We start from the raw sequence: 70,734 nt of genomic DNA, 5'->3' as shown, positions 1-70,734 counted from the left end.
TCAGCAGACTCGATAAAATTTAGCATCACACAGAACTCTTGCTTCTTCTCTGGGCAAGGCGTCTATAATGACAGCAAAGCATAAATACTTTGTGAAAGCTAATTTTGCTAAATTTTAGAGTATAGAACCGCTGTGCCTTATGCTTCCCCCAGGCGTTCAATCTAGTAACCACCTTACTTCCTCAGTGCACTGGTACGCCAAGCATTAACCTTGGCAATAAGAAGCCTGGCTCTGCTAGCATTTACTGTAGATATTAGTGTTTGTCGTTTAGGTAGTGTGCCTGTACCCGTCATTCCTGTTGTTTTTGTCTAATAGTATGATCAAGTCAGACTTTGTGCAGTAGGCTGGTGCAGTCGACGTTGCTAATTGTCCTGTCCTTAGCAAAGTGGGCACTCTCAGCCAGCACAAACACGATGCCATGGTTCAGGCTAGATGTGCTTACATGTGCAAGATGTTTCTGAATGGCAAAAGCTAATGGTTCCTGAAAATCGAGGCCGTTGTTGCGAGCGATGTTCGTGTCTCACGTCTGAAACCAGGCAAAGATTCGCCATTTGTTTCTTAAAGTCAACGGTAAGATGATTGTGTGCTTCTGCTAAAAAAGGTCGTCCCCTGTGGCATGCCAGGTCGATTCTAAGGACGAGAACGGCGTCCTGGTCGGCTCATGGGACAACAACTACGGCGACGGTGTGTCCCCCACTGCCTGGACTTCGAGCGTGACCATCCTCGAACAGTACATGCACACCGGCGGTGCACCCGTCAAGTACGGCCAGTGCTGGGTCTACTCAGGATTGGTGACCACACGTACGTATGAGCGCTCAGGAACACGTAGAAACGTATACTCAAATCTGGAAGGGTTCATGGCTTCAGGCAAGAACTACTGACAGGCTTACGTTGACTTTCAGCTGCTTGCAGGCAACGCCGCTGAATTTATCTCTGATTACTACTACTTCTACAACTATTACTGCTGCTATCCCACAAAAACAAACAGCCTGAATGATACAGCACATACATAATCATAGACGGATGTAGTTTTGCCAGCTTCAGTAAGCGTATTAATTAGGCTGTTCTCTCCCTGCTTGAAAGAAGAGACCAGTGAACAGAGTCCCCTGTCAAAACCTGCGCGGCGAAGCCAGCGCAGTACAGTGACATCATTGTTAAGGCTGCTTAGACCTTCCAGCTACATGGTACTAAGTCGCAGATGTCGTTCTGCATGGCGAAGGAAAAGCCTAAGAAATCGAGGATCTGGGTATTTTTGCACTCGAAGGCTTAATTACGGTTCCAATAAGCTATCACTTTGTTTCATGCGTTCTGCTGGGACGACAACGGGAAGCATAAAACCGCCTCTTCCGCGCAGAGGAAGACTGACGAACGTTTCTGTGTTATGTGTCATAGCTAGCTGTAAGCGGGTACGAACAGCTTACACTCTTTGTTTACCGGATGGTCTATCGTGCGACAGTGTGCAGAGCCCTTGGCATCCCCTGCCGGTCCATCACGAATTTCTCCTCGGCCCACGACACCGACGGCAACCTGCTCATCGAGCGTTTCTTCGACGAAAATAACAACATCATAGCCGGGAAAAGCGAGGATTCTATCTGGTATGACTGCGAGCATCATATTTACGTACAACATAACTGTCTGACTTAGCTCTGATATGAGTAGCATTTGTAAAAGTATAAGCAGTTTTCTATTCCAAATTAACGAGATCAGACGAGGCTGCAGATGTCGCTGAGCAAAGGCTGCATTTTAGGTTGACTATGGCAATTTGCTTTATAGAGACTTACAGACTTTATAGCTAATAGTGCAATATGTCTTATGAACTTAACGCAACAGGGGTGCATGCATCATTCGCGCACTCTCTGCTCTGGATAACTAGGTTATGCTCTACGGAGTTCGGCGAAAACAACGTGACCACGCTTAGCAAAGCACTATTTGCCATTTCTGGTGTAACAATGGTCCAAGCAGCTGTTTGGAGACTTGAGTTACATTTGTTGAGTCTTTTTTCATAATGGTAATCAAAGCTAGTAGGCTTAACATAGTTTTTTTTTTCTAAGGCTGTTTTCTAGCATATGCCTGAATCGTTTATCGTTACAAATTCTTCCTTCGAAGGAACTTCCACTTGTGGAACGAACTCTGGATGATGCGCCCTGACCTTCCCGGAGACTACGGTGGCTGGCAAGTCATCGACGCTACGCCACAGACTATCAGCGATGGTAAGCTGATGTCAGCGTGGTCCCACTTCAGAGGTAGTTTTAACATAGTGTAGCCGCTCGTTGTATACAGCTGCCGCTAATCATGCATGCGCAGACGGTCGCTGATGGTAACAGCAGACAGCAGTGGTCTGCGGTAACACTACGCTGAAATTCTCTATTATCTTGAATTGTCTGTAGAGTGATTGCGAGCAGATACGTTACTGGATACCTGTTCTTTTCCAGAGTTGAACTTCGTAAGCCTGAATCTAAAATTACCATAAAACTAACAGAAATTGACTTCACCTTAAGAGAACAACATCAGTGCCCTGAGATTCCTGCGAGCTCGCGCTTATTCAAAGATTGGAACGAATACGTAATGTCGTAGAAAAAAAAAAGATCACGTGCTTCTGCCTTCGCCCAGGACTATTTCGGGTGGGGCCGTGTCCGGTCTCTGCAATCTACAACGGGCACCTGGAGCTGGACTACGACACCCGCTTTGTCTACGCCGAGGTTAACGCCGACTTGGTGAGCTGGAAGCGCGACCCGGCTACCGGACAGTTCAAGCAGTCGAATGTCAGGGGCTACAACGAGGCAGAAGCGTAAGTGAGAGCAAATGAGCCACTCCTCGGCACTGCCTACATTGTTTCCGTACTGCAATGGCACAGCAGGCGGCACTAAACTTTGTGGAAAGAGAGAGGTTATGGCATTGAAAATCATTACGTAAAAGCACACAAAAACTTTTAGTCTGTAGTCTTTTGGCTCAAATATTTTCCACTTTAGAATATCTATGTACGTCACGAGTGAGGCGCATAACAAGGGAAGCCTCCTCGGTAATTTTACAAACTGAAAGTGACCCAAAAGTCTATTTATAAATTCTTTTCCCATTCTAAGAATGCACTGCATGATGGGCTGCACAATTTTTTTATGGCTTTTCGGAGTTTGTAACCAAAGAAAGTAAGCCTAAAAAAGGCTGCTTGATTACAGTCTAACATATTCTGAAATCAGCAATGACTTCCACTGCTTCTTCGTACCGTATACGTCAGCGTGTAAGAACAACATTATTTTATTAGCTCGGATTCAGAGCGCAGCGAAATGTTGGGAGTTTGCGGGAGTTTGCAGAGGTTATGGCACTTTCGCACCATAAGAGTGCTTTAGAAAGGTTGTAATTTTCAAACTTGGCTACCAAAAATCTTGGTGCAGGGCGGGAATGCTAATTTACACCAAGAAGATCGGAGAGATGACCGAGCACACGGCTGAGGATGCGGAAGACTTGACCAAGCTTTACAAGGGCGTTAAAGGTAAGACGGTAGATCGCCCAGTACCTGCCATTCCGCTTTTCCCTGAAGTCACGCGGAAGAATTATTAATGCGAAAGCATTGCTAGTCCCATTACGAGAAAAGCCGGTTGCGTTTGTATTAGTGTGCGTATTCGTAGATGGCACAGAAAATCTTAGCAACGGCAAGAAAAATAGGGTGACGCTATCAAGAGGCCGTATGACACGCACAGCTATCCCAGCTCCTACACTTAAGACAATCCTATATATGTCATTCGTCAATATACACTCGTTCGTCATACAATACGGCTACACGTTCCTCGTTCGCATCCTCCCCTTGTCTCAGACCTTTCGGGTCTATGGGGGGTTTTCGAGGACCACTGGCCTTTTCTCCCAGTCGTCTTCTACAGGGCGAAATCACCAACAACAGATGCTTCCGCTTTTATTTTTTCTCGAAACCATGCAGGCTATTCAGTGGAGGAGAACGACACTTCCTTATTAGATGGCTTTTAAGAACCAGAAAGTTAAAATCAGCGTGGAAATATCCAGGTGCCGAAAGAGTAACACGCCTTCTCACTACTTTACTCCGCTTCGAGCAAAACTTTTGTCGAGTTTGTCATGCGTGAAAACACCGCCGACGGCCGATCATCGTTCCGTTTGCCCGCCATCCTACTCATCTGTGTGAGCACCGAGGAACTGTGTTTCCCTCGTTATGAAACAAAATTTCTTCCTCTCGGTCTGCTCCAGTGAGGCCTAACAAGTCTGTGATGGGCCTGTCTGGTGCTCCGCCTCCGGAAGACGTGGAACTGAAGATGGAGGAGATTTCTTCGGTGCTGGCGGGTCAGCCGGTGCGCCTGGCCGTCACCTGCTCCAACCAGTCCAAGGTGCCACGCAAGGTCTCGCTCACCCTGTCCGCCCACTCCGTCTTCTACACCGGCGGAGAGTACAAGCTGCTCAAGAAGCAGGCCTTCAACGTCGAAGTGCCGCCCGGAAAGTGTAAGGCCGCCGGCACACAGCACTGCTAACTTTATGCACCTCACTTTGCGCTACATTATCAAAAAAGGGAGAAAACGCGTGATCATTCAATAACGAACATCTAACGGGAACGAATATATTCCGATATATTCGTGAACTGAAGTTTTGAGGCATAACTCCCACATTTAAATACGCACACGTACATAGGTGCATGCTTAAAAAAAATGACACTGACGACCTCACCTACGACGGTGCTATAAAGAAAAAGCAGATGTGTGGGTAGGGACAATCACTCCCGGTTTTTGAAATCAAGAAACGCCAAACTCACAAGTTTATTTACTTTTTCTGTAAAAGAATTGCCGAACAGGTCAGCCGAGGTTTAGAGGGGAAGCCAGAGAACAAAACATATCCTTCTCTCATCGAAAGGCGGCATCACGCTTTCAGTAAGAGAAGTTCTCGGCCCGAGTAATTTCCCATGCACGCTAAACTGTGGCAGAGTAGCAGTAACCGACTGTAAATGACTCGAGACACGCGCTCTGCGCAGCCGAGACGGTGTGCCTGACGGTGACGGCCGACGAGTACCAACTCAAGTTGGCCCCTCAGAACGTCGTCAAACTGTTCGCCCACGGCACCTACGAGGGCAGCGGCCAGGGCACCTGGTACCGCCAAACCAGGATCACCATCGCCAACCCCACCATCAACATTGAGGTGAGCGCTTCCGGCACGCTGCGATCCTGTAGCCAATGCCGACAGTGGTGTGCTCAGAATCAGCAGAAAATGGACAAATCGTAGTGCGGTACAGGAGTAGTTCAACGTTGCATCAGCATGCTGGTCTCCTGTGCGCCCTGCTAGGCACGCAGACCAAATGCGCAGATAATAAGCTGAGTTGATATTAGGACCACTTTGCGAACGACAAGCCCGCATAGCTAGCGAAAATGGGCCTTTTTTGTGGCCTCTTTGAATGGAGTACACTCGATAGGCAGAACACTATTTATTCCTTTTATCCTCCTTGCATGTGTATTATTCACACTGCGAGCGAAACTTTCAAGCAATTAAAAGAAACCTCTGCAACGTTGGCAGTAGTATAAAACCAGAGGAGACCTTGCTTTCATCAGCTAAGATAGTACGTTCTTTGCTCCTAAATCGTTGTAGTTGACGCTTGCGTAGTTACATGACCAGAACCGGTGCTAAATTTCGGCCCTACCGCTCCGTGTTACAGGTGCACGGACCGACCAATGTGTCCAGACCGATGGAGTACTGCCTGTCCTTCGACAATCCGCTCAACGTGCCCCTGACCGGCTGCAGCGTGACATTGGACATCCCCGGAATCATGCAAAAGTCCGAGGTCGTCGCTGTACCGTAAGTTAGCGTTTCCCTCCATAAGCCTTTTATTATTTTTTCTTCCGTTCAGCCCGTTCGACGCATGTCTACATGCCTGCGGGCATGCGAAAGCGAAAAAGGACAGTGAGAGTAGGATGTCAGACGAAACAAATCACATGGTCTGTTTAAGGGCTGGCCACAAGTAACTGCACTTGTGGTCGTTTGAGTGCTGGAAAAAGTAACATACTTTGTAACTTTCCGCTGTCATCAGTGGCGAAGAGGTGACGTGAGTATGGTTTTGGATATATTATGTCATATTCCCATTAGCCAGCCCGTTCACGGGAGGGATGCACACCCGCACCAAATTTATTGGTCAGGGGCAAAGAATAGGGATACTTCGTTTCGACGTGCAAAGCTTACGGACAACTACGCATATTCTGTACAATTCTGTGAATTCACGAGGAATTTCCTTATGCAGCGATTGCTGTAAAAAAAAAATGCGATTTCAGGTGTACCAAACCTCTGCACTCGTCTCCTTCTCGCACCCAGATATGCACAGTATATTGCAATATTATATACTCCTGAACACTCAGGGGCGAGCTTTGTATGCCACTCTAAGGTCCAAGCTTTTTATAAGCGATGGCCTGTATATGCTGCTCTCGGCTCGCTTAAAAAACACTCCCTCTGTGCGTAGCACCGATAGCAGAGGAGAAGACACTGCCATTAGATAATACGAGAACACGACGCGATAACATGACCGGTCAGAAGTGACAGGCGGAGAGTTAGAAGGAGTGACAGAAAGGGCCATCGGTAAATGGAGGAAAACGTTGAGTCAGATTTTTAATGGAAAGAAGCGTTGGTTGCAGCAGGTTTGAGAGGAAATGTCAGACACATCTAAGTTCAGCGGTCACAGGCAGTCGAAGGCATATCCTGCTTCTTATAAAATACACGACAATGCAGTCTTGCGGCCGGGTGTATTGAAAGGCCGGCAACCATCTGTAGCTTGTAACGCAGAGTAGAGTGAAGGACCTGTAGTATTTTTTGCTCCGGAAAAACGAAGGAAATACCTTCCTGTATTGAACCTTTGTCTATCAAACCACGAACGGTTGTTCCTACCACTAAGCCTACAATACATGGGGTTATGTACTCCCCCATGTTGGGTGTGACGTCCCATTTCGGACAACCAGAGGTGGAAAGGATAAACTGGGCCCGAACGGCGAAAGCACAGCACGTCAATAGAAAATATTGTTGCTGTTGTTGTCCATAATTATGCAAGTGACCCCTTCTTGAACTAAAACCTACTCTTCTTTTTTTTCTTCCAGGGATGTGCCTGCGAAGGGCAAGTTCGAGCACAAGTGCAGAATCATTCCGAAACGCCCCGGAGAAAAGTCTATTCTCGCTGTGTTTAACAGTAGGGAACTGACCGACATTCGCGGAAACAAGGTGGTTGAAGTGAAGTAGACTATCGTTAGGCACAAGATCGAATCGACCAAAACAGCAAGTCCTGGTGCAACAATACGTCCTCTTATCGAACCCGTTAAACTTGGTAAACAGCAATAAAAGAACCTGGGAGCATCATCAGGTGTCTGTTATTGTCAACTATTCAATCGAAACGGCGTACTTACCAGTGGGTCTCGAAGGACGTGCACACTTATTAACCGCCTTGTAACACAGGTCGCCTACACGTCCAACTGTTTGCATCCACTGGTAAACCGAAAGATCCAACACTACAGAGATTGCACAGCTTTGCCTTCTAAAATATACCTTTGGTCTTCCACTTTCACCTTTACCATGAATCTCTCACTTTATTTTTCTGTTGGACAAACATTGCCAAAGTCAGTGCGATGACTTGAGGCTTGGGCTCAACTTAAAAAGACACACTGACAATGCCTGCATTTTTGCGATCAAAACAGCCACATATCTGCCAGACGCCACCGCGCCCTGTTAGTGTGTTCAGCGCTAATTAAATCATTTATTTTTCCTACTGGTAGGTAATATTTCCAATATTTTGTACTATTCATGGTATTTGTCCAAACTTGAATGTACTTTATTCTCCAACTCCGTGAAAATTTTCAATGACACTTCTATAAGAAAAGGCTGGTTTGGTTGGTTTATAGGGGTTTAATGTCCCAAAGCGACTCAGGCTATGAGGGACGCCGTAGTGAAGGGCTCCGAATAATTTCGACCACTTCGGGTTCTTTAGTGTGAACTGATATCGCACAGTACACGAGGATCTAGCATTTCGCCTCCATCGAAATGAGACCGGGACAGCAGCTTGGGCATGTTGGTTATTCATTCTTGATGGAACAGCGCAAAACATGAGACCGCCGTGACCGGGATCGAACCTGCGTCTTTCGGGTCAGCAGCCGAGCCCCATAGCTAATAGCTACTAAGCCACCGCGGCGGCTCTTTTCATCTGGTGAGATTTGCGGCCTTCTTCAAGACAGTTAGGTCAAGTAGTACAGAAAAAGAAATCTGAAACTTCCATAATGGCTGTTGGGTGACTGCTTTCCTGCATCAGCAGTGCTGTACCGGACAGAGCGCTATTTTTTTTTCTTGCTTTGCACGTGCCAGCGTGTGCCTGTGGTAGACTAACATCGCAATAACATCGCAACACTGACATCGCACAGTACACGGGCCTCTAGCATTTTATTGAACCCGCGTCTTTTGGGTTATAAGGAAAGGCAGCTGACGCAAGCCACGGGAAATAAAAGAAGAGATCATCGATTATTCTTTGATTCGCGGCAGGCAGTGGCTTTACTCATCCCTCCCGACAACGCTCTTAAACACACAAGTCATTCCTAAGTGCTCGCCGCCTCCTACGCTCATCGTTAGTGCACCATTAACGATTACTGAACGCTAAGTTTCCTTTATTCTCGTGCGAACTGTCTACAGGCAGTGCAAGAATAGAGTAATGAGCTGTCCGTTTATATTACCCACCTTGAATACCTCCTCCTCCCTATCATTTACATCCTTCGCTCACCTTGGCCCTTCAAGCTCCACAATGCCGCCGCATCAGCCTTCGCCGCTTCCTACAGTGGCCCGACCATTATTTCTCTTACCACAATACGGCAATGAAACCGTCGCGGCCTTCGGGAGAAACACGCAGTATCGTGCCCGCAAACCATGCTCTTTAAAGAAGCTCATTACCCGGGACTAAAGCTTCGTGCCTATTGCGCGTTTGCGCAAAAGGCATAAAGCATACGCCCTCCCACAACTCTTCCGAGTCTCCCAAACTATATCAGGCATGGCGTAAGTCTCCGTAAAGTCGCTGTCGGTATAGCTCAACTCACCACTACCGGCTCCAACTCCGCAGATCGCGAAGTTGACGTGCCTTTTCGGAGACACAGCCATATAACTGCGTTGCTAAGGTGTACTACTTGGCGTCCTTCCCATTGCGATTTAGCACATGAATGCATCTCCGCCCTCTTCTATGTCATATCACATCGGGAGAGCCAAAAGTCACAGCCACTAAGCAGCCACGGCGGGACATCATCGCCAGTGAATATTGCCACCCTTTCCAAAACTCGGTAGCTAACACCATATAATTAGCAGTCGGACAGCCTGCCTTCTTCAGTTTTCTGCTGCGTTTTTTTTTCGCACAACGGCAGCTGCTAAAGCCTCGATCGTTGTGCGGAAATTGCGTCTTTCCCACGAAATGGCGTCATCATCACGTGACAAGTGGCGCAGCTGTTCACGTGACTGGCATTGCGAGGCGCAGGCGTCCAGACCGGGTGTGCTGTGCCGAATCGGTGCGCTCGAAAGGCGAAGCAGCAGCCCTACGAGAAAACCGTTGAGTGCGCATTCGTGAACGGATGCGACTGAGGCGCGAAAAACCAACGGTGCGGGCCGAGGAACCAGAGCCCGCAAGACTCATCGAGACGAGACAAGTGCGAAGGCTCAATCCGGTTGCCTGAGCAGCATGATCTTTTCGGTTCTGGATGCTCCGCGTGCGATTGCCTCTGGTACTCCCGGAACACCGCCATCTGCTACTTGCGAAGACCTTCCCGTCGTTGGAATCACTTGCGGCGCTGACCCGCTATTCTCAAAATCACTTCATAAAAAAATAAAAAAATAACTACGCATTTCTCCGAGCCAAAGGCTATAATAGATAAATATACAAGCACACATATGCGGTATTTTGGGGTGATATTCTTAATGACCTGGGTCTTGGTGGAGCTCAGGGTCCAATGACCATCGTACGAGTACTTATGCACTACATCATGTGCAATAGCAAAAGCTGATGCTAAAAATCGTACCACTTTTAGTGAGCGCCTGAAAGTATGTCCATCCAGAACCGCCGAAAGGGCTTCATTTGACTTATTACACTTCCAACACCAAACGTTTACGTGCGCAAAATGTACAGGTCTTTTCGTTTGCCCCGAGCGAGTTTCTAAGGAAACTCGGGCTAATCCCGGCCGTTATCTACCCGAAAATTCGCCTTCAAGGAAATGTAGTTTTCCATAGTACGAAACTGAAGGAACAGCATGAAGATAATCAGATATCTGGTACTTATTCTACCGCAATGTTTTTAGCTAATTCTTCATTTATTTAAACATGTTTTAAAGGGGCACAGGCACACATTTTTTGAGTTTCTGTTTGTTTGTTTGTTTTGCCTTGAAAGAGGTCTACGGACATGGTTATTATGAAAATGAGCTGAAAAAACCAGTGCGCAGCGTTAATATTGTTTCTGCTGTTTTGGCCTCAGTCAGCGACAGCGCTTATGTGCTTCTTGACATCATGGTCGACCGGCCAACCTTTCCGTTGGTGTTGAACCTTGGGGCCATACCTAACCGATATATTTAGAACCACTTTTCAGAATTCAAACAAGATCAGTTAGGTTCACATAATCTGCTAGTTACCATGCTCATACTTTGCTTCCTTTCAAATCTTTAGAGGTACTTCCACTTCATCTAATAATTGAACATAAAACTGCGATAATGGTGCACCACTCGATCACCAGCAACTATCCTTTATCCTCATTACACTTTTTCTCCTCACAATATAGATCACGAAGCGTTGCGATAAATAACTTTCTCATTCCAAGTAACAAAAATGTGTATGGCAAAAGAACTGTTCTGTCTGTAGGGACTAGAATCTGGAATGAAATCTCAATAGAAATAAAGCAAAATACTAAGTTCTCTGCGCGCCTAAAGTCTTACTATTGCAACAGGTTGTGACCTTTTTGCTCCTTTGAAAGTGTGTCCCATGTCTGTGCTGTCGGCTGATTTAGTTTTCTGAACATTATGTGCATGGATCCCAACTAGCCTGCGAGCTAAGGATCCAGATGCTTGTAGCAATGCTGCTTGAGTTGGTTTTGGTTGTGACTGAATAAAAAAAGAAATCAAATGAAGCCTCGACTACCAAATTCCTGATGATGTCGGCGTCACCGGCAAGCACTGGTTGTTCCTGTGAACAGCCTCCCAGTTTGGTGCGTTACAGTAATTGGAGCAAGTGCACCTCGGCGTCACTCGATTTGTGTCGATATTCTGAGCGGCAGCTTGGACAACATTGAAAATCGTATTAAACGGCGTTCCGCTGAACGTCTGCGAATGAAAATTGCTACAAGGCACATCCTCACGCCAATTAAACGAATATTGTTTGTTTCCGTTTGAAATTTTAGGTATGTACGCCTTTGACACTTGTTGCGCATGGCGTGACATAATCCTAGTATAAGTTCGAAAAGTATGTTTTAGAACCGAGAGGGCAGAACACAAGTGCTGATCGGGTGTCTGTATGCGTCGCTTTATCAAGCGCGCTCTGCTCTAGGGCTATCGGGCCTTCAGCATAGCCACAGTGGTGTTGAATTATGTTTTTGCATTGTACGAAGGCACGCCGGTCTAGCAAGGACGCGGGGGTTTTGCTCATGGCGTGGTCTTCCAGTCGACGACATAACTGAATAACTGTATTGCAACGAAAACAGTGTGTATATATATATATATATATATATATATATATATATATGAAAGAAGCCAACAGCCACAGAAACCAAGGGGCACAGGGGATTTTTTTAATTAATTTATTTATTTTGTGGTGTTGATCAATTTAGAATATTACTTAATATGTTATCGCTTAAAGCGAATTGATTAGAAAAGCAGAAGAAAAAACAACCACTGCCGCCGGTGGGATCCGAACCCACGACCTCCGAATTACGCGTCCGGTGCTCTACCTCTGAGCTACGGCGACGGCTGTCAAATCTTCTGCTTTCGGGGGTATTTATGTTTACAAGTAACCTAACTTTGAGAGTGTTCATCAGCGCCACCCACGTTCCTAAGCGGCGGACGTGGAACGTCCTGAGTTACCGCAGGTGTGACGTAGAACGCCATCGAACGGAGAGGGTGGAAGCTGCGTGAGAACCCTCTTATGCTTCCTATGGCGTCAAGGCTGCCAGAACCGAGGCCCTCGCTAAGCAATTAAGCAAACAAGGGAAGGGGAATGAGGGGCTCGTTATAAATATGAAAGAAGCCAACAGCCACAGAAACCAAGGGGCACAGGGGATTTTTTTAATTAATTTATTTATTTTGTGGTGTTGATCAATTTAGAATATTACTTAATATGTTATCGCTTAAAGCGAATTGATTAGAAAAGCAGAAGAAAAAACAACCACTGCCGCCGGTGGGATCCGAACCCACGACCAAAAAATCCCCTGTGCCCCTTGGTTTCTGTGGCTGTTGGCTTCTTTCATATTTATAACGAGCCCCTCATTCCCCTTCCCTTGTTTGCTTAATATATATATATATATATAGATTGCGAAATCATAAAGTACTTGACTGCTTACAAGAGTATATAGCGAAGTATACGCTTCGTTAAAGGAAACATACGAGGTCTGTTAGAAAAGTATCCGACCTTTGGCCGGAGAAAAAAAACTGGCATAACTGGAGCGTTGGAAACCTAATCACCTTCAAAGTAGTCTCCTTGGGACTCCACACATTTCACCATGCGGTGCTGCCGTTGTTGGAAGTATTCCGAAAAGGCCTCTTTCGGAATGGAGTTTAGCTCAGCTGTCGTTGCAGCCATAATGTCCTCTCTTGTATGAAATCGCGCTCCTTTCAATGTCCTCTTGACCTTGGGAAACAGCCAGAAGTCGCAGGGGGCCATATCAGGAGAGTAAGGAGTCTGTTGAACTACAGGGGTCTGGTTTTTCGCCAAAAAAGTTTGAATCAAGTGCGAGGAATGTGCAGGAGCATTATCGTGATGGATGCGGAACTTTCGTGTTGACCTCACCTCCGGTCTTTTGCGCCTCACAGCACCACGTAGGCGACGGAAGACGTCCCTATAGTACTCTTTGATCATTGTTTGACCCTGTAGGGTGCATGCTCGTGTTGTGCCACACAGAGGGAGTCAAAGAAAGCTGTCAGCATCACTTTGACATTGCTGCGCACTTGGCGGGCCTTCTTTGGTCTCGGTGGCATGAAATGCTTCCACTGTGACGACTGGAATTTGGTTTTCGGGTCGTACCCGTACACCCAAGACTCGTCACCAGTGATTATGGTGTTTATGAAGTCGGGGTCACTGTTTGTGGAATCTAGCATTTCCTGTGAGACTTCAACACGAAGCTGCTTTTGCTCCACCAAGCAGCTTCGGCACGAATTTCGCCGCAACTCTCTCCATGGCCAAATATTCGTGAATAATGGAATGTGCTGAAAAATTGCTGATGTCCACCTCTTCCGCAATTTCTCGGATAGTCACATGACGGTCCCGCATAACCACAGCGTTCACTTCGGCAATGACCTGGTCATTTCGGCATGATGATGGCCGACCGGAGCGTGGCTCGGTCTCCGCCGATGTGCGGCCATCTTTAAACCAATTGTACCACTGTTTAATTTGTGTGCTGCTCATAGGATCTTCACCGAAAGCCGCACTAAATATTCCGAACAGTTTCCACTTGGCTGTCATCCCGTTTCTGGCAAAATTTGATGCAGTAGCGCTGCTCCTGTCGCTCCGCCATTTTCCTTGTAATAAAAAACCGACGAGAGCACTGCGCACTGCCTCACTCAAACGCTGCGTCCCAGCGACTGACACTATCGGCAGGCCGGAAAATATTCGTACACGCGCACGAAGGTTCAAGGTCGGCTGGTGCAAGCGCGCTTGTTTCATATCCATCAGGTGTTCGCAAAAAAAAAAAATAAAGTCGGATACTTTTCTAACAGACCTCGTATTTATTCGACTCGACGTTTCGATCGGAAGACCGATCTTCCAATCTTCCGAAGATCGGTCTTCCGATCGAAACGTCGAGTCAAATAAATATGTTTCCTTTAACGAAGCGTATATATATATATATATATATATATATATATATATATATATATATATATATATATATATATATATATATATATATATATATATATATATATATATATATATATATATATATATATATATAAATTATGATGAATGCACATCATTCCCTGAAGTTGATTGCTGCATTTGGATAGAGGCCAGGGCGTTGAAACGCAACAAAACCTGAACCCGAAACCGGAACTGAACCCATATTTCTTTCGCAATCTTCGAACTGAACCCGAACCGGAACGATTGAAAGGAACTGTTCCGAACCGGTTCAGGACTCGGTTCAGACCAACTTTTTCTGCAACGCTGCATACTTTTTTTTTTCGGACAGAATGACATGTGCCAGCGCTAACGGAGGAGGTTAATGTGGGCGAAGAGTCATTTTTACCAGTGAGTGGCCGTGTGTGCGCCCACCATAGTGTGCATCAAGGGTAGTGGCTGCACACGCACAAGCACGCGCATGACACAGGCATAGGCGCACGCGCACGCCCACACACACACTAACGGCGAAACAAGAAACTCTAGCGGCGCTGAGCATAAACAAGCAGCGTCGGAATTTTGAATGTTTGGCCGCCCCATTAATTTCCCTCTGGCCTCGGAACTCTTGGGTGCGACTGCAGGAAGCATTTTGTAAGTCAGGTTCTACAGCGTGTAGTAAGAGTAAGCCATCAGTATCAACGTCTTGGAGGGCTATTTCAAGAGGTGCCTTGATGTTCTTTTAATTGCAAACAAAAATACTACAAATCAATTAAGCGGTGTTCGCGATTGGGTGCCGACAGATGGCGCCAGTTGGGGATGTCCATGAAAGCTGGGCATGCGCTTCGGAAACAGCTAAAATTTATTTTCCTCTCGACTTCACTGAATTGAAGGGAGATGTACGTAGCATAGGAGTAAGTATTGATACAAAGAATTTCTAGGCATTCTGTATGAAAATCATGCTTTTATTTGAACACAAATCTTGCTCCTAAAATTCGTGCAGTACAATAGGGCGGAAATACAGGCACAAGAGAGAACGCGCTGCTGCATACTCGTGCACGCGTCTTCGTGACGTAAAATAAAACAAGGCAATACATTGTGAATGCCGTAATCACTGTCGCCTGTTTTGTTCCCTGTTTTTGTTTGCCTTCAAATCAGAAGTAAAATATATTATTGCGCCACCGCTATCTCATCGTAAAATTTTGCCATCATTCGAGCAGGACTCAAATGGCTGAAACTTGAACAGTGAAATATACTGGAAATGCAGGTGGAAAGGCAAGGGAGTTGTTATACAGAGTCATGGTTAGCACTGGTATCTGGAAGAGAACAAGGCACTTGATAATGACTGCCGTAATCATTGCTTTATTCCCTGTGCCGGAATTTGCTGATATGACAACGAAGGTAATAAAGCCGTTCGCTCCTAAGTGACGCGCGCGCACGAGCTTGAATTGAGCATGACAAACCAGTAGAGACTACCACGAAAGAGCTGTGCATTAATGAGGCCACATTAAAGGCCAAATTACCGACAGCTTGCAAAAAATTATTTATGTAAGACCCCTGCTCGCGGCCTTGTCTTTTTTGTTATCAATTTCTTTTCGCCGCAAACGCAATAGCATCAATAACAAGCTTACAAGGTGCCGTTCTCAGGCAGCCTTTCTATGCCACCGTCAATTGAATCCCACTGATAGCTTTATTGTTTAGGGTACAAAGAAAAAAGAAAAGTAAAAGTAACAACATAGTTGGCATACGTGAGGCGAGTGAAGTGACAAAATAAATTATGCGACTACCCAGAGGCGAAAATAGAGCTCGAGTAACAGTTCGCGGAAAAAGGGTGCTTAGGGCGGCTTGCCTGCGGACAAGAAAAAGCCCAACTGCCGTTTGAGAGAGCGCGCACTTTCGACAGGTTGTTACAGAGAATGCAGAACACATATATCCTGTGACATCCATTGTCTTCGAATTGCGCTGCTTCCGAGCCAAAGTGAAACAAAACTCGAAGTGAATCTGGAAAGAAAAAGAAAGGGCGAAGGCAAAAGAAAACGCTCCGTGGCGGCCAATAAGCGTCCTCGTTGCTCGTCATTTATCCCTGCCAGCGCCACTTGCGACTGGCATGTGCAGATGAGCAGGCAACACCTTGCCACAGCAAGGTGAGCAATAACAGGCGTAGCTGTTAATAGCGTTAAATAAAAGCATGTTGCCACGTTAAATCTTCGCGCGAAACACGGCCGCCGCCACCACCCTTTCTGTCTCAGCGCACGAACAGGTGCGCGAGACGTGAAGAAAGCGATGCTCCGCTGCCTCGGCACGGAGCGCGCCTCTATTGGGCGCGCAGATAGGATCTGTTACAATCTCGTGGCCCAGAAAAACAGTTACTGTCGCTTCGCGGGAAGACATGCGAGCTCCGACACGGCGCGCGTGACGCGCCGCTCTTTGTGGAGCCGTCAGAGTGATCTACAGCCGCCTCGTCGTCTTCAATCAAGTGACGATTCAGCGTCGGCGCGCTGCGCTTCAATGGGCGGCCGAAGAAATTCAATACGGCCAGACATCAATTGAGCGACGCCCGCTCTGGGGAAGTAAAAAATCGTCCGCCGAAAATACAAAACTTTCCCTTTCTGCTTCTCGACCTGATATCCTCTCGGAATGAGCGTTTTTCAGAATGCAAAAATAAACAAACACGCTTTCGATCAACAGGCCGGCACCCGAACCAGCAGCAGCTGCAGGCGGCCGATCGCCTCCGGGGAAACAAGAACCGCCGAAAGCGATGGATCCTCCTTTCCCGAACGCGCCGGGGCGAAATATATTTCGCCTAAACGTCAACGCCTTCGAAGAATTGAGAACGACAGGCAACGCCGATCGGCGGCGAACAGATTGCCTTCGGCAGGCCAATCGGAGGGACCCGCTGCCGGTGAAACCGCGACTGCCAGCCCCCGGGAATGAGACCAGCCCGCAGCTGAGGCGCTCCAAACTCTGCGGTGCCTGGCGCGTACGCGGGCGTCGATTGCGCCACTAGCTCCGTCTGGCCCGGACTGTCCAGCCTCCGCGCAAGTACCGCCGCCGACAAGACGCCTGCGCTGAAGGCTGTGGGCCCTTGCCAATAATGGCGTCGCGATAGACATGATACATCCCTCAGAAGACTCTGTGAACGACAGCGTCCGGCGATGCCCCGTGTTCCCAGACTGGCTGCCCTGCTTGCGGGCCCCCTGTGCTGGTTGTGGTGGTCCGTCATAGTGTCTGGTACGTATGGTGCATCTACAATGCGACAAGGCAGTTTCGAGGGGCGCGGAGGCCAGACCAGCCTTGGTACACACACAGTTTACGGCAACGACCAGGAGGATTTTCTTCCGCATATAGTCGCCGATCGACCCTCACTTTTCCGCCTTTTTAACCTGCCGCTCAAGTCGGGCTAGCATTACTATCATTGTGGCGAGTCAGTGCACTATGCAGGGTGTTTGTCCCACCAATACTCAACCGCGAGAAAACAGAGAGGCCTAAAAAAAGCTTCAGTCGTCTGACGGCCGGCGAATAGGCGATGTACAGAAACGCTGGAACATCTCATTCAGCGAGCAGTGCCTTGGTGTGAGTGAAACGCGTGCTTTGCGTTTTCTTCACAGTAGCTTCCTGCAAACGCATCATCTCTTTCAAGTCAGAAAGTTCCATGCAAAAGAATACGCCCCATTTGAGCTTTATATCTATTTGCAGAGTATTTTTTTTGTTTATAAGCACATATATGCACTTTGTCCCTGTTTGTTAACCGTTCTGGCCAGACGTACGCACCTAAAGCAAAACTCTCGGTGTTCTCTCAGCCGGTTTTAAAGTTTTGTTACTGCGAGTATTTCGTATCTCGAGCTCATTGATAACAGTTCATGGTGCCAAAACTGTAGGTACCAATGAGGGCCATGACTTGGATTTTTTTTCCCTCTGTTCCCTTGCTACGTTCGTCATTGCTTGCGTAGGCATTACGAATTTTTTTCACAGAAAATCAACACCGCTCTGGCGGTGAGTGAACAGATCTCAATCGCCGTCAGACTTGCACAGTGAACGGCGAGGTCTGAAAGAAGCCTCCATGAAAAATACCGTCACATCGCAGAATCCGTGCACTGCCGTCTTTCGTGTAAATAAATAACTTAACGACTGGAGGATTACAAAATAAATTCTGCATCTAAGAAATGCAGAATTAACAACAGTCGTTTTAAGGCATAATGGCGGAAATATTGTCATCGGCCTAGCTCCTGTCAGAACAAACTCGCCAGACGTGTTTCAAGATGCAGGTCTAGAGAAGTAAGTCAAATAAGAACGAGTACTCAAACTACTCTTTCCTCGTCATTGCATCATAGCGGCAAACTCTTTTGGCGAAGCGCACCGACCTCGAAATTATTCGCCGATTGGATGTAGCGTTCGCCTATGACGCGACAGAGGCGAAGACAAGAGCTATTAACAAGACATATTTTACATAAGTGGCTTTCTTGCATGAAAAGCGCACTGTTATGAACTGTCACGACTTGGCTGGCATCACTTTAGCGCTCATGACTGGCCACCTCTGGCGCGCCAGTCAATGAAGTAACGCTTGCAGTAGTGTAGGCTTATCCGTAGCTATCTACACGTGGAATATGCCGTACTGTTCGCGTCTCCCTGTGATGTAAAACAGCAGCGGAATTTGTTTCACAGTGCGCAGATGGCCACCCAGTGTGAGGCAGAGTAAGCATGAAACAAACAAAGCAGTGCAGAGGTGTGTCAGGTTCCTCACAACCTGTCGCAATGGTGCCGCAGGTCAAGGTGGAGGCGGCATCGTGAGTGGCCTCAACCTGTTCATGGAGGAGAACGCTGCCGCACACCACACGGAGCCGTTCAAGATCCTCCGCGGGAACACGCCATCGCTCGTGGTGCGACGAGGTTTCAGCTTCAGACTCGCCGTCACCAGTTCAGCTTCGACACTCACCATCATCCTTGGCCTAGGTATCGTAAAGAGAGTACTAAAATGGGTGTAGCTATGGGTAAATTTTGCCATACTGACCGGAACTCTGTCCATAAACGCCTTTAGAAGTGCCACCTGTAAACACCGTACTCGCTTTTTTGCCTTTTTGTTCACCTGCCTTTCATGTGCTGAATCCTCTTGGTTCCCGTTCTACTCGGCGTGCAAGGCAGCACACAGGCGATGACACATAAGCTGCAAAACTGCGGAGCTCGTGAATAGAGCGCTTTTCCTCTCAATATTCGACGAGCCTTTCTCTCTCCCTTACTCTGCCTGTATTTTGTTACTGTAAACTGCTAAAAATGAAATGTGGCTTCCAAGTAAAAGAAAAAAAGAAATGAAGGCGGTAGGCCTTACGACAAAATTGATTTCACCACGACATTACACCAAATACCGGCGCAGGGAAAACATCGAATACGTAAGGTCGGACGGAACTTCTGTCTATTCATCCGTCTCCTAATTTCTCTGCTTTCATTGCGCTGGTCTTTGGAAGCATGGCAACCGACGAGGCCAACAGCTAGTAATACCCCGCCACTAATCACCAGCGTTACAAGGTATCCGTTTCTACCTTCTCTGCTCGCGAAACACGCGCGGGCAGCCACCGAAAAAGGGGTCGCCAAGACCCTGGCGAGCATTGCAGCATCGCTAGGAAGTGCCACCTGCAACGCGTGCAGGCGACGACCCGCAGGCCGGAGACGGCAGCCTGGTGCAGTTGTCGGTGCCCGCAGACCCGCACACCGCGTCCTCTCATCCCGCTCCGGGCCAGATGCAGTGGACACTGGAGCTCAAGGAACAGAACGGTCCGGCGCGCCTGCTGGAGATCGGCATTCCGGTCACGGCGGGCGTGGGCCGCTGGCTGCTCACCATCGGCGCTGACGGGCAGCACGTCCGGGCCAGGGAGTCCATCTACATCTTGTTCAACCCTTGGCACAATGGTGAGCTCTCGCTCTGCTCGGATAAAAGGGCGCAGCGTGGGTCTCTCTCTCTGCCGGGTGGAGCCCCAATCAACGGTAAACGCTGAAGACGAAGAGGTCGCGCCATGCGTTCCGTACACAGCAGCCAGTCACCCGTTGAATTCTGAGCGCGCATACTGTAGTTGGCTCAGGTGAAGGGCTCCAGGACTTTTTCTCACTGCGCTGAATTCGCAACTCTTTGTCCTGCAGTAGGGATAATGTGCAAGAAGCAGAAGGAATTAGGCAGAAATGTTTAATATTAGGTAAGCTCAATACAGCTTGGATGTGCAACATGACGTTGCGCAGCTTAACTCTTTAATGCGTTTTTTACACACTTGTGGGCATACGTTGCGAACTCGCAGGTTTTCTCAGAATGCGCTGTCTTTATTTTCTCAGAAAAGTGACTTGCTCGTACAGTAGGCATCCAGAGAAAATTCCAATATATGCCAGCTGTGAGGAATAAGTTTCTTCTGCATTTCGAGTTATTGGAATCTCATGCTGCAACTTCGTTTGGGACAACACCAGTGTAAATAGCAATGATAGCTTTCTAAAACTGCAAAAAAAAAAGCGTCAACAGCAATAGCATAAGTGCCTTTCGTGTCATCTTCTGGCCACTTATATTCTGAAAATCACAATGAAAACTACCTGTTTTTAGTTTTTCCGCCTACACCGACAGTAAAAGTCTCTAACCGAAAAAAGAGTACTGTTACTGGAAGAAATCATTGACTTGCATAAGAACACACTCTGTCACCTTACTCATCATCATGAACACTGAGCAGATGTATTTCGTGGGAAGACAGCAAGACAGCAGCGTCAAGCCATCGTTTTGCGGCTTTTTCCTCCCTTCTCTTCAGCCACGCAAAGCACATGCCTCAAAGACTCAAAGGCCAAGCACCGATATCATCCTTAATTTTGTAAATAGGGTGCTTTTCATACAAACTTGCGAACGCAGCGAATAATATTGCATAAAATAGTGCGCTTAGTACGGCTCTCGCCGTCATTTTTTAGCTTACAGATTGTGCCATCACTGGGGACCCCAAGGGGACCCCGATGGAGCCCCGGTCAGTTCCGCCACCCCCCTTTCTCTTTTCCTGGCAGTGCTCTGGTTGGAAATGAACCACACAGCACCCCCCCTCCCGCCCCCCCCCCCCCCCCCAAAAAAAAAAACAACCTTGATACAAGAAATTACCTGTGCCCCTCCCCCCCAAAAAATTCCTGGCCACGTGCTTAATGCTATAGCGATTTTTTATGCTCAATTTCTGGCGTCAAGGGAATCTTCGAAAGTGGTGTGTTAATTTCACAACTACTGGCGTTTAAATATTAGAGTTTCCAACTTTTTACGCAGTTTCTAAGAGATTTCGTATATGCGTGTAAAATATTAATAATTGGTGTTTTTTTGTTGTAAAACTAATGAATTGGCTTTCTTGATGCCTGGGATATATTATTCGGGCTGGAAAGCGTTTCTTTGGAATCGAAATAATAAATGACCCTGAAATGATTAAAGCACGTACTTTTGTCTCCAAAAATACAAAAAATTATGGTCAGAATTGAGCTATCGACAAAAATGTAACTACGAAGAGCATATTTTTTCTTTTTCTTTTTTTTTTTTTTTGCACCCGACTCCTGACTACTGTTAAGCTTCGAGCAAACATTGCAGACGCTGCCTTCCTTCTCCCCGCTTACGATGCTAGCCGTCTGCCCCCTTTCCCTCTCTCCCTCCCTTAATTCTGTGCATGCTTCCTTTCCGCGGACTTTGTCCCCCTCCGTCTGCACCTGTCCCTGGCCTGCGATGAAGCAGATGAAACCGAGTGGGCCAACGGATAAAATGCTAACTGAGGCACACTTGCTGTCATCCTGTCGTTGACATGCGATGATTTCGCCTTCCGTATTCATTCGCTGCAAAATGCTATCCGCTTGGGGCACAAAGTTTGGAGTCTAACTGCTTAAATTTTTATTTATTGATCTTGCATCACCACGCCAGCTTAGAGTATTAAGGCAAGAATGGGTGCAAACAAGGGTAAAAATAATGGCAGCAGTAATTTAAGAAGCACATGTTTAAAAAAACAGTGAGCCTTCCTAGGAATAAGCGCATCTCTAATACACGCCTCAGCGTACAGAAAGAATGAAAACAGCGGCACACTAAATATTGCTGCCGAACATGAAGGATGAATAACGCGCACTGCGCACGCATTGTTTAATGCCCAAGGTTGAAGGTCGCTAGTAAAAAGAAATCTAGCGACCACGTTTTCATGTAGAGCGTTTCGGCCAAAGGTCGTTCCAAGGGGAAAAAAAAACTCGAGTACTTAAACTCTTTATTTTTCCACAAAATGGAAGCTGTTCACAGGCTCAGTAAAAATAGTTTGGCCTTTTCTAAGCTCTTGTAAGTGTATTGCATAGGACAGAAATATTGCAATCAGCCATTATGTCGGCATTTCGAGGTATTTCAGCACTCCGATCGCTGCTGTCGCAACAGCCATCTTATCACAGTAAGCCTCACATTACTCGCACGTGGAGCCGCCCCGGTGGCTGAATGGTTATGGCGCTCGGCTGCTGATCGCGAAAGACGCGGGTTCGACCCCGGCCGCGGCGGTCGAATTTCTATAGAGGTGAAATTCTATGGGCCGGTGTACTGTGTGATGCCAGTGGGCGTTAAGCAAACTCAAGTGGGTGAATTTATCTGGAGACCTTCACTGCGGCGTTCCTCATAGCGTGAGATGCATTAGGACGTTAACCCCCACAAAAAAAAAAGAAAAAAAAACTTGTGCGTGGCTCATGTAAACGCATGCGAGTAGAATTCGGTCCGGCTTTTCGATGCTACCCTAAACCTACTCGCCCGCACTATATATGTTATTAATATGCACTTATCTTCACCGTCTCTAAGAGGTATAATATTTGTGACAATGTTTCTTTTGATTGTTTTTTCTCTTGTATTCTTAGCTCGGTACTTTTCAGGAACTGCAAGAGGTGCATTGGGAAGTTCTCTCTCTCTTTCACATACACCCCCCCCCCCCTCGGACACACACACATACACAGAAAAAAAAACGCCCCCTTTTGTCCAGCTCAACAGTGACAAAAGCAAACCTTTCAGGAGACATGGTGTTCATGGAAAACGACCACCAGCGGAGCTTCTACGTGATGCAAGACAGAGGCATTATTTTTCACGGGCAGGTGTCCGGACCAGTGGCGAAGGAATGGTATTACGGACAGGTACGCAAGCCTCGATGCACTTCTCCTAACGTGTAAATTGTTCTTATTTCAATATAAATTGTGACCAGATAATTTTAAAGCCTTTGCAATGCCTTGGAGCAAAATACATACTGGAGGTGATTGTGTTACAGGAAGGGATGAGCTGTTAGCTTTCGTAATTTATTGGCAAGAAACAAATTCCAAAGTTTATTTATTCAGAATCGAATAAAACTATAGCATTTAAGGCCGCAATTTGAAAGTAATTTCTTTTTCTTTTCTTGCTTTGCGTCGTGGCATATAATTCTAGAGAGTTTTATCTTCGCCAGACTTAGTGTTTGCCACTAAAGTGGCATTCTCTGTAGTCGGACACAACTCAAGAACGAAGTGGCAAATGCTCCTCAATGGAGCCGACCTAACGTAATGACGCCATGGTTATTCCCCTTCCACTCGTTAGGGAGACATCTTACCTTATGGGGGGGGGGGGGGGGGGGGACGAGAGGTACAAATAGATTAACGATGGATTCACCGGATTAAACCGTGACGGCATGCAACTGACAGACGCCATTCGTTGGAGGGCTTTGAGAGACATTTGCCGCTTCGTTTCAATTATGAATTACGTTCCACACGTTTCAGCCGGACGGCCAAAATTACGCGGACAAAGCTTTCTTTGCGCGGGTCATCCTCTGATGCAGAAAATGGCTGAATGTTTTTCCATGCCTGTGTGTCCATGAGTGCATGCCGATCTAAAGCATGACGTGCAGCTCATGAAGCGAAGCAGTCTTTGGTCAGCCCGACACACCTTGCCGTCTTTTCGTTTCAGTTTGAGAAGTCTTCCCTGCCCAGTGCCGAATTCATCCTAAAGATTTCCGAGCTCCCCGCATCGGAGAGGGGAAACCCCATAGCCGTGTCGCGGAAGCTGGCCTCCGGGGTGAGCGCCTTTCTTGTTATCTGGCTACATGTGGAACCGAGGCTTCTTACTGCCATTGAATGCACATACGAGCCGCACGTGTGGTTTCACTATGTTGGAACGAAGAGCAGCAATACTGGTTTCTTTATCTTAGGCCGCACCTTACCCACTTGTACTGCATTTTCCATTTAGCATGTCCTGTTTACCCCAAGATTTGTTCTTTAATGTCAGTAAACTTTTAAAGGGTTCCCCAAAGCAGCACATAACGCTGATTTCTGAGCGTAATAGGAGCGTATACAAGCACACAAACACGAGAAAAATGACAAAAGCCGTGTGTCCGTTGCAAGGTAGGGAAATTGATGGCCTAATAAGGACTTATTGCACCAAAAAAGAAAATTGTTGCATCTTAAAGTTTCTTTTTGCCATCTGCAAGAAATCACTGTCGCTGCCTTTATGCTATCAGCTGCACAAAATTTCTACGTGCGTACATGCGCTCACGCCCGGTTTACCTTCAGAGAGGCAGAAGCAATGATGGAGGCTGGAGAATTTAGCCCAGCTATTTTATAGGCCTTGCTGCTTCGAGACATCCTGTGTTCTTGGTCCCAACTACAAAGATATAAGGAGAAAATATGCCTCAGTTATTGGTGCAATACAAACCCTTAAGAAATAAAATAGATTAGCACATAACACTTTCAAAGGGAGGACGCGAGTCAAAAATAACACAATAAGAAAAAGACAGACGAAGACAAGTCCCCTTGTCGAAACGTTGGCTCTAGCAAACCTGAGGTTTTCCCCTCCCTTGTTCATTTTGTGATCGCCAAGGACCATCTACCGCACCCTCTCTCTACCTAAGAAAAACCTAGTTAGTCGAGTAGCCTGGTCATCGACCCTACTCTGTGCTCCAAGAAAACGACGAAGCCAAAGGTGACCCCTAATGGACAAACAAAGATACAACTTGTCTCAATCTCGCGATTAAATCAACTCTCGCATACATAATGTATAGGCTGCATGTCATTCTAATACTAATACTATAATGTGAGATATTACACGTGAGCTATGATTATTTGTAGTTTGCGAGAACCACATGGTGTTCTCTCATTGACCGCCGATTCAAGCTAAATGACATTTGTTGCGTGCGGAAAATGTGGCTTCATGTCGCGTAAGCGCAGTGTAGCCTCTTTCACAGTCATATTATGGATCCGGATGGGGCACGAAAAGTAAGAATCCGTGCCCTTGGACCACAGGTCAACTCCAAAGACAACAACGGAGTGGTTCAAGGCAAGTGGAACCCGCCCTACAGCGACGGCGTCCATCCGTTCGCTTGGAGCTCAACTTCCGCCATCCTCAACCAATACATGGAGATGGGTGGAAACACGGTGCTCTACGGCCAGTGCTTCGTGTTCGCCGCAGTCCTCAACACTCGTAAGGCTTGCAAAATATTCTGCAGACGTGATGATTCCTGCGATTATTACAAATGGTCTTGAGCGAAAGCCTCTTTGAGATCAGCAGACCAATTAAGGCTGGCTGTAAGGGGTGGAAGGGAACCGCGATGAACATTTTTGTGCTCGAACGGTTTGCCTGAGCAGAATGTGATTTTTTACCTGTCTCTGGAAACTGTGCTCAAGATCTCCGGCAGATGCTCATTGTGCAGAAATATAAATCGACGGTACAGCTTACCGCGACCAACACCATTAAATTACTCCAAGAAATTGTTAGCACGAGTGCAGTGTACTAATCTAAGGGTTTTGCGACAGAAAATCGGGTTTACTAGCCTTTCTTTTTTTGTGGTAGCTGCTGTTGCCGCTGTTCCTAGCGTTCCTGCTATTATTCGTGTTTTTCCTGACTTACTGTTGCCGCTGCAAGAGAGACGATTGTTTCATACCGCTTCTTCTGTCATTGTCCTTACTAGTTTCATGGTCAAGATTGGAAGGGAAGCACGCCCTTTGCAAGTCCTAAAAACAAAATTAATTGAATATGCATTTAGCATGTTTCAACAGCTTGGGAAAGTACTAATATATTACTATGGACATTGAGATATTCAAAGCGCTAAGCGAATATATCGACCTATAGGGTAAGTAATGACAGCATATCCGGACTTTGAGACTAAATTGGCTAGAATGAGAGAAATCGGAAGAAGCGCATTTGGCAGGTACTATCTGTTCATAAATAGCAGCTTACCAATATCCCTCAAGAAGAAATTGCCAGTCTGTAGCTAGGTGTGGAAAGAAAATAGATAGCAGTAATGTTAAGAAACAGGAAGAGGGTAGAGTGAGTTGGGAAACAAACACGAGTAAATGATATCCGAGCTAGAAATAAATCATGAAGAAGAAAGGTCCATGAGCAGGGCCTGTAATGCGAAGAAAAGATTAAGGATCGTCCCTTTGGGCAATGCAGTGAATTCCAGGGGAAGGTATATGTAGCAAGGGGGGGCAGAGACTGAGCTGGGTGAACGAGATTACAAATTTTTGAACATGGTTGGCCGCAGCTAGCGCACGACTGGATTATCTGGAGACCAATGGGAGACGCCATTGCCCTGCAGTGTACGTAGGCGGGCTTATGTCGGTGATGACTAAGCCGAATCTGGGCCGGAATTAGCGACAGAAAAATGCTCTCTTGGAAGATGACCGTTTTGAGTTGGTTCCGATAGTGCTGACATTTTTGCGGTATCGTTTCCAGTGCTTCGCGCCTTGGGGATACCCTGCCGGGTCGTGACTAACTTCCCCTCGGTGCACACGGACAACGGAGGACAGTTGCTGGACATAAGGTTTCCGGGCGACGGTAGCAGACCGCAGTTTGGTGGCAGCGTCTGGTGAGTTGGGCGCCGTTTTCCCACGCACTCGACGGAGCATTCGCGCTCGTCTTTTTTCGCGACTACTTTCTATACGCAGCGAAACGTCCCTGGAACGAGCGCACTCGAGGGAAGCGTAAAAACTGTACGTCGCTCCAAAATCGTGCGCTGCTGAAACAAGCCAGCGACAGACAGGTTCTGAACCACTATGAATGCAACGTGAGAATTGACTGGCGCTATTTACGCGCTCCCGTCAAATGAGTAGGCGCATAACTTGTTTTTCCGATGGCCTCCGTGTGGCACACGAACAAAGCTTTGCGTTGCGCACGGTTCAATTACACGCGCTGGGTGCTACACAAGGCGCGCCCGGGAACCGCTTGTTCGCAGCTGCGACACTGGGCGACTGTAGCCGAGCAATTCTGCTGGATAAAACGACGCGCCGTGAAATACTGCTCCCGACACAGTTTGTGTTTCCAACTTCGCTGCTCCCGCTCACGGTTACAGCTGCGTTCAAAGGACAGCCCCACTGGCACACACTTCTACCGTAGGAAAGGGAGTCTACTGAAGCGCTATCACTCGTTCTCGTTCTTCGATGCCGAAAGCGAGTTTTTCCGATCGTATTTGGCTCCGCGCTGCGGCGGAAACTACACCTATTCTTACCGCTGCTTTGCGGCCTTCGCACTTGCTGCACCAGGCGAGCACCGGAGCTGTAACATAAGAAAAAAAAAGGAAGAAAAAGAGGCGTGGGTTCTTAATGGCGCAGCAATGCACATAACATCGTCAGCTCATTCACGACTTACACCAGTCGTGGATTTACTTGCACTCTGACATTTAGTTAGCGGCACTATGTCTTGTTCTCTGGACACTGCCGAAGTGGCTTCAAAATTTCGCTGCGTCCGTTTTCTGTAAATATACGCCTACATAAACTCACTATTACGAACAGCTTCGCAGACGTAACAGGGACCACGAGACAATTCGTTGTCGATTACAGGACATGCTTCGGAATCGATATGCTTCGCGCAAACAGCGATGTCGTCGCTCAATAACTATTCCTAAGAACGCAACAGGAGCGAAGAAGTCAGACGATATTTGCCTTTTGCCAGTTCCCTCGCCTGGAATGCTCTTGTCTCTAGAAAATGCACCATATGAAAGGCTCCCGCGTACCGAGTCCGCATACGGACGCCGTGCCAGGCCACCGCAACACTCTACTCACTATCTTGGCGGGCTGTGCTGGAGTCCACGCGGACGACCGTGGACGCTTGGGTCATGTGGGTAACTGCTCCAATACCGCACCCACTGGGTGGAAAAGGAGGAGCAGGAGGAGCAGGAAAGGCGGGGAGGTTAACCGGATGAAGAAACCGGTTTATTACCCAGCACTGGCGGAAAGGGATGAGGGGATATAAAGATGAAGGAGAAAAGGGAGTAATAGGAAAATGAAGCCGGTAAGCCAAGTCAGTAAGCGTGCGCTAAAATCACAGTTTATGGTGCAGGCCTGAAGCCTGTGTATAAATGAAGGAGAGGTTGATCTGCACTACGTTCGTCAAGGACGATTAATGTAGGACCGTGTAACTGTACCCGCATTCCGCGTTAACTTGCCCCTTTCGAGGCTTGGTCCAGAGCCCCTTTAATGGTACTGAATGGTTGACTGCTGTTCTTTTTCGTGGAGAGCTTCGGGTTACTGTGGACAACCCAGTGTTCTTTAACCTGCACCGCGATTTCAGCACACGAGCGTTTTTAGGCATGAAATTCAGTTAGCTGCACATTTCAGCATTGCTAACCGAACACAGTCCCGAATTATGTCGAAGTTGAAGCCACAACTGAGGCTTAGACAAACTCCAATAATGACACCAAATTTTCCGTCATAACTGTATTCACATGTGAAGGGGAAAACTTTGTTGGACTCAAACCAACGCCAGAGCGCCGCAGAGCGAGAGGCTGGGGTGACGCCTTCGACAGCTCGGCCATCGACACTTTTTTGTGTTTATTACAGTGGTTAGTGCAGAGTTTGTAACTGGGATTAGTAACATGCACTCACCCACGCACGCATTAGGCCATCGCTACGTCCTTTTCTCATGGAGTGGTTCAGGTGATCACCCTGATGGAGGAAGTTACAGCGTTTTTTCATTTTCCTCGAAGCCTGTTAGCGTTTTGAGCAATAAAAAACGCTTCCATCACCTCACAAGTCACCTGGTTCTGATGACAGAACAGGATAGTGGTGCTTGGAAAGTCTGGCGTGCATTTTCATTTTCGTCACTGTACCGGAAGACCGTCAAGAGAGTCGCTGTCGAGTAAATTCTCGTGCTAAAAAAACCGCACGTGCACACACAGGCCAGTCGCGTGGCAGTAAGGCTACATTTGAAATTCTTAGAGGACATCGCCTCCTGGAACAGTTGTAGGTGTTGTCTTGTTCTCCTCAGACTGTGCGACACAGGCGGTGCAATTGCCCACATCATCAATCTAAAGCTAACACCTACTCTTAACGGAACTATTACAACCACCACGACCTGCCTAGCATAAGTTCTGAAGAGAAAATAAAAAGATTGCTTCAAAGGATGCTGAAGAGACATATTTCAATCGAAGATTGTATGTGGGGTTTACCGTCTAGGCTCCTCACGTGGGCTATAGCCTAAGAGGGACACCGGAGATCGCGTGATGTGAACGAAAAAAAGGATCACTGTTCTGAGTCTCAGGATCCTTGGGACGGCAGCTGTGAGCTTGGGACAAGAACGTGAGCCAGTGGGCTGTTACGTGCCAGTTGCTAACACATGGGCCGCATATACAGCTCAATGCTTGTATCTAGTGCACGTAATAGCGGAGCTGACTCGCCAGTAGCACCGGTGGCACAGAAATCGTTTAAAATATCAGTGATTTGCCTATCTTTCCTTTTATGATCGCCTGTTTTAACGCACGGTGACACGAAATTATTTCCGACCCGGATCTTCCACGCGATACTGCATGTGGCGGTGTGTCAAAGCTAGACACGCCTTAAGATTTGATTGTCGACTTAAAATTAACGTTAGAAACTACTATGCGATACTCAGTAATCGCCCAAGTTACAATAAACACCGTCCCCTGTCTTTAGGTAATTTTCGCTATCTGCCTATTCTGTGAAAGGTTTAAAACTCGATGAAATGGCTTAGTAAGCGCCCACCCGTCTGCTCAAAACGAATATAACGAATAAGGTGCCCCAGAAAGGATGTAAATGGCAGTCACCGCCGCAAAATGTGTCGCTAGCCCGGACTGTTTAACCAAAAGCGGTGATCTACATATCGATAGAGTGCTGTGGCATCATAATTGCTTACTATGGCCTCAATGACGACTCTGTCCACCCACCCTGACCCCATTTATCTATTACACCTGCTTCCCTGCCTGCGTCCAGAGACCGCGGTTCCTTTCATGATGGGAGCATGATTTAAGCAGTTTCTACTCACTGCACAGTTATCCAAGAGGGAGAGTTATTGATTAGGTTAAGCAAGGAAGCGCAAGGCGAAGTTTAAGAATTCATCTGTAGCTTAGAAGTTCTTGAAACCCCGACCGTCTTGCCTCATTTATAAATTTGTTTATTTTTTTGCCTCGAAGTGGATTATATGGGGAACGGTGAGATTTTTTCGAGTATGCGACGTGACCGCCATGTAGAACTTAAAAAACATGAAATGTAGCATGCGCCTGCATTAGCAGTTAATCGTATGCATTTCGGCTATTTTCGTTAGCAAAAGCCCACCCATTGTTTTCTTTCAATTATGTAGAAGTTTTGGTTGGCCTCTGGATCGGTGCTTTACTGTATGTCATTAGCTCCAATGGGCATGCGGCCGCAAATGAGTGTTCCTGGAAGATCCTCCTGCAGCGAAATTTTTAGGCCCGTTGGTAAATTCACGGGGGTACGAACATAAGCCCAGTGCTACGGCATCGCTCTAGCTCAGAGTGCTGGTTGCGGACGTAAATCACGGGATAGATCATAGTAAACCAAATGCTCTTTGCCGAGTTTTCTTCTACTGCGGTAGTTACGAATCGTAAGTACTGGAGAGGTTCTCTCATACCATAAGAACAAACTTTATCAGATTCTAGGTGAGAAATCATCGCTGGTTATAACACGCAAAACCCGGTTGATCAACGACATCATGCTTGTTTAAGATGTGCGGTATGAAAACACGTAAACTCGGCTGTGCATCTCACCGCAGATGACCCTCTTGAGTGCCATGCTTACCACCTAACGACTCGAGAGTAGCACGTCGGCTCTCAAAATGTGCGAAGGGTGCACTGCTCGTTACTGTTCACAGTACTGAGATAGTTAGAACTCCAACTCTTGGCAGCACCACAGAACTCTTGGGTGCCACTTCAGACTGCCCTATTGTTTGAATGGAGAATAATGGCGTCCACACGCATGCCTGGCTCATTTTGACGCCTTTCCCTATGTTTCCCCGCAGGAACTACCACGTTTGGAACGAAGGCTGGATGCAGAGGCCAGACCTACCGAATGGCTACGACGGCTGGCAAGTGCTGGATGGCACGCCTCAAGGACTGAGCATTCGTAAGCATTGGCTGCAGCCCTTACAGTGCCTTGAAAAGCTCATTAGCGTCAGAACCAAGGAGGAGGGTTCATTGTCCTCCATACAACTTACAAAGAACTAACGGTGCGAGAACGTCTGAGTTTTAAAGTATTGGCTCAAGACAAAATGAGATAAAAGCTTCTTATGCTCTATGACTGCTTGCCTCAAGGAGTCTGAGCTGCATTTATAGTGCTTTCAGAAAAAAAAAAAACCGCATGCTTTCAGACGTTCGACGCTCTACAATACTTCAATAGGAAGGGTTCATGTTATCTTCAGCTTTCTAAACAGTTTCGTGATGCCACCATTCTTCAAATGATACTGAAGGCGATTGCTGGCATGCCCCACATTAATGTACTAAGTTGTTGTTGTTGTTTAAGACTTTATTTGTGCGCAAATTTAAAAGGGAAGGGTGATGGGATCAGGCAGACGGGAGCCATTGGGCCCCGGCGGCATCCGCAGCCCACTTGCATGCCGCCTCTTGGACGGCTGGGTCTGAGCTGCTCATCAGTGCCTCCCACTGCTCCATATTTTCAATGTTGCTATGTCGTTTGGGAAGATTTGAGCAACCCCACATCATGTGCGTGAGGTTGGCTGGCTGAGGGCAGAATTTGCATGTACCCGTGTACTTGTCTGGGTAAATGTGCGAGTAAATTGTGGGATGATGGTATGTATTTGTCTGTAAGCGGCGCCAGGTGTTTTCTTGGGCTTTAGTTAGGGTTTTGTGGCCGGCAGGATATTGTTCGCGGGGCATACGGTAGGCTTGCGTAAGTTCCTGGTATGCGGTCAGTACATCCTTGTCCGAGCTACTGCCACCCCCGTCTTCTTCTTTTGCCCGGTATACGCTAGCTCTCGGGCGGCGTTGTGGGCGGATTCATTGCCTGGAAGGGTGAAATGAGCGGGTGCCCAGATGATGCTGACCGTGTGTGTTCATCGATGAACTTGACACAGGTGCCGAGCTCGCACAGACTACTGGCAAGCGTGGTGTTTCTCTGTGCACGCCATGCCCACACCGTAGATGGGTTGCAAGCCCGGATAGTTTATAGCACTGTTCTCAGATTAACCCAATCCTTCTAGCCGCCTCCACAGTTTGCCAAGGCTTAATAGACGCTCCCCGCATATTTTCATGTTCGGCAGTCCAGTGCCAAACTTTCGCGCCACTTTTCTGTGACGTGACAGGTGATTTAGGCCCGTGGCCCGGCACCAATGCACGAAAACTGGCGCCCAGTTGTGGCGTTGTTCAAATGTGTTCGCGCTTCACTGCACGATGCGATCGAGTAGCTGGTGCTATACAGGAGCTTTCGAACCATTCCCAACGCTGCAGAGTCCCGGCTGTACGAGGTTGGCCCCTTTCCCGTGCGTGGCGTGCTCGAGGACAAGATAGACATGCCGTACGACGGCAATGTGGCGCGCGCCGCCGTCAAAGCCACCTATCGCTACTACGCTGTGGACCCGACCGACCCCTCCGGATGGCGCCTCTTCAAAGTGTTAGAAAACCAGTAAGGTGGCTGTAGCGTCTGTCCTCTCGCCGCCCAACCACGGAGCAGTTGTCGTAACGCTGCTCCTGGTTAAGGACTCTTCCGGTTGCACGGATGGGGGGCTTTACATTATGCGTACAGCCCTGCAGACACTGGTCTTGAACGCGCGAACAGAGCTGTGCTGGGGGCGCTGATGTCTCTCTCGAGCGGCTATAGCTATCCCAGCAGTATTCTACTGTTCGTGCGCTCGGAACTATAGATGTCTTCATTCCAAACTTTTGCGTTTAATGCGGTGACAACTATTATTCCATTGAGAGACATTGAGAGACCTCCGGTAGGAATATGAAGCTCCTAAATATATATACTTAAAATAAGACTTCCATGCTTGACATGTACATTAGACGACATAGCGACCGCGACAGCCGAATATTCGCCCTGGAAGAGTAACACCACGAGGCAGGAAAATTTAGTCTGTTAAAGAAAATGGAGCAGTTGTCATCGTCCTAAACGGAGAAGCTGAGCATCGAGGCCGCCTCGCTTTAGACAAGGGAGTGGATCATTTTGTTTCTCATCAGTACCCTCTGTCCAACAGCGGAAGCATTCGGCACTCAGTTCCGCAGTGAAAGCTTGGTGCTCGCGGATGGCCCCACGGGTAGGTGGTGTTGTGAAACCTCGGTACTGCGAATCAGTATAGTACGTTAGCAGCGCCTTTCTACAGTATGCACAGTACCTATGTGCAGAAGCAACACGAAGATAGCCTTTGTGTGAGTAAAGGCGTTAAACTTGCTGAGTGATGGAGCATTGACCAGCGCAGGCTAGGAAAATTCCGGCTTCGTTTCGGACGCCTTCGTACTTTCAATTTTTCGCAGACAGTTTTCGCTCTAAACCTGCGTATGCTATACCTGGTGCCCTAGGTTTTCGGGAAAAACTTGATTTTAGCCACTTTTTGCGCTCTGAACTGATTCTGTAAAAATCGGGTACAACTCGATTTCAACGCGACGAGGCGTGTTCAAAATTCAGCTTGCCAGTGCAAAAACCTAAAGGCAAGGCACAGGAGCTACATGCCATTTTGAACCAATTCGAAGGTGATGTATTCAGATGTTTGTTAATTACTCAATGTCTCTTGTTATACTTGTTATCCACGGCGCGGTTTGCATTCAGGATATGTACGAGAAATACCGGCTAAACGTTGGCTGGCTAAATGCAGGTAGTGAGTGACCTAATGATTTATCGGCGTCTTGTATCAAGCGCTAACGACGCTTACGACGAGATACCCCAGCGCTGTTGTGTGTTTAAAATGACAACTGTGACCGCTGTGACAGCTGTGAAAAGAATGCTTTCTCAGGGTATGCACTGAGGCAGATCCGTCTGGCACAGACCACCAATTTTCTTAATAAGGATCGCATATACTCAACGATATTGTTGAAATAAATGAGCGAAGAAATAGCATCAGGTAAACAGTGTTGGTGCAACTTGGCACTTAAACAGTATGTTTAGCACTAATAGGCAAATTGCATGCATTTATGCTTCATAGCCAAACGAACGCTGATATAGATACTCATTTCTGCTGCCGAAAATAGCCTGAAATGAAAAAAAAAAAAAGATTTTTCGAACGATTTTTCCAAACGCCCGATTTCTACAAGCTTTTGAACTCAGGACAAAGCGCATAATTTTCACCTCCCTAATTGAATAAAAAAAAATTAAAACCCGAAAAAGAAGGACCCTAACTATATCTGAAATGCAAACTTCTAGAACAGCGAAAACTACAGTTTCGAGGTTCATACCACTGAAAGCCATCGTTTGAGTCTTATTACACTAGCTGCATTTCTTGGCCCGTGAGGCTTTCCTTCTGCTTTCTGCATGTATATCAAGCTGGAAGATGCAAATGAAGGGTTTCAGTGCCCCCATTACCGGGGAGGAGGGGCTGATCAGAGATGAATAGAAGAGACACGCTTTAATACTCTCATTGAACGTTGCATTAATACTTTTATTGGGTGATTTACTACTCTGACTCATGGCTGCGCCCCTGAAGCTGGCTATTTGTGGAGCTTTAAGCGAACGACAAGCTGATACCCTGGAGGGTGCCGAGAGTTAGACGCAGTAAAAAGTGGAAAAGAGTTTTAACTCTGCTAAGGCATTAAACCTTTTCATGGCCGGACAGGAGAGCATGATGCCGGGCTAGTTGGTGCTGCATATGTGAAGTGATGCGAAGATGTGAAGACGTGAGCGCGAAAATTATGAAGAGAAGACACATGAGACATTCGCCAACGCTCCATCTTCTGTGTCTTCTCTTCTGTTCCTCGCACATTTTTCGCGCTGACTTCTTGACATCACATCGTGGCAGAAAATTGCGAAGGTGGAACTTCGGTTGATTAGAAGAAACGGCCTTCTGCCGTTTCTTGCAGCCCAGTTGTCTTTTCACTACATGTACAGATAAGATGCCCACAGTGGCACCAACAAAGTGGCCATTGCGAAATTGTTGCGAAATTTTCATTATGTCCCTCCAGCGGCTAAAGGCCCGCACACGCTGCCGTCATGACGCGACCTGTGGTCATCTATGGTCATCTGTAGTCATGCTCACGGACAATCTTTTAGTGGGTTGAATTTTATCCCTTAACCCGCACAACCTAAAAATGGGAACTCGGTGTTTTCACATGCCTTCAGGTGCGGCAGGCTAGTCGCCACGGAGGCCATAGGGACGGGCCAGATGCAGGACATCACTCACACCTACAAGGCACGACGTAAGTCGACGGCCACTGATGTCCGGTAACGTACGTACAAAGGCGGATTGCGAGACTGTGTGTACTTGACGCCGCGCCTGTGAAGTAATGCCGATCTCTTCAGTCCAAATGAGCTCTCTGGCGTGGCTTTCGGAGCAGGCACCTTTATTCTTGAACCAGGAATCTTCCTCTGAAGCACAGGGCCTAGTAAAATAAGCTTATGGTGAGATTGCGCGCGTTTTTGAAACATTTCAAGGCGATGTTACATGCATTTATTTCTATGCTCGTTCCTCTAGTCCTGCACCTAGCGATCCTTTCAGAGCATTATGAAACACCCAGAATGATTCGAGTCAGTGTATTCATTTTTCTTCGAGGAAAAAACGGCGCAACAAAAAAGGACGGATTAGTAAGGCTGCGTGCGCTTGACACCGTCCGCGATGGTGTTGTTTTTTACAGCGTCCATGTCTCCTGCGCAGCTTTTCCCTCGAGGAAATCCAAAATGACTTCAAGGCGCTGAGAGAATGCGTAGTACTGATTACAATATGCAGTTGGACGCGACGCCGTTAGATGGGACATTCCATTCGTCTTGCATCTTTCGATAAGTGCCATTTAAGCACCCAAAGAAGGCACGTAGGATTATTGTACGCATATTTTGCGACGCGTACTGAAATCAAGTGTTATTGAATTCTGCCATTTGCGAATTATTTTTTCGGTGGTGGTGGTGCGACATTTTTATTAGAACATCTTTTCTATTAGGCGTTCAGTACGTCCTGGGATAAACGCAAGGCCTAGGCTTGAGTTTTGCGGCGGGCGTCTTAACAACACATTGCAGCGTTTCTTAGCGGTCGCGCCATGAACCCCCTAGCGAGCACGGAAGGATGGCTGTCAGGGGCGCTAAATGGGCCACTATCACTGGCCCACGCAGATAGAATAGGTAGAGTGAAAAAAATGGAAAAAAAAGAGAAGCAAGCAAAAATTAGACGCGTGTCGCAACCACCGTGTGCGCCGAAGCGACGGCGGTCGCGGCTCATACGAGGCACCGACAGTTGGCAGGCGTTGTGTCTACATTCATGGACAAAAGTTTGCGGGATGCGGGTTCAAGGAAAAACGGGAAGATTTCTGCGCAGTCGTGAAAAACCGGTTAATGAAAAGCATTGAATCGCGAGGGGAGGTGCGCGTTGCATCCACTGTAATAATACCAGCTGACTGACTACTGAGGCAACGCCGAAATAAATTCTATTCTGCGAATTCACACCTCACAAACTTTTGTCCATGACCACGCAGTATTACAGCACACTGCGTGATTTACACCTTCGTTTCCGTGATAAGACGTAGCGTTCAGGCTCAAGGACTGTTACCGACGAATATGCCGCACCCTTTTCAAAAATTACACCAGGACGGCGAAGAAGCTACGGACATGCACCCCCTTTGCCAAAAGTAACCGAGCAGCCAGTTTTTGCTTCTCAACCGCATAACGGAGCCTTTACGGCACCCGTAAAGACCGAAAGGCGTCAAAACATGAGGACGAGTGTTCAGTTTACATCTATTCAGAGCTTACGGGCTGCCATAAGTGCTTCGCTACGCGCTTAAGAAGAAAACCGTCCTTGCCCGGTTACTTTTGGCACAGACGGTACATTAACAGCTGGTACCGCCTTGGACAAAAGTAGCCAGGCAGCGAAGTTTGCTTTTCAGAAGTGTGCTCGAGCCGTTAGCAGCTCTAAAAACAAAACTGTCTCGAAAGTTGAGGACAAAGGTTCTCCTTACATTACACAGATTTAGAGCCCAAGGCGTGGCAGAAGTTCTCCGCGGTTAAGAAACAAGCGCTGTTTCTTGGTTACTTTTCGCAAAAGACTGTACAGCCTTTGTCAAAAATATACAGCCCAAGGAGCTTGCTTGTAAGCACAGCAGCAAGCCCCTCGAATACATATGGTACTCCCAGTCTTGGGAGCGTTGGGAACGACAGTTCCTCCACCTTCGAGAGACGTACCAGGGCCGCTGAACATCGCAAAATGAGCCTTGCTGCAGGGCTCAAAAGCAAAACCCTTGGGCTGTATATTTTTGACAAAGTCTGTACTTGAGTAGTATATGCATCGCGAGTGACGACTGCCTCGCGGCATTCCACGGTCGAGGCGTAGTCGAAACCAAACTGTCTGGTGTTGAAGCCACTGCTAAGTGACGCGCGGCGCGCGTTTCCGCAGCAATGATGGGTATGGCGCGCCATGCAAAAGAGGAGCCGGTGGCGGTGAAACTGCGCCACGAGAAAAAGGTGCCCGTTGGCCAACCAATCGGCATCAGCTGCGCCGTCAGCAACAACCAGCAGAAGCCGTGCCATGCCTCGATCACCGTCACCGTCACCTCGGTCACCTACAATAACGAGTTTCCGGTGGCCATCTCCTCCGTAGTCTACAACGTCACCCTGCCGGCCGGCCAAGGTGGGCAGTGTAGGAAGAGCTCTCAGGTCGTAAAGGGACTTCCCTATTGCCGAGTTTCGCAGGAGGTGATGTGTGCTAGGTGCTAGCGCGCATCGATTGTTCACCTGCCGGCGTGGCTCGGCCGCTATTGCGTTCTGCTGCAGGGCACAAGTTCGTGGGCTCGATCTCGACCACAGCACCCGCGTTTATATAGAGGCGGAAAGCAAAAGAATCAGTGTAACTGCTATTACGGTGCTCATTAATGAACCTCAGGTGCTCAAAATTTCACCCCGTAGGCCTCCACTACGCCGTGTCTCACAGCCCAGAGTGGTCTCTTTGCATGTAAGAATCTGTTCGTGGGCGTTATTGAGTGCGCCTGTGCTTGATTATTGAACTCGCACTAGCAGACACATTTTCCACACATTGCCTTATATTCTGAGCAATAAATGATATGGTTGTGGTAGATGAACCTTTATTAATACGAAAAATTTGAACGGTAAAAGCAAGGATGACAGGGCTTGTAAGGCAAGACTGAAAGGGGTGAGCAGTTGGAGCCAGCTAGATAGGTTGGAGTCTTCGCTGTACTTGACATGGGCTCTAAACCACTTTTTGAATACGAAAAATGTCTTGGAGACTATGTATGAGCGATGTCATTCCGAATTTTTGTCTAAAAGAGTGACAGCAGCGAGGAAATTTAAGTTACAATAACCAGCTTTCGCCGCTCCCCACAGCTCGCATTCTCTCTTCCCTTTCCCTTCAACTTGCGGCTAGGCAGCATCGACAAATTAATTTCCCACTTAATCGTTTGCAGTCGGGGCGAAAAGCTGTGCTAGTTGGTTGCTCATCATATTATATAAAGACTAGCGCTCCAGACGGGGAGCACGCGTCCTTTCTTCACTTTCTTGGTACCCGACCGAAGCGACACTTCTTTTATTACACGTCGTACCTTAGAAACAAATCTATCAAGGGAGCCTACAATATCTGATATGATCTCAGCGTTAATAACTGACACGGACCAACCAATGGTGAAAATAAAGCTTCATTGGCACCCTGGTACCCTAAACCCTATTCTTAGCGTGTCGCCAACCTTCGCTTGCTGTCGCTTTTTACAGAGAAAACGTACCACATCACCGTCCGACCGCAAGACTACATTAAGACGCTCCGTGGGGAGTGCATGATCTCGATAGAGGCAACCGTCACATACGCAAAGGACATCGCCTATTCACAAAGCATCCTGATTGTCCAACTGCCCAAACTCAGCGTTGATGTAAGTCTTTCTTTAAAAACGCTTATTTTGTCCAAGTTGCGAACACGTGAGTGCAATAACGGCTGAGCGAGCCGCGAGCTGCTTGCAACCTGTTTGGCCGCTGAATATAAATACCAAAACTAACTAACGTACGAAATCGCACGCGTGAATGTCGATGCACAGTTGATGTAGAAGGTTGCAGTGCTCCGCACTTCGAGTGATTGGACAGCTGCGAAAGGCTAGGTTCTAACTAGGATCGCAGTTGCAGCAATTGCTGCAGCGAATGACGGCACCGGAAACTTTGGCCTTCGAGGAAAAGAGTAACTGAGGCCCACTGTGGCAGGTTGCATAGTGCGCCCGTTACGAGCAATGTCGAAATCACCGTCAGGGACATCACCACCGGCAGAGAGAAGCAGCAGCCGGATTATGCACGACAGGATGACAGAGGGAGAACTGAAAGCGCAGGTCGCAGGTGCATACTTGCAGTATCATATTTCTGGCACGGTAACTACGACATGTGTATTTCAGTTCGTAGCTTTGTACTCGAGTTCTATCACAATTTTTGTATCACCTGCAACGGCTACACACAACCCGTCACAAGAGCAATTTTCTCTTGGAGCCCGGTCCGAGACTTTAAATTGGGCATTTCCCGACTGCCCGAATTGAAGGCTAACCTAAGTATTTCTTTAAAGCAACGGTGCTGGTTAAATTGTGAACCCGAAAAAGAGTTGATATTGATGCAGCCTTTCCTTTTCATTTAAGCCCAGTGCAGCACTCCCTGTAACGAGAGACAGAGACCACTATAATTCCGCGCCATGTCCGTCGTTACAAGCCCAGAATTTTTTAGCCACTTGCGGACAGTTGTCCATTGCGTGTATCAAAAAATAAACACAAATGTCGCAGTCACGATAGTTGCGGCTGGGAATCATCAGAAAGCTGCAAGCCAGGGGAAAAAATGTAGCGTGAACAAATCGATATATATGGTACCGCTTATATCGCGAGACGCAACATTTATATATATAACCGCCGAGTGAAACAAAATGAAAAACGGAATCGCATCACCAGGTCGGACTGCTTCATCTCCTTCCAGCAGAGCAAAACTTGACTTCTCAGCTCTGTCTCACGGGTATTTAGTAAAAATGCTTGAAGATACAGTTCTTCGTCACTGAAGACCAATTTTCGCGTGTTGGCGACATAGCGTTTTTTTTTCTGCGGCATTTTCTTTTTGGACGTTGCGCTAAACCTGAGCTATAGGAGAGATTAATGGGCTTCATGTGAGCTTCCCAGTAATTGCGAAGAAGCAGGAGCAGAGGGCAGCCACTTTGCCCACTACGTAGGGTGGTTTTTAGTTGGCGCGTGGGGCAAGGACTGAGTGAGGGGGGTAGAATATGAGACTTTTCAATGTAGCTGCTGCAGTATTTGCAATGGGGTGACAGTTTTTTTTCTCCACGTAGTGTCAGAGAGGAGAGGGTGGGCTTGAGATCCCCGGTAGTACGTGCTGTTCTGGCTTGGACAGCTAAGGTGGGTAACGATGGCGTACACCTGTTGAATTGGCGCTCGCAGGAATAGTTCTGACGGCGAACAGAATGAGGGGGTTCTTTGATGGGGGACCAATCTTGGTTAGGGCAGCCGAATGAAACAATCAGTGCGCCAACAACAAGTCGGCCCCTTCGGTATGCTCTGTCGGCAGCTCTTTTGGTTCAACGTGCAACGATAACCTGCGACCGTAGCAGCAATGCCATCTTGTCACATGACCACACGTTTCGCGGTTCGGCCTCTCCCGTTGGTAGGTCTTAAGGGCACACCAACACGCCCGGTGCGCTTTTCTCGCTGTTGGCAGGTGGCGCCAATCGGACCAAACGGAGAAGTCCACTACAACGTGTCCATGAAAAACCCACTGGCAATTCCGCTCACGAAGTGCCAGCTTTCGCTGGAACTGCCGGGTTCTACCCGATTCTTGAGGCCGGTCTCCGTTGGGTAAGCACTGACTGAGAGTGTCTCGACTGGAATGGTCCAGAAAATTATAAGCTTGTGAAAAGCTGACCAGCACTTCCGCTGATTATGATACCAATTATAGTGCTACTAATGAGAATAACTAAAATATTGAGAATAATAATTTTATTGCCACAAGAGTTGCAGTACACTAATAATCAGGGCCTCTAAGCCATTATCGGTTTCTCGTAGTTGTATAGTAGCGCAGTAGTAATAGTAGGAGTAGTAATAGTAGTAGTAGTAGTAGTAGTAGTAGTAGTAGTAGTAGTAGTAGTGGTGGTAGTAATGCTGGATAATAAGCAGCCGCGCGAAGTTGGAGCACAGTGCTGCCCTAATTTTCGTTCTAACAAAAAGAAGGTCCATTATCATAACACTCAAACTCATGTAATGCAACCCAGTTATTCCGTACTCCACAGCAAGTGTGCCGCTGTGGGAGGCGAAGATAAGAAAATAGCCTTGCGATCTTTCCTCCACTTCTTGCCAGTATAGCGACTGCTTGTTGAATCCTCGTCGCTCAAGCGTTGTAGTATACGAAAGGCGGCAGCACTGAGGCTGTACGAAAGGTTTGTCAGGAGCCCGCATCTGCGGCTAAAGAGCGTATAACTTGCATCACACACAAAAAATAAGCTAAATAAATGCTGTCAGTGCCGTGAGCTTACACCTAACGGCAGTTGATCAGAAAAAACATTGCTCCACGTCGGTTGACATCACGGGCACACAAGTTTGAAGTTAATTCCCAAAGTTAAAGCGAAAAAACAGAACGTGGCAACCGACGCAGCACGCAGTGTCCTTTATTAAACAGCGCGTGTTCGTGTGTCGCGCTGCAGGTCCGTCAACGCCTACGGCCTTTTCTTCAAGAGTGGCAGCATGTTCAAAACCTCGGACTACACCCACGAATTCAACGCGGCCTTCCACTGCCGCGAGATGCCCGTCGTGAGCGGATACCGCAGCCTACAAATGCCCTCGTGACTGGGTCTTGCTGGACCGCGGCTGACGCGAATAAAACAGCATGTTCAGCAACAAAGCCCTGAATGCCATACACTCCCCACCCGCCACTCTCCGCACAGCTTGTTTTAATGCGAAAGCAATTCTAGGCTGTGTCGGCGGGGTCGTGTCGCCAAAACGTGTCCGCAAAACGTTTCCGCGGCAGTTATGACGTTCTCTGAAGACGTAGCATCAAACGAGTGGTTGTAATCGATAGAGGACGGTGTGAGGATGCTGCGCAAAAACAAAAATATGTCGATAGGATGATTCGTTAATTAGAGCCAAAAATGCCGAAAAAACATCGAAATAGTGCGGACGTCGATATAGTGAGCGGACGGGAAAACAGCCGTGGATGGCAAGAAATCGGGAAAATAGGCAAAGGAGTGAAAATAAAGCTTGAAATGAATTGAAATGTATCTGGTGAGTGATAATTAATCGAACAACAAAGTTATTGACACAGATTAATGATTTATCAGCAAAAACCATTGGGCGGTTGAATAGGCTAGACGGGAAAGCAACCATGGCGCCAAATTTGAAAAACCAAAATTGTTGATTGCGATAAAAGAAGGTATAATCAGAGTAAATAAATCGATATTTAATTAAAGCATAAGATAATTACACTAATTCAGCAGTTACATTAATTAGCAAACAAAAAAGAAAATGACAAAGAGAGGCAGATAGAGGCGACGAGTGCCGAGGAGGCGTCAATGCTTGCGCATTCTCCCAGTGCGGGTCGCTGCAGTGATCTCCATTTTTTTTTCTTTTCTCAAAGAAATGCAACCTGGCTTACACGACAAATTTTTGCGGACCGAATTATGCATCTACGCTTCGTGGCAACGCTGTAGCGTAAGCAAAGCGTTTTTGATAGAACTGACGCACTACACTAGGAATTAGACGAGACGAAACAAAACGGGCGCGAATTCCGCGCGAACTGGCCGGCCAGATAACACCACCTAGTCACGCGTGCCCGAACATGTAACCGGCATCGTACGCTAGAGTGCTCTTTTCTGACACTGGAGTCTGGAAATGAACAGTTGTGTACGATGTCCGCTCCCGATCTTGCCTTCACCGCCATAGACCCTGCGGCAGCCCGGCGCTAAGAAACAGCGAATGAAACGACTGCTCTCGGAGCTTCGCCGCATCAGTTCAAATGATCGCCCGCCATTTGGTTTCTCTTTATCCCAGCAAGAAAATTTCTAGCAGAGAAGGGAAAAAATTTCGTTTATTCCTGTGCTGCTGTCGTCACGCCATGCGAAATGAGTCCAGCCTGTGGCATACGTGGTTATCCTGCCGGAAAATGCCGCACTTGCTGCAGTAGACGAATCTTAACCTTTGTGGTAATTAAGGAATGCCATGCTTTTCTCTTTCGGGCGAGGCGCGCCGTGGAGAAGGAAGGGAGCAAACGTTTTCCTATTTCTCCAAAGACGAGTAGCCAAACGGCGAGCTCGGGAGCGCTGCGTCCCCCCTCTTCCCCCAAACGGTCGCGAGTGCCCATCGCCACGACCGCGGAAGCGAAAGCTGATACGCCGAAATCGGCAGGGACCGGTCGTGGCAGGAGACAGGCGACACCAAGCCGCGGCAGCGAGAGGACTAAAGGTAAGCACCTCTTCCTTTTCCATTGCTGTGGCCATCTTGCCCCGCCAGCAGCCAGACCAAGCCAAACGGCACGGGTTGCAGACCATCTCATCAGCCAGCGGTCTCTCGGAAAAGCCCAATAAACGTTTGGTCCCGATCAAAGACTCCTGTTCTGTGCTGTGTCCTTCTTCGCATACCCGCGGTGTCGCCGTAAAGACGGTCGCACGTGGTATGCGCTACCGGGAGCTCGGAGTTCGCGGCCCAGGCCTCAAAGGAGGTTAACAACCTAGTAAGAACCCCCGCACCTTGCGACACACGATATACGCGCCATAGTAAGTAGTAAAGCTAAAATAGTTCATTCATTTCCATGTGCACGCAGACATTGGTTCCACAACAAAAAGGTCCAGGGCTGACAAAAAAAAAATCAATAAAATAGGAAAAAAGGAAAAAATCTTCTTTACGCTCTGACGGTGCCGTGGAAGCTTGCCGCATACTTTAGTGGAAAAGGCGAACAAAGACAACAAATGAACCTAAGGAGTGCTCTCATTTTCCTTCTCGCAAAAAAAGAAAAACATTTTCGCGCGCCCAGCTTCTCTGGATGGCTCATAAACCACTCTTCATGCGTCCCTAACGCGAGCGTAAAAAATGCCGCAGGCACGGGCATGCGATATCTGGAATAGTGAACTAGGCAACATATGTGCCTCAGACCGTGCTGCCGCGTGCTCAATATTTTAAGTTTCCAAGAGCCACGAAAGCGCGCTACTTTTTGTTTGCTTGCCTGCACGTTTTCTTCGAAGCCATTTTTCTTTCGTCTTTTCATAAGGTGTCACTTCAGCACTTATAGCAATCAAGTTTATGATTCCATTCATGATTCCATACACGAAACTGACCCCGCATAGCACGTATTGGGAGTACACAAACATTCACTTTTGAATCTCGTAATTCACTTCGGGAACAAGATTCGAACGGTGCCTATAAAGGAGGGCTTTCAGCCCCATCGGGCTTCAGCCGGATCTACTCATGCTCGCGGCGCAGATACTGACCGGATAAAACCCCCCATTTTCCAAGCCCTGATCATCTGAGCCCGACGCTGTGAGCATCAAATTTTGGGCCAGGTCGTAGCGAAGAACCCTCTAACGGGTGAGTAAGCCGAAGAAGAAATAAGTTTCTAAAAAAAAATTAAAACAGCTTTTGCGGAAAAGCCATAGATGCCGACTGAGAAAGCATGCCCTGAACAAGGCATAAGAGAGTAGAGTAACACGGCAACCAAAACGTTCCTGTGCTGAAGCAGAGTCAAGGATCTCGCCCTATCAGAGGAAAGAACGGGCGCTGGATTTGCAGCCTTGGCCGCTGCGGAATTGCGAACTACATGACAGCCGAAAGATTCATTATGACATCAAATCCATATTTTAGTATAGGAGTCTCAGTTTACTCTCTGCAAGGTCCGGAAATCATGCACGGGCTTGGGTAGGTACCAGTAATGTTCATATTTAGTTGGATTGCAGTGAACCACCCTGCACATGGCACTGAGTGTCAGTTTCGCTCAAGCGTGAACTGACAATGTGACCAGCTTATATTTTGCAAACAATTTATATCAGCCCGTAAATGGGTTCTCCGGGTGAGTCAAGTACGACATAATCCGGTGTCCAGAACTGCTTCAAACTTACTTACGAGGACCAGCTTGTTAAGTTACGTTTCAACACATTCGGGTACGTTTATGGCCAAATGGATCACCCCGCCAACTTCGGTCAGTCTGCTGTGCAACCGATGTTCATAGAATGCTGTTGAGTGCGAAAAAAAGCACAATAATGAAGAAATGAAGAGTAATAACCGTTTGCGGATGTAAATGAGCTTTCTTGTTGCTACGTCATGTCGATTTAGAGCTGTGAAGGGAAATTCCCCTGGCTGATTTACGCTGGTATCCATTCCTGTTTAACTATTTTTCTATTCCCGTGTTGCTTAATATCAAGAGCCATGGCTGCAGCCGGTGACATCGAGCCGTTCCTTGAATTTGTGAAGACCAAAGTTCACACGCCTGAGGACCTTGAAACAATGGCCGCCGTATTGGAATTCATGCGCAAAAGTACCCCTCTAATGGGCCATACCGCAGGTAAGTGAGTCGCCTCGGCTTTCGGCTCTAGTTTTCAAAGGGGCCGTCATACGTTTACAGCAAAACAGAATAATGAAAGTGGGGGAAGGTTTATTTCCTTCGCGACAACGAGTGAACGGAAAATGCAAAGGCGGCCGTAGGCGGATAATCAGCGATACCTAAGCTAAGCAAACGCAGTTTTTAAACTTCGTGAAGAATGGTGTTACTGGCGTTTGGGAAGACTGAGGCGAAATGAAGTTGGGCGTCATACGTATGATTAGCCAGCTAGGTAAAGGCCCTGCATTGCACACAGCACGCAACCCGGATGCAGGGGCGCTAAATTTGTCAAGAAAATTGATAAACGAAAACTAAGGACTTTTAAAGGGGACCCCCTTAATCAGACAGTTCCCAAGCAAAAACGTCCTGAGCAATCTGACTCCACAACATTAAAATTTTGCCGATTTCCTCAACTCGAATTCTCCCTCCTTTCTCCCAAGTTCCGCCTCTGGAAGCATTGCCGCGCTTTTAAAACCACGGCAGGCGCTGTTGTCCACAGCAGTCTGGGTCCCTACTACTATCCTCAGAAGAGGTGTGCTTTAGTCCTGGCGCAGACCCGCCCTATGCCCCGCTGCCGGCTGCTGTCTTACGTATGATGACGCAACGGAGGAGCTGCCAGGAAGGGAGACCGTACTTTGCCGCTGTTTGCGAGCGCTCCGCGCCGTGTAGGACACTATAACTTCTCTGAGATTTCATGTTCAGTATGTAGACTGTGCCACCGGGGTTGAGTAGCCTTAGCTCAAGAAGGTGTCAAGACCCCTTTAATTTTGAGCCGCTGAGGGGTTGAGTGCTGTGAAAATGATTCCAACGGCAGCCACGTAGCTGCTGAAGCCTTTACGAAAGGAGGTGTTGACGAGCACTGCAGCTTGGCAGTGATGAAAGAAAATTGCTCTGCATATAAATATAAGCAGTCGACTCGCAAGGTACGCATATAGGTTCGGACTAATGATTATTTTTTATTTTTAATGTTACATGCCTTTGCGTTGCCCCTGGTTCCTGTAACGCTGGACTTTCACTCGCTACAAGGCTGAGCCCAGCCTTTTTCACAGCTCTCTAATCTGTAAAGATCAGTTAAAACTCGTGATTCAGGGTGTTGTGGTCTGTTTATCTAGTTAAATGGCTGCGTGGAGCTGCCTGCTGTTGATTCTAGAAACGCAGTGTCCTTGGCAGGAGGTTAGCGTGGTTCTTCGTCCACACTCACCAAAGGTTTCTACCGAAAATTAGGCTTTCTTGGAATGTTCGATGCCTCTAAAAAGAAATACAGAAACTATTAATTTTCCTTTGATTAAAGGGATACTGCATCTGGTAACCTTACTTCGGGTAACCTGAAGAGAACTTTCGTTAACCTGAGCCGCTTTCAGCTGAATGCGGCTGAAAACCAGCTGAATGCGGCATATGCGTGGTCACAGGGGATCACAAACGCTTCGGTTATAGTTCACCTAATTGTTTTACGCTTTCACTTTCCAGGACCTCTTGAAATAGTGGAAATCAACATGCACGAAAAGAGCAACGCAAAGACGAACAACACAGAATCGTACAAGACAGTCCACGGAGAGTTTCCTTGCAACGTTCTTCGGCGAGGAAATGTATTCAAAGTTGGAGTTCGCTTCAACCAGTTCTTCGACCTTGGAAGAGTGCCCCTGCGAGCGATCTTCAAGTTAGGTAACCAGCATCTCCATTCTTACTCTTCCAGCAACCAAGATAGCATGACTCAAACGACAAACTGCTCACATAAATAACGAAAGATCATTTGCTGCTTAAATCCCATAGGTTTGCTTAAACACTTTATCACTATTGAGCGCATGTAAATGTAATTTCTGCCTTTTTAATGCGACAGAATGAACGGAGAACAGGATATAAACGTGAACTATTCCATAGAAACGTTCCTCGCAGCAGCTAGAAAAACCATATGTTTATGAGTCAAACTGACTTTCAAAAGAGGCATTTCGATGCTTGCACCATGCCAAAGCATCACAATACGAGGGGCACGTCATTTAAACTTGAATCTATCCCCTGCCATGCCTCAAACAGTCCACAAGAAGATATGAGACGTAAAACTGCCCACATTTCAAGATCCCTACCAGAACATGTATTTTACTAACCAGACGCTCACAAGAGGCACCCTAATGATGACAACATGCTACGATGTCATCTTAAAGGTGCACATAAAAAAGGGAAAAAGATGAGATGCCGCCAGGACAAGAGGGCATCGAGTTCTCTAGGAACAATGCGTTGTTTCACTGCGCTCCAGACGCCTAGATTCTACCTTCGCGTTGCCCTATCTGCGCGTTTCATTCTCACTCCACTGTTCGTCGCATAATGCAGACATGTGTCTTCCTGCGTGCTTTCTTCGTTGTGAGCCAAAGAAGCAGCGATCTGCAGCTTCGAATAGCACTTGCAGAACTCGTACGTCTGTCGCGAGAGTGTCATATGAAGCCAGGAATAAGACGTTGTGTCCCTGTCTCACCTCTGCCGCAGGAACGAGGCCCTCTGAAGGCGACGGCACATTGGTGACACTCACAGCGCCCGACGCGGTCGACAAAGAAGGCAGAGCTAACGAGACGGTCGATCGCTGGACCATGTCCGTGAGCTTCCACAACAACGACATAGTGCTACTCAAATTTCGCAGCCCGGCCAAGGCGCCAGTGGGGCGCTGGTCGTTGAGCTTCAGTCTGGGCGACGGCAGCGTCCACCCTGCCAAGGCGCCCATTTATATCATCTGCAATCCGTGGCTGCCAGGTATTGCTGACACTCTGCAGAACTTCAGCTTGAATATTGTGCGAAATTGAGCTGCGATGTGAATGGCGATAGGCGGGTCTAAAAGAAACCAACACACAGTACGCACAGCGCGACCTGCGCCTCGAAAACTTCTTTTGTTTTGTTGCGAAAGCAACACTATGCGAGTCGCCGAGCCATTTCGCGGGGCTCACGAAAGGCCATACTGCGCATGCGCGAGGAGCAATGACGTCACATGGCGCACAGCTGGCGTGCCGCCGCCGTCGCTGCGCGGGTTACTCGGAGGTGCCGCCGCCACGCTCGCCAGTTGCGCATGCGCAGTAGCGGCGCATAGCTAGCGTGCCGGGGCCGCCGCCGCTGCCGCACGCTCTCCATCGCTTCTCTCTCTCTCACTCTCTCCTCGTTGCTTTCGCAATCCTCCACGTTTAACCAGAGCTAAACCACTGCCAATTTTTTTCTGATGATTCCGGTACACTGCAGACACTCGGCCCAGTTGCGTGTGTTTGCTGCTGCTACGCTTGGTACACTAGACGCCCTCTCGCAGCGGCGATGGCGCCCTTTATGCTTCATCGCGATGTAGTTGGCTAATTCAAACACTGACAGCTGCATACGAAAATGACAGCTTGCATCGAGGTGCTTATTGCAATAACAACGCAGACCGGCGCGGAGAAAAGAAAAGTCGTGTCACTGGCGCAGCTAATTGCAGCCGTTCCTTTTACGTTCTCCAATTCTAACGTCGTAGATTATAAAATGAGAAACACCAGAAAATTACCTTCGCGCTACTGTAGGCTTCAGGCGGTCTAGGTGAGCACTAGGAGACTGCACATATGGTATAGGATATCAACAACTACAGTAAGCAGAGTAGAGTAGCGAAGGCTAGCCTAAGAAATAAACTACAATTCCTCTTAGATTTCTACCCAACTCTTCAGGAAATGGTGCATTGCCAATCCCAATAAGCAGCAAAATTCGCATCCTTTCAATTAGAGTAAAGAAATACCAATCAAAACATCGATAAATTACAAAGGGCTAGGATTTTTCTTCCAGAGGACCCTGTGTACATGAAGGACGACGCCCAAAGGCAGTTCTACACCATGAAGGAGACAGGAGCCTACTACTACGGGACTGAAAAGAACTTTGGTCAGCGAGAGTGGAACTACGGCCAGGTACGTGCTCCCTACGCCAAACTTGTTTCCTTACGTTCGCGACTCCGGAGAGAGGGCTTCGGGCGTCCAGCACGACTCATCAGTGAAGAAATAACAGTGCGCCCTCAACATGACGATGATGACTGTGCGGCTATTCCAAACCGAATAGGAGCGCTGCCTCGTATGATTTGAGAGGAAGGAAGTGGCCTTTTTTGGAACTTTCGTTGCCGCAGGAGTGCCGAGAACTGCGAAACGTATGATGGACGAAGGTTCAATTTGAGCAGGAGGCGGCTTTGCCGATCCACCATCCATTAGTGCAGACGGAGAAGTCCCGGCGTTTCTAATGACACGCCCTGTTGTACACCGTGTGACGGCAACAAGTCCCACTAAAACGTGGCAGCGTTGTGAAAATTATTGTCTGATTCTACGACGCCAGTTGCTGCTTCAAGCGAAGCTGCCAGACGGTGAGAAAAGGCCCATTCTAACGTCTCTGTAAACAATTCATCTCGCCTTTCGCGCAGTTCGAGAAAGTAACACTGGCAACCATCGAGTTCCTGCTCAAGGCAGTGGACGCCGACGGAGCACAGCGGTCCGACAGCGTCAACTTAGTGCGTGCCCTTTGCGCCGCGGTGAGTGGGGAATCATGCCGCCGTGACTCGACATAGGAGCGTTCGACATAACGCGTTTCAAACCTCGCCAGCTTACTAACCGTACCTCGTGCGCGCGCAGATCAACGTGCAAGACGACCAGGGCCTGCTAACGGGCCGCTGGTCGGACGACTACAGCGGAGGCACCAATCCCGGCGTCTGGAGCTCCACCATGCCCATCCTCAACAAGTACATGGAGAACGGAGGAAACAGCGTCAAGTACGGTCAGTGCTTCGTGTTCGCATCGGCCCTGGTCACCGGTGAGTACAAGGCTGCTCAGTCCAGCTGTTCTCATGTGGCGAAAGAAGCGTGCCAGTCAACTTGCGTAGCCTGCAGTGTCCTCACTGCCGCGCTAACGGGCAGTTTCCTTCAAAAACTGCACCGACAAATGTGCTCCGCCAGCCGTAAGGACGTTGTCATGGGCTGGCCGATGCGGTGAGCGCAGCCAACAGGATGTTCGCATGGCCATAAAGTGCGTAAGCGAAATAAAAAAATGGTTATGGTCTGCCATAGCAACAACGAAGGCGGAAATTCTTGTGACTCGCCAAAGAACCACCCGCATCTGACGCCCGCTGACAAGAGAGGTGATCGATGGGCATAATAGCGACGCTTCAGGATAATAACATAATAGTAGCGCTTATAGCGGCAATATTTCTTGCCCCTTCTTCTGGTGTGAGCTGTATTATGTATTCATACATGTGGGAACGTTCCCTGAGTAGGATACGTTGCAGAGCTGGCGCAGGCGTGTTAGTGACGTCATCGCGGCTCACAAGCGTAGGCGATAGACAGGAAGTTGGCGAGAGTAGCCCTGAGTGACGAAGTGAAGATCTGCGTCGTCCAACATAACTGCACGCGCCTTTTCAGCGTGAAACTGCTGAGCCATATGTACCATGTTGTGAAAGATCCAATGATTCTATGTCTAAGTCCGGATCAGCGCCTCCCTCATTGCAATTCCAGCCGCATCTTAATCTTAGCAATGGGATCCCTTCAAGCGTCTCTGTTGATTTACTCGCCACGAGGAAGCGCCGCTGATTGGAGCGGTTTGCATTTGATTTATAAAAAAAGGATAAAGGATGAATACAAAATCCTTCAAATCGATTGCAGTAACATCTGCTACATCATCATCAGCCTGACTAAGCCCAATGCAGGACAAAGACTTCTCCCATATCTCTCGAATTATCCCTGTCCTGTGGCAGCTGCGGGCACCGTATTCCCCCCGACTTTTTCTTCTCATTCGCCCACAACTATCTGCCGCCCTCCGCTACGCTTGTCGTCTCTTGGAATCCAGTCCGTTACCTTTAACGAACATCGGTTATCTTGCCTTCGCATTACATGCCCTGCATGCCCAAGCCCATGCCTTCTTCTTGATTTCGACTAGGATGTCGTTAACGCGCGTTTGCTAAATAAAAGCTGGCAATGAATAGAAAGTAATAATGCACAAGGAGAAGTTCAGAACGGGTTCAGGAGTGGTAGATGCATAGATGATAGCATGCTCGTGCTTACTCAATACATAGAAATAGCTGGGGCAGAAACCAGGCATCTGTATTAACCCTCCTCGAAATAAGCAATGCATACGACAGCGTAAATAGGGAACTCCTCTGGAACAGTCTCAAAGATGAACGTATCTGCCATTAAATAATTCCCAAAGGAAGTACACTGAGATATAAAGTTGAAAATGCATGGGAAGGTATAAGGAATGCAACTATCGACGTAAGCAAGAGCACGGCAGGATTATCCTCTATCCCCTCTGCTGTTCATTATTTACATGCGTGATATGGAAAGGAGACTAAAAGAAAATAATCTTGGTTATAATCAGGCGTAAAATTAAGTGGAACAGTCGTAGAGCAGCAGCCCATGAGCAGGCTCATTTGAAGCTAAATAAGGGTGTCTTAGAACGCAAAGCTACAAAAAGAAACTTAACCAAGAAGATAACGCATGTGCAGTGTGCGGTAAATCTGTAGAAACAATTGAACGTCTTATACTACAATATGGGAGCATCCATCCGGATATAGACGCCGGCACAGTCACTCTCCCCGAGGCCCTAGTGCTTAAAAGATAACACATGTCATGTGAATAAATCTGCAGTAGAAGTTAGAAAAAGGCGATTAGAAGATGGTGGCTCAAAAGCAGGGTGGTAATATTGAGTTACAAGGTTAAATACACATCGCGAATTTATAGGTAAATCGTTGAGTTTGATGGAGTGCTTAAAAAAAGGGGAAAATTGCTTAGCTAGGTGGCAACTGTTGCCATCCTTTTTCAAAGAGGACGCTCCTAAATTCCATCCATCCATGTGGTGTCTTATCTCTAGGGGTTTGACTTTTTGGTTTTTATTTTTTGAAAATTTGGTGGACCTTTTTCGTCGTTTTTCTCAAAATGCAGTTTTAGCTAGTTTTTTTTTTCGATGATTATTTTCTGCAGATGGTTTACCGGCATTTTTCGGCGTTGTATTGGGGTATGGCTATGCTGCCAAAAGTAACTTGGAGTTCATCTTGGATTTTTGGCCGCCTGAGCATTCAATCTATCAGTAATTAGGCAAAAATTGTCGTTAATTACTGTTAAAGCACTTAGAGCTGCACTTGCAGAAGGAAACGCTATAACCGATAAAAAAAGTAACGGAAGTTAATGACGGAACCGCTAGACAACAACGGAAGTGGAAGTTGATTTTTAAAAGGTGGGTTGCCGTGAAATCAGTGGGTTGTTGCGCTAGGTTGAGCGAAAGGGCAGGGCATCGCTTAGTTAACGGGGTGACGTCAGTGATGAAACTGCCGCTATACTGTCGGGGTAGCCAGAACATGACACTTTCTCATGACTCTTATGCATGGTTGCGAGCGTCCTTACATGCCATGTAGAAGCCTGCTTAATTAACCAAGTAACTGCACTAAGCGGGTGAAGAAACTAAACTTTGCGACGTTAGCAGAATACGTTTGGCGACTAGGTGGATCCTCCCAGCCTGCAGAGGCGTGCAAGGTAGCGGAGCTATACTTCTAAACGCCCCTGCGTTCCGCATTTTGTTAATTTCCTTATTTTACTGAGTGTAACCCCTACTCGACAGCAAGCTAGTTGTGGCGGGGCGTGTATGTCAAGGAGACTGACCTTTTTCGATTAAAACCAAAATTCCTAAACTGAACTCGAGATACCTTTGTCTGATTTCTTTTTTTTCGGTTTAAACCTAAATGAGCAATACCTATGTCATGACGCGTGCGCAGTCGAGTTACAGGGGATGATAGGCGTTCTAGTGCGGGCATCACAGCCGCATGATTTTTGAACGAGACCTACAATGCCCAGAATTTGTCGTGCCATAGCCGAGCGTAATCGTCTTTTCGAAGTTCAAAAAACTGATATATGGCTATTATTAGAGGCCAGGCGCCTGACTGTAGTAGCTAAAAAGTTAACGATTATAATATAGATAACCAGCTTACCAGGTAACATGGTCCAGCTTTATTTCTGGTGTTAAAATATCGCAGAACCATCTTTATACTACAAAAAGCCCATTTTAAAAAAAATAACTGGTAGGCTTCCCTGCAACACCCGGTATGTGCATCAATGGCTAAGCCTTTTTGTCTGTGACGCAGTCTTGCGGGCGCTGGGCATCCCAAGCCGCAGCGTGAGCAACTTCCCCTCGGCTCACGTTGAAGGGGACGATATGTCGCTGGATTACTACTTCGATGAAAAGAACAAGCCCATCGAAGGAGCAGACATGGAATGGTATGCGCTTTTAGTTTAATTTCTATATCTGCCTCATCATCAGTCACACGCCGGGGAGAGTCGTCTGAAAATTGTTTTCGTTATATAGTATAGCAGCCATTCAGAACAGAGACGGCTGAATGGATGGAACTGTTATCGCGTCGGCAGTTGCCCGATATGTGCTGAAATGCAGCAGCTGTGTTAAACGCTTTCGTGGGCGGCAACTTTTTCCTACTTGTCGAACTCGTACCTGATCTGTCAGTAGAATGGACTTAAACCTTTGAGTCCGTACCTGTGGGCAACACGAAATTTGTTTAAGAGGGAAAAAATGAGAGGAGAGGAAAGGGCGCCGGTGGTTGCAGTCTGGTTAGATGTCTCCAACTTTTCAGAGGCTTGGATCACATTACTTATGGTTAAGGTGTCAACTACACCTTTTGGACAGACTTCTGGGGTTGTGCTGGAGCATAGAAGGCTGTAAAACGTGGTCACATGGCCCCCCGCGCAACCTCCTCTGAATGCCCTTCTCTCCTTCCTCCGACAGAAGCGCTCCGGGATGATGATGATGATGATGATGATGATGATAATAATAATAATAGTAATAATAATAATAATAATAATAATAATAATAATAATAATAATAATAATAATAATAATAATAATAATAATAATAAGAAGAAGAAGAAGAAGAAGAAGAAGAGTTAGATTATTTTCAGAGCATAATACGGATTCAGGCCTGCCTAAGCCAAATAAGTCTTGAGGGGCAGTACCTGGCAGTTGGCGACGACAAAACATGCCTATAAACATAATATTTACAGAAAAAAAAAGAGAGGAAAAGAAAGAACGAAAAAAATGGATGCATGCCCAATTCATTTTCAAGGAACTTCCACGTTTGGACCGAGGCTTGGATGGCCCGACCAGACCTACCAACAGGATACGGCGAATGGCAAGCTGTCGACAGCACGCCCCAAGTGGTCAGTGAAGGTGAGGTTAAATGGCGGCGATCGTTTGTGATGGCGCGCTCATAGCGTTCACACCGCTTCCTATACAATTCTGAGAAGGGCCCAGACTGCTTCTGAGAGCCCGTCTTACGAATCTCGTTTCGGAGCGCGCCGACGCAGGTCGAGCAACGGTCGTGCTTGGAACTGGCCATCCTGCCGATTGAATTAGACCGCGTGGTTAAAGATGAGCATCCAGTCTCTGCGCGAATGGGAACAAAAGCGCGCTGCGTGCGCGGGCTGAAGAGTGCGGCCAGCAGTAGAGGTTCAAAGGGGAGGATTTCCGGCCGCGGAAGGCCAGTGTGCTGTGAAAGAGCGGCGTCCGCATTCCCCGGTGCCGGCCTTCTATGGAACTAACCGCTCTAATAAGCGGATTCACGGTGCGCTTTACAGGCAGCATAAAACGCGGATGGCGAAACTCCTCTGTCAATTCCAGCGGCTCAGCTTGCCGTGAGCGCCTTTATTTAATGCATTTTTTTTTCTGCTCGTCCCTCAAAGGTGCCTCCTCTCTTTCCTATACTTAGAACTTCAAACTCCCGTTTGTGCAGTGTAGTGCCTCCCGCAACATCATGCTTGTGGCGCCGGTACAGTGACTATTCTTAGGGCACTTTATATCGGTTAGAAAATAACCAGTAGCCGCCGACAATATGTATGTTCTTAGCGGCTGATTTATTCTATGCATGCAGTGCTTCTGAAAATTCCGTGGGCCGCGCTTACAGCCGGTGAAGCGGCTAGGTTCTGATAAGCACGGTGCTTTCGTAGCGGGCACTCTGGCTGCACAGGGCAGAAAGGCATTTTTTTTTTCTGCACATCCGTGAAGAACTCGATAATAAATCTTCGAGCACACCAAAGCTCACCCCATCTACGGGTTCGCCGACGAAAGCTTCAAAGAGTACTTTGAGATATTTGTCGCAGGTTACGATGCAAGTATTTACGTAACTAGGGCAACAACAACCGTGACGCGAAGAATACTCAAGAGGTCTTACTGCAGGAGCAGAAATATTGACCGCATAAATAATCGCTGAACTTCCTCTAAGGCCAAAAACGTTCACAGAATCTCTCTTCTGTGTTGCTTGAGACGCAGGGATACGCAGTATGTGCATAAACAATTTATCCGCACATCCAGGCAGGTGATCAGTCAGAGAACCACTGCATAAATTGAAGTCATAAACTTACTGCAAGAACGGCAGCAATACGAAAGCACACCGAAAATAAACCGCTGTGCGCCATGGTCAATAGGATAATTCGGTTAAATTAAAGTGCCTAGTTTGTACGATGATCGCCTCTCTGAAAAAAAAAAAAAGCGAACGAATCTATTCAGGGATGTACCAAGTGGGACCGTACCCGGTGAAGGCTATTCGGGAGAACAGAACCGACTTGAAGCACGACGGCAAGTACCTCAGTGCCAGCGTCAAGGCGGTCTACAAGTACCACAAGAAGGATCCTTCGCACCCCAAGGGATGGAAGCTCGTTTACCAGAAAAGCAACATGTAAGCATCATCTCATTCTATGCCGTAGCTCTTTCAAGCTAGTATAGTGTTTGCTGGTGCGGGACGAAAATAGTTCATAAATACCAGTAAAGTCGTTTTAGTTAGTCTCCGCGAAACAAAAAAAAAGTAACAGTATAGTTATAATTACTTGCTGTTTTGTGGTTTCGAGCGTCAGCACTTGCCGCTCCATATATGTCAACCTTTGAGCTTGAAGCGAAGAACGCTTCGGCAAGTTTGGAGCGCTGGGCAGCGGTGTCGTTAGAACGAGCTGGGTAGTTAATTTCGGCGCAATCCAAAACTGTGGGGCCAAAAAGGCGCTGTTCCCTTCAAGGCTTCTTTCACACACCGTACAAAGTGTGCGCTGCGGTACATTGGCACAGAACTATTTTTCCACGCATGCCACACAAAAAGAGAAAGCTAATGAGCTTGGTTAAATTTTATGGTCAGAAAGTCATTCGGAACGAAGCGCAGTCTCTTACACACCTGCCATGCACTTCGTGACATCCGCGAAAAAAAGGGGGAGGCGAGCGACTGAGATCCGAACTGATGCGCTCATGCTCGTGATTTGGATAAAAGACGAACGGCCACGCGCATCTGCCGAAATTCGCGGCGCCTGTACTGCGGCATTATGTTTTCAAAGCAGCACACATTCCGCGGGTGGTCAAGTGCGTGCAGTGAACGTTCACTTGAAGCGCGCGGTCTAGGCATGAACAGGGAGAAAACATATTTTACTCAGACACGAACGGCACGGGCATGCACCAAGCCTGTTTGTTTTCATTTTCGAGCAACCGCCCCGTCTATATCCTTTCTATAGCGATTACTACACGCAGCGATCCATTAGACGGCAGTGGAAAAGCTTCCGGATTAAAGACCCGGTCAGAATATATTCAACTCACCCGGCGCTGTTTTTCAGGCAGTTGCTTACTGCTGTTGAAACAGCGCGAGCACGCCTGCCGCGACCGACGCGTTTCATTGGAAGTGAAACAACAACAAAAAAAAAAACACCGTTGTGCTCATACCTCGGCGTAGACAGACGAATTATGGAGAACGATGCTGAGGCACCATGGAAAGCAAGCGCGCGTAACGCGTCGCTAGCGCACGCGAAGCTCAGGCGGTGATGACGGTGCGTAACGCTTCCACGTGATGCGGCATACAACGTTCGTAGAGGCATGCTCGGCTCATAATCAAGCCTGAACGCAAAACACTACCGAAAGAAAACTAGGACCAAAGCAAACGTTGTCGATGGAAATGTTTTTACAGGAAGAATTGCTATGTTCCTCTTATCGTCAACGGCGGTGAGCTCTCATTAATCGACACGTCAGCGATTGCTGCTCTATACTCCGCGGCCACTGCAAGCGCCAAGTCCTTTCGGCGACAGCACTTCAGAGATAAAGTGATGAATGGCATATTCATCACTTCCGAGATCTTTGAATCCGCGCCAGAGCACAAAATTCATCTCGGGCAATAAGAGCACAGTATTTCAATCCAAAGAGCCCATTGAAGCACGGGTTTCTGATTACAGAGCGAGAAAACATGCTGCGGATCGCCGATTGGAATACGCCATTAGTTCTTTGAGAGCGCGTTTGGGAGCGCTAACTAGGGACCATGTCACGTGGTACTTTCCCTATTTTGCGGGCTTTCTTTTAAAGCCGGTAAAATGGCTATGCAAAGGGCACCTTGTATCAAGCGCCGCTGCCTGCTAATCGGTTGTACTTATTCAATTAAGTAGTCAGAGCGAAACAAATGTACTGGAGACCGCGCAAAGCGACTCCCAATCACCCTCAGTTGGTTATCCTCGAGCTGAGCGCTCCGTATTATTTAACATCTTCGTTACTTTTAGCTGGCACGCCCCGTAGGAGGCCAGATATCCTGAAGCCAAAGTTTCACATTGCCTGCGACGGCAAAGCGCGGAGCAACATTCAGTTTTCGTCGCAGAGATAGGAAGCTGAGAAGAACAGCGCACGAGGCGTGGCAGGATGCAGCGTTTACGGGCGGAGTGGAAATTTCACCTACTGTGGCTCGTTAACTGTGACTGCTGGCTTGATTCAGTGTAGCCATGTGACCATTCACGGCGGATGCCGACGACATGTCACGAAAGCCAGCTGCGGTATTTTGCTTCTAACGGCAATAATTGTGTGGCTTTCTTGCAAAACACTACTGGAAATCGGTGTAATAACTCAAGTTCCGTTATCCTGCAGTCGGCATTGCAGTATTGTAGGCTGCAAGTTCGACAGAGGCAAGGGCGGATTTATAACGAGGGAGGGGAGAAGAGGGTGGTTGCCACACCAAGCGCGAAATTTTACATAGGAGAGTGACGCTGACGCTGAACACTATTTTGTCATGCCGCCGCGGTGGCTCAGTGGCTATGGTGCTCGGCTGCTGACCCAAAAGACGCGGGTTCGATCCCGGCGGCGGCGGCTAGAATTTCTTTGGAGGAGAAATTCTAGAGGCCCGTGTACTGTGCGATGTCAGTGCACGTTAAAGAACCCCAGGTTTCCGGAGCCCTTCGCTACGGCGTCCCTCACAGCCAGAGTCGCTTTGGGACGTTAAATCCCATAAACCAAACCAAACCACTATTTTGTCAACGAAAAATTCCAAGAAGTACGTGGTTCAAATGCATCCCCATCTTTGCCGCATGTGTTTATCTGATCAGAATGTTGCGTTAGCGGTTTGCTGGCTTATAGCGTGCCTAGCGCACAATTTTTTTTTTTACAGCCCATTTCTTCTTCCTGTATACTTACCCAATCCCGTTATACCCACTGGCACGGACTATTTTTCAATATTTTTCCCCTGTCCGAACAAACATACGCTGTGTATACTTAAGCGCGCCAGTCCTTTTTTATTTTCTGACAGTAATTCGCGCCGCTAACAATGATGGCTTGGTGGGATAGCCTTCGATGAAATTCTCGGGTCCGGTAAACGACAAATCATGCTTGTTCAAATTGTGCCTGGTTATGTAGAGGGATATTATCTCGTGTTCTAAATCATCCTGTTGAAGTTGCGAATGGCACCAAGTGATCGTAATGTATATCACTTTGATGAGAATAACGGCACTAAAAAAACACACACTTTTCGACTGGGCTCAGCTTCAGCCGATGGAGAGATGCCCCTCCTTCAAGGTGAATGGCATTCCATTCACCTCGAAGAGGGATATTATCAGTTGTTCTAAATCATTCTGTTGGAGAAGTTGCAAAAGGCACCAACTGATCGTAATGTATATAACCTTGATTAGATTAACGGTAGTTAAAAAGACACACATTTTTCGACTGGCCTCAGCTTCAGCCGATGGAATGATGACCCTCTTCAAGGTGAATGGCATTCCATATTACAGGTGCGGGCGGCTTATTCTGACGGAGAAATTTAACCCGAGCGGAGGCCGCCAGCAGCCGGATGACATTACCCACACTTACAAGGGTGCAGGTGAGAAGAGTCAGAAGTCTAAAGCTGTCACCCTTCCTTTTATTCGCTACCGCCGTCAAATATTCATTGCATTATTTTCTACTCGAAAATAGGGTAACCGAAACTTCGAATATTTGCCTACATATACTTATCTGTGTCAGTGCTGACTCGAGTGTTGCTATCTAGCTTTCTATGGGGCTATCTCTTGTATTCCTGCTACGTCAAACCGGCAAAGAAGAACAGCAGATTCCGTCCTCTGTAGCGCCCACATGGTGCTTTGGCGCCGCCATCAGCAGGGGTTTGGTATGTGATCGTAAATCCACACTCTTATGCTTACCTGCTGCGCGAAGAGAATGTTGACCAGACGGGCCCAGAAGATGGAGTATGTACGTCATCGGTAGGGAGAGGGGGGGGGGGGGGTTAAAATGAAGCCATAGTTATCACTTTGTAGCCCGCTCGGCTTATTACTTAGCACCGGCATGCCTGAAGCATGCTGTCAGCGGGGAGTGGATCAAATACATATATATATCTGCGTGCTCGGGGGGGGGGGGGGGGGGGGGGGGGGAGGGGGTGAACGTGGATGTACGGGAGGCAGAAATGGCTCAAACGCGAACAGAGACTTGTCGGTGTCTTTCGAAGTAACTGCAGCCCGGTTATGGAAGCTTAAAGATTTATAAATGTTCACGTGCCAAAGCTGGGTCTACTGGACGGTGATGTCTAGTGACTTAGGTTTAGTAATAGCTTGAGTCTCTTCTTGCTAGTCACACAGGCGCGAACCGGGTGTCGATTGTGACTTTATTCCTAAGGAAATTAAGGGCTATTACGACTGTTTAGGGGTGTTTGTGAAAAAATGCAATGACAGGGCTCAATTTGGGCCTGAATCTTGTGGTGTACTGTAGAGCACATCCTGAGATCGCTTGCGCGGTTTACAGCGGCGCAGCCTCGTGGCGCGACCATGGACTTGATCCAGGTGCGACTGGAGCACGACAAACAAGTGGCGGCCGGTCAGCCTGCGCGAGTTCTCTGCGCGCTCACAAACAACGATCTGGAGGACCATCGCGTCGGCCTCGTGCTCACCGCTTACTCTGCCCCCTACAGCAACGTCAGCCCCAGCGTCCTGGTCAGCGCACAGCGGGACTTCTGCCTGCAGCCAACCGCATGTGAGTACGCTGGCGGTCCCTTAATTATGCGCGGTTGTCAGGCCCCCTTTCCGGCCTATAACATAGGCCAGTATCTATTTATAAGCGCATACGGCCGGTAAGATTGAAGTTTGGTTTGGTTTGGTTTTGTGGGGTTTAACGTCCCAAAGCGACTAAGGCTATGAGAGACGCCGTAGTGAAGGGCTCCGGCAATTTCGACCACCTGGGGTTCTTTAACGTGCACTGACATCGCACAGCACACGGGCCTCTAGAATTTCTCCTCCAAAGAAATTCTAGCCGCCGCGGCCGGGATCGAACCCGCGTCTTTTGGGTCAGCAGCCGAGCACCATAGCCACTGAGCCACCGCGGCGGCTGGTAAGATTGAAGTGCTGAAAACGAAGTAGCCGCGAAGACTTGCTGGGCCTCTGGTGGCGGTTACTTCGTGAACTTAGTGCCCGCGCGAGTGTTTACAAAGCGGTTGGCGACAGGTCTGGCATTTGTTGTTTCGCTTACTCAAATTGTTAGATTGTCTTTCTGGCTTTCATGTTTATCAGCCCGGCGACGCTGTGTCGAGTATCACTCTACTGACGCTGCTTCTACAGTTGGCAGACCAATACAACTAAAGAGAATAGTTGAATTCTCACTTGTAATCCACAGATAACCGACACTACATATTTTTGCGTCAGGTTAGCAGCAGAATGCACGCATTTTACAAAGTTGAAGTTGCGTTTGAACTCACCGCCTACGTTCGCTCCTATGGAATTGGCTGAAAGACCCGCATCACTGGCCGTATCTAAATAGAAGGTTATTTCATACAGCTGAAAAACACGAAATTCTGGTCACTTAAGAGGTTAATGTAGCAGTCTATTCGCCACAATCGCATCTGGAAGCGAACACCAGAAGATGTAGACGCTGTCGCACTCTAGCAAGTTCACCTTGGCACAAACGCTCACCTTAAAATGAGCTTAGATGTCTTGCCACGCGTGAAACGGGTAGGCCTCTTATTGTGTGCCCAAGCATTATACGGAATGAGGTGTGGTGTTTAATCACCTTTTTGCAACTTTCTTGGATCGTAGCTGACACGCTGGAACTGCTCATCTCCCCCGAGGCATATGTATCCAAGCTGTGTCCGGAAGGAATCATTCTCCTAGAGGCCATCGCTACCTATGGGGATGATTTCACCGCTGCTAGGAGCAACTTGGCCATTCAAATGCCGCAGCTTGACATTCAGGTGAGCGCTAGCCGGACGCTGAAAATGTTTCAGTTTGGTGAAGTGCGCAATTTGAGGAGTTTGATGCCAATCACTTGTCCAACGTTTCTCCGCGTCCGTTGCGGTCTTTCGCGCTCCGATTTCCGTTTTTTGCATTTGAGTGTGTCGGGAAAGCGCGAACTTTCTTCCAGCTGTTATTGTTCACGGACATCAACGTAATTTGTCTTCGGCAACTTATTGTCCAACAGTGAACTTGATGGTTTACAAAGTTCACCACCATGGCCGGGGCATGCGTTGTAATTTTTAGTAAAAGAAGACATGGTGGCGACCAGCACTGACGCCTCTAGCATTGAGCATTGAGTGTAACCCTTCCCGTTCGAATGCCAACATGCGTCTATGTTACGAGGCCCCGTCGATCGCACCCCGATGGCGAATGCTTGGAAACTGGCATGAGTTTCTTGCCGATATAAGGTCGCTGTATTTAAAGCCCTTCAAGAAACACTAGCCTGTACCGAGTTAGCCGCTACCGAACCAGCTGTTGCAGGCAGCTGTCAGAGGAGCAATCGAACAATCGCAGTGATATTAGGGAAGTGCAGGTTGTCTACAGCCAGTGCATTGTTACAAGTACGTCCAGTGTGCCGAGTAGAAGCCGACCTACACTCGTAATGTCAGAAGGAGAGTGTTGGGTGTTTTCGAAAGACCTGTAATCGCATATAGCTCAAGAACGCAGCAGTAAATTCCCCTCAAAGGAGACCCCCCAACCAGTGGCGTCAGCCTAAAGTCATGACGCCGCTATCAACCACTTGGAACCTGGTAGGGTGGCACTTGACGGAACCCTCTTCATTTTTAAAACAAATGTCCTACTTTCCGTCTTCGATTTATATTAGTATCTATGCCTTATTTGTATGGAAGTACTACTAGCAGGGTTCGCAGCTAAACAAACCCAGTCTACGCAGGAGAGATCTTCGAGCAACGGATTTACGTCGTGGAAACAAAACAAGCGATGAGTAGAAATGAAACATTACAGTGATTCGTTTGGTTATTTCTAACAGATTGTGCGCCGGGAGGCCCCCATTGGCTCCTTGACATATAAACTGATAATGAAGAACCCACTCAACGTGGCCCTCAGCGGCTGCGAATTGACCGTAGAGCTCCCGGGTTCCACCGCCTTCTTGGAAAAGATTGCGCTTAAGTAAGTACGCATGCACGACTGGAACACGTAGCGTCTGCGGATCTTAAAAGGGTCCAGATTTTAACGCGATAGGGATGAGGGCCTCGTTCAGTGGAAAGACCGGATTAGTCGTCGTCGGCAGCGGCAGCGTGAGCGAAAGCTGTCCAGAGAAACAGGAGGCCCAACTGCCACCTAGGTCAAGTGACCTCATGACGTGTCACAGAATGCCAACCATGGCAGGTGGCAGTTAAATTAATGACTGGCCGCGAGAGGTTGCTCGGGGAAGAGCAACCTGGGACTCAGAAGCCCCACCGGTGGCTGTATTTGAAACAGCCATCCGCCGGCGCAGTGGTGCATCGCTTAACCGTCGCACCACTGCGCCAGGAGGGGTGTGAGAACTCCCAGAAATCTATGATTGTAAAGTTTGAAATGTTCAATTACGCATATATGGACGATTACACATTAATGCTATCGCGTCGTACTCTTAAAGAGCAGATTAAGTGGCCCTTCCAGTTTTTGGCTACCGAAATGGCTAAAGATAGCTATGGATCAAACTCTCGAACTCTAAACAATAACAGATTGTTCGGCGCCTATTACACGTTTCCTGTTCCGGACAGAAAAAGAAGGTTCCACTGTGTACAAGAGTCACTAATTGCAAAGAATACGCAGGGACACACAAGTGGGATCAAAATGAAGATGTCTCTCCCCGTACCACCATGTAAAACGGGCTTGGCGTCACTAGTTATTTGCAGTAAGAATATAAGTGCGCGGCACAGCACCAGTCAGAAAAGAACACGTCACGAGACGTTTGAAATGTGATCGTTATTCTCGTTTATTCTCGTGTGTTCAAGCAAGCACAAATGCACTGCCTCATACGCGAGTGTACGTGGTTTCTTCTGTGCGCCCAGGTACTTCTCGGAATATTTCATCTTGACGTAATCGCACAGGTTAATTTTTCGGGACCACAGAAACCATGCATGCGCACTGACAGCAGTGCTGCATACATGAAGTAGTGTGGGGAGATAGAAAAAAGGAATTAAAAAAATATTGCTGAGCCAGTACTGTGCAACATATACGGGGAACCGCTCTTTTGGCGCGCTCAGTCACATGTTCTAGCTCTAAAATAAATTGACTTCCAATTTCGAACATTACACTAGCAGCAGGAGTATTCCTTGTGATTGTATTTCAAAGTTGTACCTGCTGTCAACTTCAGACGGGAGGCAAGGCCTTGTCAGGCTTCAGCCTTTTGCCTTGTCTTCCACTTTCATTTGAACGAAAAAATAAAGTGGACTAAACTAAACTCAACTGAACTGAACTGAATTAGCATGTGTGAGTGCAGCACGGGACATTGTTCAACTGCCCTGCCGCGATGGCTCAGTGGTTACAGCGCTCGGCTGCTGACCCGAAAGACGCGGGTTAGGTCCCGGCCGCGGCGGCCGAATTCCGATGAAAGCGAAATTCTAGAAGCCCGTGTACTGTGCGATGTCAGTGCACGTTAAAGAACCCCAGGTGGTGGAAATTTCCGGAGCCCTTCACTACGGCGTCGGTCATAGCCTGAGTTTCTTTGGGACGTTAAACCCCAATAAACCAAACCAAACCAAACCAAACCAAACCATTGTTCAACTATATGCATGGGCCACACGCTTACGATCGACCGCACTCTTGCAAGTCTTAAGTGCTGGCATATATCTGAGCGAGGATGATCCTGGGAGAGTACTATGAGAATATAGAATGCAATTTTCCTATACTCGAGGGCATCAACATATTCACGTCGGCGGGGCTCCAGTAAACGTTCCACAATAGTTAACATGGAGCCGATACATCACCTGTGGCGGACACGAACCACGAACACGGAGAACAAAGACAAATTTTCAGTTTCAGCCGAAATTATCATGGGGAGCCTAGCTAGCTGGCCGTGACATCCTGAGACCAGGTTAGCCTGCCGCAGTGACTCACTTTCAATGCTGTTCCACTGCTGAGGCCAAGGTTGCGGGTTCGAACCTAGCAGCCGGGGCCTCGCTTCTGTAGAGGCGAAATGCAAGAACGCCAGCGTACTGAAATCTCTACGCACGCAAAAAAAAATACCCGCGCGGTCTAAACCAAGCCGGCCGTCTATTACGGCGCACCGCGCAGCTCACAGTGGTGCATTATCAGGAATCAATCTTTGGAGAAAGTAAAACAGACTACAACGGAGCAACTGCGAAAACTTCATTGCGGCAAGAAAGTCCACCCACAGTACGTTGTCTGTTCTGATCCCGGGTTTCTTTTTTACTGGGCCGCGTTGTACGCAAGCGCAGTGTTTATAGTGTAGCGATTTTAGAACGCTGTTGTCTTTAACTCGTCAGGCCTTCTGGCGCTCTAATTATTCTGCTCTTTCCGACACCCCAGGAGCGTGCCACCGCGTGGGACGTTCGAAAAGGAAGGCGTCCTCTTCGTCACATCTCCGGACACCCGGCGCATCGTGGCGACATTCATGTCCAAGCAGCTCCCTATTGTGAACGCCGCCAAGGATTTCTAGATCTGCACACAGCGAAGTGGCCTCCTAATCAGTGCACCGTCCACAGTCTCGGAAGAAGGCACAGCCACATCTTTGTGCGAAGTATAGTTTCACAATACTCCTGTTTTACCGCCACCTGAGCGTGTGGTGGAGGAAAAAAGGTGTGTAATAAATGGCTCTGGCATTGATGAAACTTCTCTGTACATGTGCACAATAACGAAGGCAAGTTGTTTTACAACCCCTGTACATATAGCTCTGCGCTGCAAAAAGGTTTACTACCAACACCGTACCGCTAATGTCCCGTAACCCTTCACGAATGTTCCTGAAAACATTTTAAGAAGTTTGATAGCGTAGTCTTTTATCCTAAATAATTTCCGTGGCACCAGAACGACGGTCGCCTTAAGGTGCCTCAAAATTATAAAGATGTGCTCGTTGAAAAAGAAAAAAATTGAATAAGGACCCTGTAGCGACTTCAAACACTCCGTTCACGTTGCTTTTGTCGCGTGCTCCAGCGTGAGTTCACGTAAAAGAAGCAGTGGGGCACTCACTCTCCCTGCGAATTCGTTCTTCCCCGAATTTTAGCCCCGCATGGGCAAAACAATTCACGCAGCGGTGGGCTGCGGCAGTGGGCCTACGCGCCGGAGGATGTCAATGGCCGCAATCAACATAAACTCTGCCTCCAGGATATCCGCGGTATCAGTTCCGGTGTCCAACGCGCAGTTTCTGCTCTTGACATTCTAGCCAGCCGGAAGCCCTACGTGCTTCCGCCCGAGGAACCGCACCCACATCCCCGACGCTGCGTCGTTCCGTTTCCGCGATATTTGAGATCCGTATGCGCGCTAAAAAGCGTCCAACTGAACCACAACAGAGCCCTGCTCTTTTTGCCGGAAGCAAACAAACTAGAAACGAAGCTCCACAAAGTGGCCTCACCTCAGACTGGAAAAAAAAAAAGAAATTAGCGTTAACATATATTATAGTTCTAGAAATTTTGAAGAAACTGCAGTGTTAACTCTTCGGAAGCAAAAGCCGCACTTGTCGATGAAAAAAAATTTATTCAAAAATGGCGCTTTCTTTTTCCTCCGCACGACCTATAAGTTCGTGACATCAACAACGAAAAGAACTCTGTGATCGCCGTTAAGGAGTGATTCGCGGCGCAGCCTAGCTTTAGCCTCAGCAGTATCAAGGAAGACGGGAAAGAACTCTGTGACCACCTGAGAAGCGTTTTCCTGAAGAACCATCTTGCAGACGTAGCAGATACGCTTCCATATACCACCTCACTGCTATCCGTGAGGTGCAGGAACTTGGCCACCTGCCGGACGTCTCCATGAAGGAGAGTCTTTTTGACGTACCAGGTACGCCTCCAACTTGTCAATCAGCAGAGTGCCTTCTTCCAGGAGGACCGTCCTGTAGATGTACCAGGTGCTCTTCCACCATGTGGCCTCACTGACGTCTACAAGGAGGAGGAACTTGATGGCCACCTCACGGATGTCTTACTGAAGGAGAGTTCTGCTGACGTACCATGTAGCTTTAGAAGCATCCAAGAAGACGATGAGAAGCTTGATGACCAACTGCCAGCCATGTTCCATCTTCCAGGAGGTCTACTTTATTGATGCACCGCGTGCGCTGTCGCCATCTGTCGTCGGTGGCGTGTAGATGGACGAGGAGGAATCTGGTGGTCAGCTGCCAAAACCTCACAACCTTATCAGCTGTTTTCCAGCCGGCTGACGCAAAGGTTTCGGTAGGACGTCGGCTGCCTTCCCTTCGGCAGTAAGCTCAACTCAACGTGTAACGCACTGGCGTTCGTATTAAGAATGTCAGTGCTTGCATCATCTTCCTTGCGGATGCCGGCCTCTTATGTCTGAAGAAATGATACAGTGTAGACGTCCCAAGATACGGACCTCGTTTCGGCAATATCAAAATAGCTAAGTAGACATCATGAAAGTTGAACTGTACAATTTTTTTTGTCATTGCGAAACTCTAGCCATGCGCCTTTCGTCATGTTTTGATACCCTTGATATTTGAAAGTATTCATGTTGGCTTGGACAAGCTACATAAACTGTCAGAAGTGTCTTGTACCTGAAGATCACTCTGGGCACAAGCTCTTGAAGGACAATCTTTTTTATACACTCGTTAATTTTTCGCGCGCTCTCCAGAACTGGCACGAAGTTGCTTATAGCGCGGTTTTAATTATTCAAGGCTTCTAGCGTTTATTAGTTGGTTAGAGTCTTCAAGTGAACTCAATACGGGACACAGCCTGTTTACTATTGCTCAATATTTTTTTCTTTGAGGGCGTTGCTCAAACGTGCCGAATATCGGAGTCCGCCCGAAGTATCCTGCAGGAATATATTCTGTGAGGACTCCTTGACGTAGCCGTTTTATTATCGTACCATTACTTTTATCTTGAGTGGAATTAATGAAATACGGCTTTCATTCTTTTTCTCCGCACTTGCATGAAAACTCTAGCACACGAGTGCTTTGAAGGTGCCAGTACGCAGTAATGAAACAAAGACAATGATTGGAGCATAGGAGCTATGACTGGAGACCGCAAAATGCAAATACTTCCTTGAGCTGCCGAATTTCGGATACCGCCTATAGAGATCTCGAAAAATTAATATAAGCGCCGAGAACGACCGTAACTAGACCAATGCAGTTCCTGTTGTATTTCCATTGCTACCTTCTGCAACAAACCTCTTGCGAACGACGTTGCACGGGGCACGTCGATAAGAGAAAACGATGAAAAAATCAGCAACAAAACGAGAGGCTTCGTGATTACTTCTGTTGCCATTTCGTTGCACTGACGCTATCAGTCTTTCCGTCCCCACACCAAGTACGTTCCTGGTTCCTTTATCTGCGCTGACTGTTGCCGCCTAAGCGTCGCATACTTGACAGATTTATAGGCCGCAGTTCCTGTTCTTAGTTTGAAGTGACAGCAGAGGGTGCTACACGATTTTGAAGGCAGACAGCCGGCGAAAAACGTCAGTCTTGCACTTTTCACGCTGTTCATTTTGCATGAATGCAAACTTGCTCATTGTGACACGCCATTAAAGGCGTGTACAGTGTGTATCACCTAAGACATTACACAATTTCAAAAAATAGGTTCTTTGAGTTATAAGAGCGGTTTTTTCGCCATAGCACTGTCAGCTGTACACGAGAATACAGCTAGGACGCGCTCATTAGCAAGCTGGTTAAATAATAATGAATAGTCAACTACCTTAACTGTTTCTGTTAGGCTCCATAATTGTTGAGAGGCGTGTAGGGTACCCTAGTAAATATCCATATCAGTTTTTAAAATATCAATAACCCGGTTACTCTCAGCGCTGTCACCTTAAACATTTTTTTCTATTTCGACGAGTTACGTGCAGTAAAGAGGTTGCTTTGCCTGCAAGCTTCTCGAAAGGGCACGTATTTTTGCGCGATGTAGCCAGAATTTGTTGCGCCACCACACCGACGGCAAGCGCCTTTTCACAATTATAAAAACTGATATGGATATTACTTAGCATTGGCTACACGCCTCTCAACAAATAGGGAGCGTAACATTAATAGTTAAAAAGTTAACTGTTCAGTATTAGTCAACCAGCCTGTTAGTTGGCACGTCTTAGCTGTATTCTTAGGTACTGCACCACTGACAATGCTATGCCGAAAAAAGAGCTCTTCTCACCCAGAAAGCCTACTTTTAAAAATTGTATAAAGTGATAGGTGAGACACCCTGTGTACACGGTACAGTTGTCAGAGGGCGATCACGAATCTCACCCAGAGTCTACAGCATAAAAGTGCGTTCTGCATGGAGATTTTCATGCGCTAAAACAAGGCTGCAGGGGATTTGATATTAAGCATAAATATTAGCATACATCAAGTATCAGCATAGTATAAGAATGCAGCCACGCCATACTTCTTGCAGCACATTCCCACAGTCAGTTCTTCCAAGTATGTGCAGCCTCAGTATGTGCAGCCTTCCAAGTATGTGCAGCCTCATGTGCAATATAAAAGTTTTTGCGCCACTTGAATCTGGGAAATTGGCGTCTCGCCAATTAGCAACAATTGGCATTTGGTCCATGTTACAAAGCTAGTTCGCTGTGTGCACTACCAAACTGAGGGCCTCGAACCAAGTTGAAGGCTGGCTCAAGGATAGTACGCAAGCTTTTATCCAACAAATGTCCCTTTTCCCCCACAGAACAGACTAGGATTTGATGGTCGCTGGCGGGAAGTGACACATTAACGACGATTTTTCTTTGCACGGCTTGCTCACAGTCACGCCGAACATTTTCACTGGGAAGCGCTGGATGCTTAAAACAAGTTGGCATCAAATTTTGTGTGCAGGCAGCATCTAGCATTGAGCCTACTGTGGTCAAACGGCATGTCTCGAATTCGCGGCAGAGGGCATGTGAAGGGTGGATTGTGTCGTGGACAGGGCATTTAATGACGTAATAGCGTCCGTTATGCATTTACGAGTACTCTTGTTTTTCTCTTTCACTGATGATAATGATTGGTCAATATACAACTCTGTATCGTCCGCCGCCGTTCAGCCTAGCATGCAGAAAACTTCCATTCAGCGGCTGTGGGGCCGACTTTAGGGATGGATCAATTCTAGTTACGTCGGCGATGGCTTGGTAAGACACATTAACTGGGTGATGTCCTCTTCCTATTGATTGGGCAGAAATTAATCGATACAGCTTCTATAGCTCAGAGCACTAGGGCAAATATAAATT

The 70,734-nt window shown here is 47.6% G+C and overlaps 3 protein-coding genes across 3 annotated transcripts in view; all 3 read left to right on the top strand.

The window, feature by feature from the left end:
• Positions 1 to 7,335, top strand: part of LOC149350301 (hemocyte protein-glutamine gamma-glutamyltransferase-like) — an 11,396-nt gene extending 4,061 nt beyond the window's left edge. The window contains exons 6-14 of the mRNA XM_089576871.1: positions 624 to 801; positions 1,457 to 1,595; positions 2,107 to 2,210; positions 2,611 to 2,788; positions 3,390 to 3,487; positions 4,210 to 4,458; positions 4,982 to 5,145; positions 5,657 to 5,796; positions 7,080 to 7,335. Coding sequence (XP_089432997.1) covers positions 624 to 801; positions 1,457 to 1,595; positions 2,107 to 2,210; positions 2,611 to 2,788; positions 3,390 to 3,487; positions 4,210 to 4,458; positions 4,982 to 5,145; positions 5,657 to 5,796; positions 7,080 to 7,218 — 1,389 coding nt within the window. The 3' untranslated portion in view covers positions 7,219 to 7,335. The remainder of the gene's footprint in view (positions 1 to 623; positions 802 to 1,456; positions 1,596 to 2,106; positions 2,211 to 2,610; positions 2,789 to 3,389; positions 3,488 to 4,209; positions 4,459 to 4,981; positions 5,146 to 5,656; positions 5,797 to 7,079) is intronic.
• Positions 7,336 to 16,825: 9,490 nt separating this feature from the next.
• LOC149350300 (hemocyte protein-glutamine gamma-glutamyltransferase-like) lies at positions 16,826 to 42,182 on the top strand. The gene is made up of 14 exons (XM_089576870.1): positions 16,826 to 17,253; positions 18,787 to 18,972; positions 19,663 to 19,923; positions 23,030 to 23,148; positions 23,948 to 24,055; positions 25,279 to 25,456; positions 26,711 to 26,843; positions 31,247 to 31,350; positions 32,691 to 32,865; positions 35,509 to 35,585; positions 37,763 to 37,996; positions 39,088 to 39,242; positions 41,062 to 41,198; positions 42,041 to 42,182. Exons 1-14 carry the CDS (start codon positions 17,178 to 17,180, stop codon positions 42,180 to 42,182), a joined length of 2,085 nt encoding a protein of 694 aa, XP_089432996.1. The 5' UTR covers positions 16,826 to 17,177.
• A 3,564-nt stretch (positions 42,183 to 45,746) lies between these two features.
• Positions 45,747 to 66,049, top strand: LOC149350299 (hemocyte protein-glutamine gamma-glutamyltransferase-like). The gene is made up of 14 exons (XM_089576869.1): positions 45,747 to 45,882; positions 47,386 to 47,580; positions 48,397 to 48,657; positions 49,699 to 49,817; positions 50,318 to 50,425; positions 50,526 to 50,703; positions 54,016 to 54,148; positions 55,005 to 55,108; positions 56,444 to 56,612; positions 59,944 to 60,032; positions 60,944 to 61,171; positions 62,227 to 62,381; positions 63,413 to 63,552; positions 65,920 to 66,049. The coding sequence occupies exons 1-14, from the start codon at positions 45,747 to 45,749 to the stop codon at positions 66,047 to 66,049; spliced, it is 2,145 nt and encodes a 714-aa protein (XP_089432995.1).
• The last annotated feature ends 4,685 nt before the right edge of the window (positions 66,050 to 70,734 follow it).

Source organism: Amblyomma mixtum, chromosome 3 (genome assembly GCF_055824585.1).
Source record: "Amblyomma mixtum isolate Tamu chromosome 3, ASM5582458v1, whole genome shotgun sequence".
NCBI classification, from domain to species: domain Eukaryota; kingdom Metazoa; phylum Arthropoda; class Arachnida; order Ixodida; family Ixodidae; genus Amblyomma; species Amblyomma mixtum.
Note: the sequence above shows the minus strand (reverse complement) of the source record. Positions and strands in the feature narration are given on the sequence as shown.

Coding starts and splice junctions, on each gene's coding strand:
- LOC149350300 (XM_089576870.1), top strand. CDS start 17,178: ATGCCCCGTGTTCCCAGACTGGCTGCCCTGCTTGCGGGCCCCCTGTGC. Junction 17,254..18,786: donor GTGGTCCGTCATAGTGTCTG/GTACGTATGGTG, acceptor ATGGTGCCGCAG/GTCAAGGTGGAGGCGGCATC. Junction 35,586..37,762: donor TCACACCTACAAGGCACGAC/GTAAGTCGACGG, acceptor GCGTTTCCGCAG/CAATGATGGGTATGGCGCGC.
- LOC149350299 (XM_089576869.1), top strand. CDS start 45,747: ATGGCTGCAGCCGGTGACATCGAGCCGTTCCTTGAATTTGTGAAGACC. Junction 45,883..47,385: donor TCTAATGGGCCATACCGCAG/GTAAGTGAGTCG, acceptor TTCACTTTCCAG/GACCTCTTGAAATAGTGGAA. Junction 60,033..60,943: donor CCACACTTACAAGGGTGCAG/GTGAGAAGAGTC, acceptor CGCGGTTTACAG/CGGCGCAGCCTCGTGGCGCG.